The 62514-nt window shown below is 45.9% G+C and overlaps 2 long non-coding RNA genes across 4 annotated transcripts; one reads left to right on the plus strand and one right to left on the minus strand.

Moving 5' to 3' along the window:
• Nucleotides 1-22295: 22295 nt before the first annotated feature.
• LOC139053779 (uncharacterized) lies at nt 22296-59508 on the minus strand. 3 transcript variants are annotated; one of them, XR_011510773.1, is made up of 6 exons: nt 59070-59508; nt 56313-56403; nt 54216-54305; nt 52899-52995; nt 23856-23931; nt 22296-22940 (listed from the first exon to the last, which is right to left on the minus strand). It is a non-coding gene; the product is annotated as an uncharacterized lncRNA (long non-coding RNA). The 3 variants fall into 3 exon arrangements; XR_011510771.1 differs by having other exon boundaries at nt 56307-56403; XR_011510772.1 differs by lacking the exon at nt 56313-56403.
• Nucleotides 47825-53059, plus strand: LOC139053780 (uncharacterized). The gene is made up of 3 exons (XR_011510774.1): nt 47825-47954; nt 51157-51529; nt 52921-53059. It is a non-coding gene; the product is annotated as an uncharacterized lncRNA (long non-coding RNA).
• Nucleotides 59509-62514: the final 3006 nt, after the last annotated feature.

The following is a 62514-nucleotide window of genomic DNA, read 5'->3' on the forward strand; positions in this document are numbered from 1 at the left end:
AAGCACTTCCTGCACCCAGCAAGTGTCGTCTGCTTCTCTTATAACCTGGTCCATCTTTTACGAGAACTGCGCCGTCAGTGTCGGTCTGTGTTTTCGCGAGCGCTATGATTCGACTTTGTTGCTTTGTGGACCGCAAACGTAGCGGCTGGCAATATGTCAAGCTGCGACATCGTGTCCCTCTGTAAGCCAGTAGACGAGTGGACTGACTGCAGTGCATTGTACTGCCGCTATCGGATCCGCGCCTGGATTTGCGCGATTGCGGCCGTCACTTTACACCGGAAGATTACTAACGCAATCGCGTTTCGCGAGTCCGGTATTAGGGTGAACGCAACCGCGAAGGGGACAGGGCCTGGCCGTGTCCCCTTGCATGTCGTTTCAATGGATGAATAGACGCGCAAACGTGAATGGTCTGCGCGGAGCAGCCACCTGGTTACATAGAGCTCAACCAGACACAGTAACAGTAACAAAATGTATTCTTTGCTGCTGGTGTAAATTTTTCGCACGAGTGTAATTCTTTATACGTTTTTTTGGTAAATGTTTAAAATGTTTTACACTTGGTTAGAGCAATATCAGCGCTTTTGCTGGTTAAGCTCTGTGCCAACGGGTGACTGGACCGTGGAGACCAATCATGCAGCTGACGTACGTCTACGGTTCATCAGTTCCTTCATCATCTTGAGTTTATGCTTCCGCCCTTCTGTCGAAACGTTCCGCTAGTGTGTGCTTAACGGAATACCAGACACGTTCGGCGCTGTGACAGAATGCTCGCAACGAACGCTGCTTCGATAGCTCTCGCTTGGTGTGGACGGCCAAGCGGCCAGCGGAGAGGTTTCGCGCGGGCGGGGGGTGTTCCACAACAACCGGGAGTGGACTATGTAACGTCGCATCGTGATGCAGAACCAGTGAAGGCGGAGCTTAGCAACGATGGCTCGGCGAGCGAGCTGAGGAGGAACAGCATGGCTAGGGAGCAGGGTACCTTCTAATCGCTTGTAGCTCCATTAATACGTAACGCTTCACTTAAATTGTGGTGCGAATGTTCTACTTAAGCTGTATACCCTACGCGTCTACAAAATTTGTGTGAACCGCTTCAGGGGCCCTTTAAAGGACATTACCCTGTCAAAATTAACCGGGAGTCTGCTTGTACGGCGTGCCTCATACTTCTGGTTTTGGCACGAAAAGCCCCATTAACCAATTCAAGTTCTGCCACAATGGGATGTGCCATGCGAGGCAATGCCTATGCTTAACCCACTCGGAGGAGATGAAATGTGGCGCACAACAACGCCTCAAGCAAACCCCTCTCCCAGTGTGTTCTGTGCACTACACAGACAAACAGCAGTGGTGCACGCAAGGTAACGTTTAATACCAACTCATCAGTCTCGTGTTAAACTAAACGCTGCCGAAATTAGGCTTTCGCCATCAACATCGGCGCTAATCATCGTCAATCAAAGCATCCAGGACAGAATGCTTCGCTTACATCTATTCCCACACAGCGTGGGATATGCATAAAATTTTCGTTGTCTTCCGTTCTTTTCTTTATATTTACCTATGTTGCGAGTAAAAGTCAATCTGTCATCCGAAGTTGTGGAGCCTAGACTTTACGCTTAGGTGCCTTAGTATTGTGATAGTGCCTATGATAGCCGTCTACCTATGGTAATAACCAAGAACCAGCGTCAGCGCACAAGTTGCAGACGCTGAGAGTCTAGCACGAACTGGAATCTCTTGCCTGCTACCTTGAATGATTCACTGTTAGGAGGCGACTTGTGCATATGGGCATCTGAGTCAAGTACTCATTGAGGCCGTTCATTAAAATCCACAAGCTTGTCTAACGCTAATATTTATATCTTTCGAAGCAGAGGCATAATTATTTCACAAGAGAAAACTGCTACATTTACTTTTACAAGGAAATGCCTCTATAAGTTGGTGATAGTGCGTTGTAGTCGCAGCTCCCGATGCGCACACAAAATACCTCTTGCATAAACTTTGGCAGCCAGCGGTTTTCGCGTTCCCTCAAATGAACGGTGAAATCGCGACGAACACCGGTGGCGCGTATTTACGCTGGTGCTTTCACAATAAGGGTTCAACGCCCCGGGGTGCATATTGAGCGAAGTTAAAGCGAACGGACGCCTTTGATTTCGTTTTGCGTCGCCGAGAGGGCGATGTTACCAGCTGCCAGTGTGACGTCGACGTCCCCGCACTTGAGATGCAGATCACAGGCGTTAACATCACGGTCAACAATTCCGCACCTGGCTTCGCAATCCGGTGGTCAGGGCAACATTCCCGTCCCTTTGGACGGACGGGTGGCTATTTCGTTCTTGGAAGTGGCCACTCCAGCGCACCTGTAAGACTGTCGCTTCCAGTAGCACACTCGTTGGAAGTCGGTTGCGGGTCGGTACTGCATGTTTCCGACAAGGCGATGATGTCTGCTTTCGGCATTGCGCAATTCGCTTAAATGTATGGGGCATGTAGACTGAACATTGAGGGACACGATTGAGACTTATTCGGTTCTTGCCGACCGTTGCAGCTTATCGACTGTGTTTTCATGTGGTTAATTACCGCTTATTCAGAAAAACCATCCCGTCACGCAGCGTTCGATCCATGGTACCACAGCGATGCTTAAGTGTAAAGTCATTCTTTCAATTTATAAGGTAGAAGCCTTCGAAGGCGGTCGCACGCAATAGTGCGACGTACACGATCCGCAGAGGGTGCCTCTTATCCCATTCGTGCGCAGCCGATGATTTGTCGATGGTCATTGCATTGGCTTGTACAAGGGGAAGGCTGTCCCTCTCGCAAGTAACGTTGTCGCGCATGTACGAAGTTACGGTCACATTGCGCCTGCCTATGGGAACCCACTGGTGTCGTATTGCAGGCTGGCGCACTCTAGCGTGTTTTGCCTTGGCCTTTGCGACGGCACCCGCAGATGCACCCGGAAAGTCCCGAGTCACAGACGCTGTGCATAGTCGTTCTTGTTATTTCCTATGTAGCTTAGTACAGCCGACTTTGCAACGGACTAAGTCGCCTTTGTTGACTGTTACGATGGAACGTTTTGCAATGTTCAACCTGAATTCTCTGGGCACAGAACACAGGGCATGCCATTCATTCACTCACTCTACAGAACAGACCTGAAGGAAGCATTGTTCATTTGCAAAGCTTTTTGGCGGCGCAATATCGTGCCATCGTGTCAGGTTACGTGAACTGGCATGAGCGCCAGAAGTGTAAGGTTATTCACCCCTTTCTTGACTGCGTCGGTTTGACTGTGTCGGACTGATTCGGTTGTACCCTTCCCCTTCCTCCTCCCTGGTCAGTCGTTGCTGTCACATGTGAACACGGAGGCAAGCGCGGCAGTCCCTGCAATGCTCCTGCAGGGGGAGGGAGGGGAGTCACGCCTAATTACGGCGTCCAGAGCGCAACTGTGTACCCGCTATGTCGAAACGTGGCTGACGTCACCTACCTTGCTTCCCGCACCCCTGCCGTGAGGTCAACCCCCCCACACAACCCCTCCCCCCCCCCCCCCCCCCGCCGCCTTCAACGCGGCGTGCCAGGCAGCCACACAATCAGCAGGGGTGAAAATGTTGAAGACTCACGTTAACCGTGTTGTCGGTCCCTTCAAGCAGTGAACTAGGGCTGTCGGTATTGAACTGGACTCAAATTCTGCAGCGCCATGCTTAGATAAAAAAGAACAGTCGTTTATTTCCTTTTTTTTAACACCCGTAATACTGCAAGGGTTATTCTTGTGTCCATGACAATGTTTATGCAATTTAACCGCGACAGCATTTACGAATATACATCTTTCGGCCAGCAACATCAAGAAGTGATCAAGAGATTTCAGCGGAGCTAGTCAATGAGCAAAAACAAAAAAACTACTTCTACGAATGAAGTACCGCGTGCGTTGAGTTTTTTTCGACGTGGAATATTTGGGCACAATTTTAACGTATAGAAGAAAAAATGAATATAGAATTTTTCAGTCCATGTGTGAATGTGAAATACACCAGTTCTGGAGGAGGGCCCGATAATGGACACCTGCCTAATGACCTTTGAAATGTTTAGCCAACGTAACACACTTTCAAGAAAATGAAATCAATTTAAATTACGGGGTTTTACGTGCCAAAACCACGATCTGATTATGAGGCACGGCGTAATGGGGGACTTGGGAATAATTTCGTCCACCTGGGGTTCTTAAAGACGTGCCTAAATCTAAGTAGCGTGGTCTGTTCGCGTATCGCAAGAAAATCAATGATGCTGATAAATATGACACGTTATTCCACTAGGTTTGTGTGCTTTAAAAACCCCAAGAGAACGACACTGCATCTGGCGATGTTATGTCGAGATTTATTGATTTATTACGCTGAACTAGTGCTTATGGCGCAGCATTTATTAGCATATACAGAGTAAGCGAACAATCGGGAAGGCAACACATTTAAATGTTTGGAGAATCACAACTGCCAGTAAAAATTATAAGCAATAATTGCATCGAACATGTCTGCGTCATTAAGAAGCACGCATAGGACGACATTATAAGTACAGTGATTCGCCGTGCATGCTCTATTGTACAAGTACGGAAAAGAAGCTCACACGCATTTTAATTAGTCGGTCAGTGAATATTCATCATCTTAAGTGCTCGTTTCGTGGAGCCAAGATCATTCATATATGAGAAGAGAAACCAAGAACACACGCGAAAAGCCGTGGCAATAGCCTTCGCAAAGTAGTCTTCGCTTTAATATTCACCTAAGTACGTTTTCTTTAAATTTTGTTTGCAGTGTCCCAATATACCGGACACGAAATGCGCTGGTACGAAATTTCAGGGAAACGCATCCTCTACTTTTATCCTGTGACTTGATATAGCGATTTCCACCAAGAATAAAAATTCTTACTACCAAATTAATTGCACTGAAGTCTTTTTGAGCGTTTCATAGTTAAACCAAAATAACATAAAATGTAAGTAACACGTATAAACACTTATCAGAGTTTAGTTAGCTCCCGTCGAACAGGTGTCAACATAATTTCGAGGCCGATACATGAGCTCGTGCTTGCTTAGACATGTTGGCAATCTTGGACCGTATGACGCAAAACTATTGCTATCTGCTTTTATGCCACTCTCCTGACGTCAAAGTTACGTAACCAACAGCACAAGCTTCGGGCGGTGACCTGCAGCATTGTCTGAAGAGCTCAATCAAACGTTCAAAACGAATAACATTGCCTACATTGAGCGGTTTTTCTTATCTAATTGGCAGTCAAAAAGTGAGGAGTACGCTAAAGTAGAGAGGCTTTCGATGGGGCTGAGCCACTGCAGTGAATATAGATAACCATATAGATATATAGATACCATATAGGTATATATATATATATATATATATATATATATATATATATATATATATATATATAGATGACCGTATAGATATAGATATATAGATATATATAGATAAATCAAGAAATATAGATTTCTTGATTCCTGCGCCTAGACACTCCCAGAGGATGGACTCGGCGGATACGCTAGGCCTAAGTTTCGGTGGGGAGCGATCTCGGCGCGGGTAGTTAAAATAGCAATCGCAATTGAAAATCGATGTTGTGGCACTTCGAAGCATACTGCTGAATACGGACAGCCACTTTTTATTTCTGGTACAGGCGTGAGTTTTAGTTGCTGGGCTCAAACTAAACAGACATGGTTGCGCATCAACCATGTCTGTACGAGACGTAGCTCTGCGAAACAAACTGCTTCTCGGCTTTGACATGGCAAATTATCCCCAAATTTGTTCCTTCCAGTGCGATCGGGAGGACTGGGTTTGATTCATTTGTTCGTGAGACAAATTGTCTCTAGGTTCGTATATTATCGCAATGAAAGAAATCCTTTTTTAAGAACCCAGGTAGCACAAAAGAGATACGTAACGTTTTCGTAGCGTTTATCCAAGACGATAAAAACGGGTTAAAGAAGACACGAATGAGAGAACTTCGGCGGGAAAACGTCGTATATCTCTGCTAATGTCCGGCTTAATTACTTTCTTTAGACGATCTAGAACAGGTTTGCAAGACGTATTCGAAAAGCTGGTCTAGAAATAGGATTGGGAAAGACACAAGTAATCCCTTTGCCAAAACTATTCGTAACCAATTTCTAAGCGTTTTTAGGAGGTTATCAAAAAGCTGGTCTAGAAGTGGTCTTGGAAGGTTTGCGATCATCTGAAGCTAATTTTCGCGGGTGACGGGTGCGATCAGACATCGTTGTTCAAAACACGCGTTTAGTTTCGCCTCACGCGACTGGCCTATGCCGCGCAGACGTCGTCAGCCGCACCCGTCGGCACGGTCTAGGCCAATCGCGTGAGGTGAAACTGATCGGGCGTTTCGAACAACGATCTCCAATCGCGCCCCAGATGAGTAGAAGCGTCGTGTTGACTGTAAGAGCCATGGCGCAGTGCCAAGCATTGTTCCCCGCATGGCCGGCGTATCCTCTACCAAGTCCCACGAAAATAAGCCTGTTAGGAATAATTAATCCTTAATACCACCTTTAGTAAGCTACGATGCTTACAACCAAAATGGGAATGACATCCTGCAAAGAACAAATGGTCACGACTTGGCAGGCGGCAAGACCGAGCCCTTCATGCCAAAAGTGAATGAAATGAGAACATTGTGACCAAGCAAAAACACTTTATTAAAATGTAATGCTTATGCAAGCTTCAAACAAACTGTGTGAGAAATGCAAATAGAAGTAAAAGTACATCAACAATGACAAAAGTCGCAGAAAGTATTCGTAATTAACTCGAAAGTGAACATTCACTAGCACATAAACAAAATTCCAAGTACACATACAAAAATGAACAGAAGAACCTGGAGTGTACTAAAGTTTCTCATTTATCATAGTAAAGAGCACGTGCTATTAGATGGACTAGAGTTATGCAGAAGTGACATTCGGAGCGAATGGAAGTAGACTGAAAAATGCAAGAGTATGAGTCGGATGGTAACTGCCTCCAAGCAATGTTACCAATCAGCTAGAAGCTTGAAAAGAGCACAAAAAGAAATACCACCGCATACCATTATAAAATAATCCTGTGACAGAAATAAAAAAATGGGAACAATGCAAAATTGGAAATATCGCCTTTAGGATATATCAAAGAAGGTAATGGCGAGAAAAATAACCATACAAGAAAAGCAATAAAGTGAAATTAGTACAGAATACTTAAACGGGGGATTCAGTGTAACAAGTGAACACTACTGTAGTACAGCGAGCGATGAGACAGTAATGCTGCATCTTGCCACTCCAGAACGTGAGAAATGAATATGCAAGCCTCATATTAGTAACTTACATAAACATGGAAATAAACTGAAATGCACTGGAAGCTGCATTTGTGTAACAAAGGAAGCAATGGTCGTAATAAATAGTAAGTGTTTAAAAAACCCTGTACAAGAGGCAAAGTTGTACAGGCGCCCAAATCTTTAACTGGTGTGCGGGAGCGGCGACTTTTCCGGGCGTCAGCGCCGTATGACGCGGCGAGGCTGGAAACAGCCTAGTAGACGATGGGCCCAGCTGAGCGCGCTTTGTCCGCATGCGCTTAGCCTCAGACTGTTTCCAGCCTCGCCCCGTCAAACGGCGCTTACGCACGGAAAAGTCGCCGCTCCCGCACACCAGTTAAAGATTTGGGCGCCTGTACCTCTCTGGCAAAGACAAAGTTGCAACGAATAATTTGCAAACCAGCAAATACATTAATTAGCACACTGACATGTCACACTTTGCGAACATCTTCAGTCTCATAAAGTAAAAAAAAAAAGCACTCTGAATGAGAAAAAACGTTTAACACATGTAGCCCATAGCAAATTCTTTGCCAGTTCACCCACACTTTCACATCCAAAAACATTTGCCACAAAGTCCAGGCACAGTTCCACTGATGTTTACCAATTCACCCCCACTTTCACGTCCAAAAATATTTGGCACACAGTCGAGGCAGAGCTTCATAGATAAACAGCTTGAGCGCACCCTACTGATTATTCTGCAGTCCCGCCGGAAATAGAACTGCCGCACAAGCTGGTAGTGGTTTAAATGTAGACACACTTGCTGCCCTGGACAGGTATGCTTAGATATCTGCACTGGTGCTCCGTTTTGTGAAGTAGACACATTGATGCACTAAGCTGGTAGTTGAAATGTTTTGAATGCACAAGTATTGGCTTCACCAGAAAGACTTGCCCACATACCACCACTGGCATGTATATGCACTTGCTCTTCACTCAGTAGCATTGAACTTAAAGTGTTCCCTATGTGGGAGCCATGTGTAAAACCGGTGTCTCACGACCACTCTCAATCGCCATCACGCCCGATCCGGATCGAAATTATCGATGCGACTGGCTCACTCTCGTAACTTGCGCAAAGGAGCCAATCACGACCGAGAAATTCGATTTGTAACGGATTGGATAGCGGTTAAAAGAGCCCCGTGTGAAACCGGTATCAAATAATGCACAGGCGTACGCTAGGAAAATGTGTTGCACAAGGACAAAGAACTGCGGCATGCCGTGGTGTGCGAAGCGCGCGAACAGAACACATATAAAAAAAAACCGCGCGAGCGCTTCGCAAACTCCACGCGCACACATTGCACCCGCACGAACTCGGCAGGCCGCCGACTAAATAAAGCGCGAAGGGCGCACAGCGTACATTCCGACACATGTCCCAAACGGCAAATAATCGTACTACCTGAAGCATACTCGACTCACGTACGCAGTATCCACAAGCGAGTTATGCAGCGTACATGCTGCATCCATTCGCCAAGTAGTAAAATTGATAACGAGCACAAAGCTACAAGGGACTCAATACATTAATACCATTTGAGGCGTCAAATAAAATAGAGTTGGGCCGTTTCATATATTGGACACAATATATGGACACAAGTGGTACCCCGTAAGACCATGAAATACCGCTCACGTGGGTAAAGGGAGCGAAAACACAATCGAGAACCTAAAGCGTAAACGATAAAAGCACGGTATATATGGTGCACGCAAAATTCTGTAAGTGCGCTGTAGCGCGAGGGAAGAAAATAGGGCGAGCACTTGACCTCACCTTTTGGGATACCGTACTAGTACTGTATCATAAAAAAAAGCCTGTTTGAACCAGTTATCTTGTCTGCAACACTCTTGCTAAACGGGAGACTAAAATACCACGATGACGGCTCTATTGCGGAGATTGGCAAGGTGCGCAGCAATTTTGCCATCTTTCTTCGCATTCTGCAAAATGCTTTCTTGTTAGGATCACGCGTAGCGGCCGATCCCGACGCTAGGGACACACAGGCACGATTTCTTCCCCCTAACTTTCGTCCTTATACTGCCCTTAACGCCTGAATTACGCGTCAGTGAAAAGGCGCCTCAAATAACATGACAACGAACTTGAAGAGCTGATTAGTGCCCTCCACTCGGCGCCCTGCAATTGAAAACACTACTGAATTCGAAATTAAAACTACACAAACAGATCGCACAACCCAAAATAATCACAGAATGTCGTTTTCTTGACGGCAAAACACTGCAACACTTACATGACAAAGGGCAGCGGCAGCACATTCAGAACAGCCGCAAACATACCACAGCGCAATGCAAGTGCGATAACGCAACTATGCCAGGCTTCACGAATAACGTGGCCGCCATGGTCCGATAACAATTGAAAACACTACTGATTTCCGAATTAAAACCACACAAACAATTTCGCACAACCCAAAATAATCACAGAATGTCGTTTTCTTGACGGCAAAACACTGCAACACTTACATGACAAAGGGCAGCGGCAGCACATTCAGAACAGCCGCAGACACACCACAGCGCAATGCGAGTGCGGGGACGCGACGACGCCATGACGACGCGACTATGCCCGGCTCGCCCGGCTGCCCGGCATCACGAATCACGTGGCCACCTTGGTCACATGATAACTAAAGAGATAGAGCGAGTCATATGAAGTCGTTTTCAAAACGTATTCACCCCTCGTTTTTAAGCTGCCAGGCTTCCAACGTTATCAAAACGTATTCACCCCTCGTTTTTAAGCTATCTTGTTTGGAACGTCTTTGATGCGTCGATTTTGGTCAAAAATCCGTTTGAGACGTTGAATCCCTTAACACGACGTTTTCAAGACTTTGTGTGCTACCTGGGAAGTGTTATGCAAGTGAGATTGGCGAACGCATTGCCAGATGTCATTGTGTCATCATGCGCCCATATGCAACGCAATGTCCGCGGATACATGCATGAAATTGTTGCGGCTGTGCAGTTTCTAAAAGAAGATTTTCAATGGAATATCTCAGCGAGGTCAAGAGAAAACGCCTCTACAAAGATCTAATTGATGTGATGATGCCTGTTCCCTTGTATCGAAGGATGTACAATCCTGGGCCAGGCAGCAATGTTTTAAAAAGGGTTAAAAGTATGACTATCCGATCGTCAGTCAAAACTTTCTTTTTCATGCTCCATAGTGGCACACTTTCTACAATACCGTGGCTAAAGGAAAAAGGGTTGTTGGTACCATGGTCGGTTGACTGTGTAATATGCGAAAGGCCTGAAACAATCGAGCACATTTTTATCGATTGTTGGGATGCCGTATTCTTATGGGACATCTTGCAAAGAACCCTGAAAAAGGAACTGCCGCTTACACCCTACGGCATTCGATTTCTTCCCGTCGAAAGCGAATGTGTGCCGTACGATATGCTAATGATTCTAGTAATGCACAGTGTTTGGAAAACCAGAATGCCAGTGCGTAATGCGGACGTCAACGCGAGGTCAGCCCGGGACAACTTCAACAAAAGCATCGGATATTTACGAGATGTGTACAAACAGAAGGAAGAAAAGCCAGATTGGTGTGTTTATCTGGACGAACTCCTGACCGTAAAGCGTTTTTTTATCCACTTATGCTAGCCAGACACAAGCTAGCATTTTTAATGTGATGTTATGATGGTGTTTTTCACTGTATTGTGCCAAGTTGGCAATAAAGACAAAAAAAAACTGGCGTGGCGTAGTGGTAAAGTGACGGGGTTGGGATCTGCCGGTCGGTCGTGCGAATGCTTGTCGGAGCAATCTTATTTTTCACGTTTTTTTTTCTTTTTTTTGTTGCACTAAAGCGCTCTTCCTTGCTTTCTGTATTCAAAAAAACATATACGGCGTCCAGGCACCCCATATTTAACACGCTAGAGCTGTTTTACGCACGAGTAGCCAGTGCCTCCCAGTACGCCGCACCCTCCCAGCGCCTTCCCAGCGCCCCAGCGTCCAGCGCGCTGCAATGGGCCCATAATCCGGCGCACTGGGTCCCAGTGGCGCTGGTTTTTGCAATGGGGTATTGAATGTTTCTTATGGACGATGCACGCGGGCGCCCTGACGAAGACGACGAACGCTCTCCGGCTCTCTAGCTGTCGGCTGAACTGGCCAGCGCTGCTTTATCCTTAGTAAACATGCATTGTAAATAGTCTCCACTCCTTAATCCTTTTCCTTAATCCTTTCACACGGCTCATAGGCCGTGTGAAATTTCTGGCCCAGTCGATGCTTAACGATAACAAAAAAAGAAAAAAAAGCGGTACATCCTCGCAGCGTTTCTTACCTTTTATATACATGGCCCATGATTGGCGATAATCTTTCTCTTTGTGGTCAAAACATGCTATACAACAAAGCTAACATCCCTTGAGGTAAACGCGCTCGTCATCTTTCACCGCGAAGCAACTGTTTACTCGCTAAATCTTTCGTGCACCTTTTTGTTTTCTCTTCTTCTACGCGCAGGTTCTACGATTGACGACTAAAGGACTGCTTTAAGTGGGCAGCACAGCGTTTGGCCAATCAAGCGGCCTGTGAAGCATGTCTGAATACTCGCAAGCTGTGGTCACCAAACCTGCACCCGACAAAGTCACCACCGACTGGAGTGCGCTGAACATCCCGTGCACCAAGAAGGATGGTGCCAGCTGCAGCTTAATGAAGCACCGTCGTGAGTTGAACAAGGTCCTCCTAGGTGCTTGCCTGGAGCTTACGGAAGATGGGCGAGGAAAGAGCAGAGGTGCCGTCCTGATCGAGTGTGACGAGGCATACGCTTGCGGGTTCACTGAACACAGCCTGGAGCATGTCTCGCGCGAAGCGAGGGCGCTGGATCTCGCCGAGCGTCTACTCGCCGAGCATCGCTGCATCACAGCGATAAAATTCAGGCCTTTTTTGATGGATCGCGCTTTGATGCGTTCAGCAATCAATCGCAATCGCTATTTGAAAAGCATTACCATCTGCCGAGGACTTATATTATCACCTCTAGACGACCCTATCATGCTCGAAATGCTCAATCCGATCCCTCAGCGTGGAAATGCCGCCTTCAATGTCAGCGAGATCGAGGAGGAATGGGGAATCGACGTGCCCATGCCTGGAAGGTCACTCGGATTAGGCATGGATCATCTGACAACACTCGACGTGTCAGAGGTTGAAATGAACGGTAATCACGCATGTTGGCTGATACGGGAGCTCACTGAAAACAAGAGCATCACTGAACTCGGTGTCTCAAAATGCGTGTTCGGCTACCGCGACGAAGCTTCCAACGCGCTGTTCGCCAGATACCTCGGCAAAGAAGACTGCGTGCTGCGCAAACTGACTCTGAAATCGCAGGCCTTTTACTACAGAGGGTTGCCCCTGAAGGAAATCGTCGATGCAGTCTGCAAGATCAATACGTTGGAGGAACTGAACGCAGACATCGAGACGACGAGCGAAGTATTGTAAGTATAGCTTATAATTGCATTACGAAGCGACGCTACCAGCAGGGCATCTCGCAGCATGCATTACGGGAATTTGGCTGCTTCGCCCTGCAATGCCCAACATTTCATATAAGAAAATTTGAAGCATCATACGTACTGTGAAATGTAATTTAAAGGGCACAACGTAAAGCAGTGCCTATATTATTGTATTTCATAAGCTGTAGCAAGATTTTCAATTATTGAGAGTTCAGCGAACAAATTCTTAATTGTATATTTGCCCCACAGTTTATTTAGGCTACCGCAGATTTTTTTTTTAACGAAATCACTCTTCATGGCATGAAATAAAATGGCACCTGTTGTTTTATACAAGGTGTCTCAGCGAACATCTTCAAACTTTTTTAAACGTTGCCTGTGACAGATAACTCAATTCTAGTTTTTGAGCAGGTCTACACGAAGCGACCGACACTACTTGCACAAGAGATTGAAATCCAAAATTAACTAATTAACAAGAATTCACTAATTAGGTTTCAGCTAATGATCGTATTACCCATATTGCATTTTAAAATTCTAGCAGTGGACTTCGCCTCTTGGAACGAATGTTTAAGGTGACGCCAGTTTCCAGATATAAATTCCCGAACTTCGCGGAGAAATGCAGTGGCGTTCCAGTTACTTGTGTACTCCAGTGCATGAAACGACGTTATGTTAACAATTTAAACCAGCTCATAAACTAGAATTGTTATATCTGCCACAGGCAACCTTTACAAATTTTTGAAAGTGTTCGCTGAAACACCCTGCGTTTCCATGAAGTCGAACTAGGATTGGAAATTGTGTGCCTATGAACGCGATTTAGGTCAGTGCGAGTTTAGTTATTTTTTTGGACTTCGTACTGTCATTTGTTGAGATTGCCACAGGTGTCATGTATTCAAGCTCGTGTTTTATTCGTTACTCTATACGACAGCAGTGACTGGTCATTAGCCAAAATTGAACTTGCCCTTAAAAGAATACGAAAACGCTCTTTTTAAGTGATTGTGATTACGTATCGCTTTCAAATGAATGCTAGTAATTGCGAAGGAAAAGGATGAGCACCGCCAGAGAAAAGACCAAGCTTGGTTGTGGTTGAATCTTGTGCCGGAATCTCAGCGCCTCATTTCGATATGATCTCATGGATATCAAAATGCCTTTTTTTTTTTTACTGACGCCGTTTCATTGACTAGACAGTTGTCGACACCTTGAGGATCTTTTGAAATATAATGTGGTCCTTATTTCTTGAAACATAAATTCTCTTGTACACGTTCAGAAACGTCGATTTCTGTTTCTTGCAGTTCAGTGTATTGGAGCTCTAAAACACTTTTTTACTTGAGGCATTATTTTTCAACAACTATATTTTTTTTCCATATGTGTTTCCAGCATGAGCGCGGTCGCTCTCTTCGCCGAAGTCATCACACGCAGTGCCACACTACGCCGACTGAGGCTACCTTCGACGTCATGCGAATGTCTTGCGTCATCCTGGAATCCATGTCTCCAGCTTCCGGATCACCAAGCCGCGAAGTACATGGAGTCCTTGTGCCAAGCCCTGCGGAAACAGAACTCGATCCTCAGCCGACTCTGCATCGACATGCGGACTTTAAGAGAAGCAGATTGCAACGCCATCTTCCGTGCAGTCGCAGACAACAAGGCACTGAATACGGTGATCGTCAACACCTTGCCCTGCATCGACGGACTCGGGAGCGTCTCCAGAACTATCCGGGAGTGGGGACTCGATGACCGCGTTGTCGTCAAGGGACAATGCCCGCACGACAACACAAGGCAGCTGCAGCAGTGCCCGCAAATATGCAATGCAACCATCCATGCGGAGATTCTAATTGTCAACGTCCCGCGTACGATAATCCCATCTTTACGTGTTGTCAGCGGTTGCCATCACATAACTTCACTGTGGGTTGTATGCTATAGCTGCGAACGCAATGAATATTCTGCCTTGGCAGCATATATAAGGGGAGCTACCACGCTCACTGAGTTAGAAATAATGCTGGTTCCCACGCGTCTCCTTAGGAGAAGCCCGGAGCTTCGGGAAGTGGAGGCAGAACTGGTGTCAGCTGTAGCTTCTAACACCAAGCTAGTCAGAGTGAACCTCAAGGGTTTGAAGCTGTCATACGACGACTTGAAGGTGCTCGCGCGAGGCGCTAGCAGGAGCCTCAGCCTCACCGAATTCGCCGCAACTTCTGCGTGGATCTTGTACGAGAAGCGTGCTAAACAGGTGCGCAGCTGTCCTGTACACGAGACCGAAGCGTTCCTCGAAGCATCCGACCCCAAGGACGGCGCGCTGGCGGACATCATGGTATGACTCTGTCCTAACATCTTTTTTGTCTGTTGGCCATAACAAGGAAAGTGATAACCTACTAAAGACAACGCACGCATAGGACTGTTCACATTGAATCTTCTATGGAAGTTACAAGGTGGAACTCTTGATTGTCATTAGCATATTGCGTCCTAAACGCCACCATTGTCCTTGATCTGCGCATATTCGCAGAGACTAATATAACTGCTTTGAAGACAGAGTACTTACCTATATAGAAAGCTAAATGGTGCCATAAGGGCGTCGCAAAGGTGCTCGAGGCTACAAGTAGCTGCTGACAAATGTACCTATTATCCATGATTCACATGTTAGCTGAATGATGAAGATTTCCCTGTGGGAGACGGCGTACGACTTCCGGAGTTAATCTTGGTACCGACTAGTCGTACAGTAAGCTTCGCTCGGTCGTTGACACATAGGACTGCGACACACTGCGCCTTTCTTTTCGTGCAGCTTTTAAACTAATGAAGTGCATTGTTAAGCCTCCCATATGCAAAATTGTCCCTCCGGTACTTGAATGAATGAATGAATGAATGAATGAATGAATGAATGAATGAATGAATGAATGAATGAATGAATGAATGCTTTTTTAGACAACACATTGTCTGGGATGTAGAAGCTGAAGGCAGATGCAATGTCTGACAAAGGCCCCCCTAACCGTACATTGCTCAGGGGTTGGAACATCATGAAAATACAGTGGAACAACGTAGAAACAAGAAAAAAGATGTATGCGGCAAGCAATCAAGGATACAAAGAAGTAAGATACTTACACTTTATACGTAATATATCATCACTAATGCGTGAGAACATCGCAATATTTTGACAAGCGAATAATACGTATGTCTGTTACAAAACATCATATAGCAAATAGGAGAAAAAATGTAAAAGAAGAAACGACTAAAATAAAAAGAAAAGTTACCGAGACCACAAGTACCGTTAAGTACCATTAGGAACTTAGCATAAAATAATTCCTAACCTTTTTCTTTATACTATAAGTAGATCTGCATTCCTGAATCATAGTAGCGATTTCTGGATTATAATTGAGGAAATGAGGTACTAGGTAGGCGAGTGTCTGAGTACCATATTTGGTTTTAAACATAGGTGTTCTAAGTCTGTTATGCCTACCGTGATATTGTGAGTGGTCGAATGACAAAAATGTGGACAGGGTATTTGGGTCATGCAGAATTTCCCTATGTGTATACATAGCGAGCCTAAGTTGGAATAGATGATCTATTGTCAGTCTGTTTAGCTTGAAAAAGTTTGGTGCAATGTGGTGACTACTTTGAAGGCTTTCTTTTAAACGCAAAACTCTTTTTTGTAAAATTATTAACCTCTCTAAATTTGTCTTATTAGTTGTATCACAGATGAGTGGACAATAGTGTATATGCGAATGAAAAAGAGCACAGTATAGCAGTAGGTATAACCATTTTGGCACCAAGGTTCTGGTACTATCCAACATAGAAATTGACCTGCACATATTTGTATGTATTTCGTTTACATGGTGCGTCCAGCTCAAGTTTTCTTCAAAGACGACACCTAGAACCTATAAGTAGAAACCCCTACGATAGCACAATTCTTTAATCTAATACAGGTACTATAGTCTTAAGTTTTGTTACGGCTTTTTAAAATAATATACTTAGCCTTTTGTACATTTTATTGAAGTTCATTACAATGCAACCAGTTTGATAGATTAGTTAACCATCTATTAGCTGCCTTTTCAAGTTCAAATAAGTGTTTACTTGTAAAAAAAATACTTGTGCCGTCTGCATTAAGAACTAAGTCAGGAGTTCACGGTATGTTCAGAAGGCCATTTATATAATGAATAAAGAATAATGGTCCAAGGATAGAGCCTACTTTATCCGCTGTAATTGGGAACGGTACCATTTAGGCTAGTAAGTTGCACCCTGTTGGATTAGATAACTGCCTATCAAATTTAACACCAAACCTCTAACACCGTAGTGTGGGAGTTTGCGAAACAAAATGTGATGTTTAATAGAATCGAACGCATTTTTAAAGTCTAGAAATAAACCAAGAAGGTATTGCTAATTATCAATATCATTAACTATTTTTTATTTAATACCTAACAACGCTGTTTCAGTTGATTTCATTTCACGAAGCCAAATTGCTGTTTGAAAAGCATTTGGGGGTCGCCAATAATCTTCATTAATCGTGATTTTAATGTATATTCTAACACTTTATAAAATAAAGGTAGCACAGATATAGGCCGATAGTTATTCACGTCATTATGAGAACCACCTTTGTGAATTACTACTACTCTGCCTATCTTCATCCCTTCAGAAAAGTTACCCGTAGTGAAAACTTTATTGCAGAGATGTTAAAGTGGGCCACATAGTAATTCAGCAACGCGCTTAATAAGGTCAGCCTTAATATTGTAACGATGTTAGTAAAACAACGATATTTATTAAAGGCGAACTTGTGCCCACAAGGAAAAGTCACTGCGGTCGCGAAGAAGTCCGCGGCAGTCGCGTTCGCAAAACTGGGCTCGAACCGTCTTCCTCTTCCCCTCTCGTGACACCTCGTGCGCGTGGCGCATTCGAGCCGGGTCTAACTGGCTGCCCGTGCCACGAAGATCGCTGCCTGTTGTTGCTGAACAACACCGTTGTACGGCGTGCACAGTACCCAATGCAAAGGGCGCGCAACTTGAATGTCACCAAGTTTATCGTGGCAATATCATCATAGCCAGCGGCAGTATTCTCATTTAACGATTTCAGGTATGTAACTATTTCTAATTCACTACATGGGGCCAAGAAAACAGATTGCGCGCACGAAGAAGAAATGTATTGTTCACAGTCATTTGTTGTACCATTTGTCTGACCTGCTGCACCAGAGGTTAGGAACAGATTATTCAATTTGTCCACTAGGTCGGCTTCAGTGAACTTAACGCCGTCATGGTTAGTGTCGTAGGAAGGCTAGCCTTTGTTTTTCTTATGACCAGACGTGCCGAGTTCCAAGCTTTCCTGGGATTACGGCAGACCCAAGCAAACCTTGCCTGATAATATTGAATACGAGCTCTCTTCAAATCTGAGTTCACATTCTTGCGAACTTTTTGTATTCACGTAATATAGATATGTCTCCTAGTTTAATGAAGTTATGGTATAGTTTATCACGTTCTCTAATTCTACTGTAAAGATATCTGTTAATCCATGGTTTCCTGAATTGCTGTGCCTTTTGTAGTATTCATCAAATTGAACCTGCTTTTCGCCTTACGTTCACGTAAAGACGCTTGTTCGAGATATGCGAGTTGAGCATGACCGAACCACCAGAAAGCGTTACTGCGAGACCGGTGAGGTGCTCGAAGCTGGGTGTGGCACAACGATTATTCTTTGTTTCGACGTTCCAAGCTACCTTGTAATCTCCAGCTCCACCATTCACCTAAGCGCGAAGAAAAAAAATTACTACGGATCTCCGCAGCCGACCACACTGGAATCTCACCTGCGTGTCACTGGAGCAATGTACATTGCAGAGTCGAACGCGCTAACCACTAAGTAATCGCGGAACATTGATGCTGGGTAATTAGTTCGAGGCTTCACGCTAAAGGCTGATGCTCAAAGGAGTGCAATATATTCATGCATTTAGAAGGCGAGAAGAAGCAGCATTGCAGTGCGCGAGGTTTACAGTACGTGGGCATTGGAAAACAATGTGTTCTTGAGAAGATGGCGGTGTTCTTTTCGCGATGTTCCTCGTTCTCATGGTCGTGAAAATAGCGTCGGTGGCACGAAAGAGACGCTACATGACAATAATGATAAAAGCTTCAAACAGGGCACGTAACCACAAGAGGAGATCCACTGAAATTTAAAGTTATTTGTGGAAGACAACCTGAATATGCATCGCTAACGTCAATGCTCAGCAGCGACGTCTAAGCGTCAAAGGTCGCACGCATATCTCGTGGAGCCGCACTCCGTTATTTCGCTCCTCGCCTCAGTTGTAGTGAAAGATGTTGGCTCCAAACTCTGCTTGAAAGTCTCAAGCGGGAACTTCGAAACGAGTCACCGGGCCTTAAAACCATAAAGCGTTTTAATAGCGCAACGATTCCTTCACCGGCGTCCTACATGCTCATACAAAAGCCGAATTAATGAAACGCTGGAAGGAGACTTCCAAGTCGCAAGTCATTTCGAAAGCTACGCTGGGGTGACTAGATGTTGCACTGAGACTTTCTGTTAACGAACGAAGGAAATACTAACTGTGTCTCTTTTACACAAAACAAAATTAAAAAAAAAACGATTCACCAAGTTTACCTCAAAAATATTTAAAACCTAATGCGTTGAATGGTCGAGAACAAGTGGAAAGGAATGGTCGCAAACAAAGGAAACTGCAAATATACAGTTCTAGAAAGTTCTTGAAATAGTTTACTAAATAAACGTAGGCAACTTCGACAAGGGGAGTCTGAGAATGCTAAGGACTCTGTGTAAAGGTAGTTCGAATTTAATAACATGTTCAGCGTCACGTAACAGGAGATCTTAGGTCAGTAGGCATGTGGCTAATAAACCTTCGCCCGCTACCTAATGACATCAAGGCTGCCAGATTCGAGACCCTCACCACCGGGCAAAAATAAAGGGGGATGTTACAGATACGTTTAGCAGGAGGGGTGCTGGCTAACACTCCTACAGCCTTATTTATATATCTAGTAAATATGGATACCCAAGTTAGTGGCCGGATTGATGACCTTGGCTGTAGCACAACTGGTAGTCCAACGCACGAGTGATGCTGAAGTTGTGGGTCCAGCTCCCAACGGCGACAAGTTACCGACTCGTCCGCTATCATTTCCATTTTTTTTTTTACTATTTTCCACATTTCAACTACAGATAAATTCACCTATGCTTTCCTTGGATTCATTGCATGTTTTCTATACACACACACATATATATATATATATATATATATATATATATATATATATATATATATATATATATATATATATATATATATATATACGCACACAGACCAGGCAGGAGCAGTAAGTTATCGTTGGGGACACGATTTATGCCAAGTAGGTTTTTAGTAACCGGTGAATGCTTCAAAATACGTAGCAGTGGAGCGAGCGGGCTTGCTTCGGCTTAGTGCTTAATAACACAAGCAATCTATCGTGTCGGCAGATGCCAAGCCTCACGGCCCATTGCATTGCAGAGGAGGCATGTGTTACGCACTGCGGCCATCACGATGTCGCAGCACGCTCGTCAATCACGTCGGACACTTCCGTCAACTGCACACGTGCGAAAATTTTGTGAAGGAATATATTGCGTACTTTGGTAGAGTGAAGAAATCGGGAATTTGCAAGCTACACTTGGAATCAGCTCGCACAGCGGTGATTCGAGATTTCTGTGAGAGGCCTTCGTCCTGCAGATGACGTAAAAATAGACTGCTGCTGCTGCTGCTGCTGCTGCTGCTGCTGCTGCTGATGATGATGATGATGATGATGATGAAGGTGATGTTTCTGCACTTACAACGGCGTTCGCCTGCAATGTTTGTTTGCTCTATGTGAAATCCTGTGGTTGCCCTGGATGGCGCTCGACGTTAAAATGCTCGTAATCACGTTGCGTAGACTTCATATCGGCTATCTACGAGATTATTTCTGGGGTGAAGCAAGCGATGCTGTGATCGAGACGGCACGTCATGTTTTTATAGTATGTGCACGGTTATACCTCCAATTTTCTTATCGATTCGCACGCGCTATCCACTTCAGTTCCGTTTTCGCGTAGACTATAGAAATGCTTGGAGCGTTTGACTTTCGCAGGCTTACATTTATTTAGCTTTGTACCAACCATGGCTCATCTCTGTACACGCAGGAAGTGGCCAGGAAGAATGCATCCGCCGTCTTGGACGCTGCAGACTTCGTGCTGGGCGAACAAAATGGCGTCGAGGGTGCCCGCGCCATCGAGCTGATGCGTGACCACCCGCGTCTCCTCGAAAGGGTGATGGAAGGTGCTGACGTCACTAAGACCGAAGCCAAGAAGAGGATCCGCAGCGCCCTGCTTCGCGTCCGCAGGAGCAGCATTGACGAATTTATGACAATGACTGGCGTCGTCAAGGAGGTGGTGCAGTGCCTCAGTCATCCCGGTGCCAGGAGGCGTCAGCTCGCCGACATTGGCCACCACTGCTGGCTCCACATTCGAAGTTTCCTGAAGATAGCGGACGTCGTGTCATGTTGAGCCAGTCAAGGTCGGTGAAAACAATCTAGAGGCTTTATTTTTCGCCGTTTTCATAGGGTCGGGGCTTGCAGCAATACCTCGTTTAACAACGCATGACGAGAGCGAATGTGGCTGTCTATAAACAAAAAATGAAAATAACACAAATATGTCGAAGATTTCTGAAAAGGAATTCGACAAAAACTTGCGATGAATTTGTTGAGTTTGTCACATTCCTGCTGCGGTCGGCATTAGCCTTTTCATGACTTAATCGTAAAGCTCAGATTGATTTTTCTATGCGCCACATATTTGGTTTGATAGTATAAAACGCCCAAGCTCAGAAGGCGCATAATTAGTAAATATTCATTGTCGTTTTGGATAGTGTTACATTCACATGGGGTATTCACCATTTTTCATAAACAATAATCTTGTGATCACATCACAGACAAACCAATTGGTTCCAGATGGTCGGATTTCTTTTTCGTTGACAGCTGTACAGGCGAGTGAGTTTATTCAAAGGTGAACATACCATGTCACTTAGGCAGGCCTTGTTAGCTCAATCAGTGAGAACAAAATGGTAGTAGGAGGAATAGAATGAAAGGGAAAAAATAATAATAAACGAGCTTGACAGTTGAGATACCGTGTAGCATTTACCAATTGCTTCTTTTTTTGTGGCCGTGTATATATACCGAAATCTGACATGCCATTTCATCTAGTCATCTTTCGCATTAACCGAATGTATTCGGCATTTACCATATAAAGAATGCCAACATCGCTAAACGAACCTAGAACATGTTTTATACTAGCTGGTCTACGGACTACATTTGGTTTCATTTCTCGGGGCCGCGACACAGGGCCGCGCAGTAAGTAACTGTGTAGGACACAATTGAGAATTTCACTCGAGTTAATTAAATGACTTTTCATAAATTAACTTGCTAATGGCCATCATTTCCTCACGGTTTTATTTTCAAGGCCCACAAATTAAGATGTTACACAAGTAAAAATATGATTTTGAAAAGAGTTAGGTGGCGGTTGGTCATACTTTCTTCTTGCTCTATGTATATAGTACTTAAAAAGAGAGACCCGAAATCATAATGCCCAAACTTCAACTACTGTCAGTACTGTCATGACACAGCGACACAAACGGAACATATAAACTGCGATTTATTGAAAGATTAGACTTCTGCAATATATACTTCATTCGTAACTAAAACAGAGTTTTATAAGGTAGAAAGTGATGGAATATCACGACCTCTTATTTTGAATGAGTTGGCATGCACGTAGCTTTTATTTTCTACACAACCTTCAGTTTGAGACGGAGACGAGGAAGAGTATCACTTCGTCGTTGTGTTGTTAATGCTAATCAATAAATTTTACCAATATCTGCTTCATTCTGCAGTCTTCGGCAGCAGAGCTTGGCAGCCCGAGGGAAGAAGAAACCAAGGTGGCTCCTCCTGCCGACGTCGAAGTGCGGCTGTAGAGAGGGGCTGCTACGTTTCATCTAGTAGGGCTCGGTTGTTCACAACTTGACTTTTCCCACTCGTTACATCGCCGACCCAGGAAGGTGCTAGGAAGCCATTGAACACCATTTGCCATCGCCGATGTGGAAGTGTTTCAGCGTCAATTGAATGTGCTTTGAGGTGGTGGCGTTGAAGCAGTGGAGGAGGCGTCCGCTCGTTTCCGTTGTATTACTTCACGTGACATGAATGGCGATTGGAGTTTGCTTGACACGTGCCAGTTTTGCAACCATAGTGGCGTGCCCATCTTTCTTTGTTGACCATGATTTCAGTCCTGAAACAAAGCTTAGGTGTATATCTTTCTCACCCGATACTACATTTAGCTGTTTTAATTTGCATTGTGCAGTTCGGAGCGAGTGATTTAAAGCACTTATTAGGCGCTAGTGTTCTGCAAAGTAATGGCCATGGTTTTATTGAGGTAATTAGTAACATGCAATAAAGCGGACATGCGTCTTCCGGCGTGTCTAAGACCCTGTGTTTGAGTGCCGAGACCATTCTTGTACTCTTGTATCACTGTGTCCGTAAAGTGTCAATTGTCAGTGTTGTACTGTGCATTGTAATCGTCATGCCTGACGAAAGTACGAAATAATCCATGCATGTTTCTGGAGTGGAGCCCGAGCTAGCATTTAGATCTGGAATCAGTTCGCTACAAGCGTAGAATGTGAGAGACAAGAGACAAAAACTTGAACGTATTTGAATTGAACGTGACGGAGTTTCGTTTATTTCCCTCAACGGATTCATCTTTCCTTTTAAAGCATTGTACTTAAGTTACTTTTCACACAGAGGAAAAGTCTAGTATACAGTACCACGCGCTCTACATAAACGGTCAGGTATAGTTATATTATCGCACTTATTATCTCGGTATTTAATGCTACATCGACAGTCAGAAGGCGTTTCGTTCTTGAACTAGACGTACCAGAGTATGTATAGTTCTCATCTCAAACCAAGCGTTGATACTGCAGAGGTGAAACTCAATGGACACAATTAGCTTCCCAGACCAAAAACACTAGTGATGTTAGGATTAGCCAAGCATATCGATTGCCTAACTCTATTACGATGAGATACTGACACAGTAGATGTGGACGGCATATAGATGGGGGGCGGAGGGCAGTGAAAAACTAGGCGCAGTGACAATTTCTAGTAATTTTACCACCATAAAGTGAGTTTCATTCACGCAGGAACCACTCACCTTGTGTTAGCAGCAGAATGTCAAAGCCACAGTGGCACGTCAACAAACTGGTCGACTGATTTGTGTTTTTTGTTGCCTGTAAATAAAAATTGCAATAAACGGGCATGCCATGGCAAAAAGACTGTTTGTGGCCATTTAATAAATAAAGTGCATGCTGTGTATACAAGAAATGCAGAAATTTAACACTCCCAGGGTTAGTATAGTAGAAAAGTACCGACACCCCAGATGGTGGATGGCAAAACGGCGCCGCGGTATCTCAAATGGTAAGAATATCACTTGATCCACTTTCATCTCCATTAATTTATCATTTATTTAATTCGATTAGTAAGTACAAGTAATTTACCCTATGATGTTCTCCTTGGTGCCCTCGTTGGTTTCTTATGACATGGTTAATAAAAATCGGGCCCCTCGGCTCCCTTTCTTCTCGTCATTACATTACGAGGGTCTCGAATCCGCCAACATTGATGCCTTGATTTACGTTGTGTGCGTTTATCGACCAGCTGCCGTCACCCAAATAGATCACCGTCTCGTGACTCCTGCGACAACAAAGGTGTTTCACATTCGACGCCTAGGTTCGTGGGGGGTGGCGCCGGCTAACACTCCCAGGTTTAGTTGTAGCAGTAAACCGCATAGAGTGAATGGCAAACCGGGGTCCCCGCAGTAGCTCAATTGGCAAGAGAATCGCACGGTGGTTCGTATATCACCTGCCAGTTCTTCAACCATTTTCATTCCCATTTGATTCTCATTTTTTACTTAATAAGTGCGTAATTTCGCCTACGTTGCTCTGGGTGTCCTTGTTTATTGGCATATGTTGTGGTCAACAAAATTGATGCGCCTCGGTTCCCTTACTTCTGGTTCGTAATATATATATATATATATATATATATATATATATGTGTGTGTGTGTGTGTGTGTGTGTGCGTGTGTGTGTGTGTGTGTGTGTGTGGAGAGAGATAGAGAGAAAGACGTGAAGAAGAGGGAGGAGTTGTAGTTTTTGGCAAAGAACAGCCCCCCCCCCCCCCCAAATACTTTTCTTGCTAGGCCACTACATTCTTCGTCACTTTGAGCCGCACATGTCGGCTTCCCACTAACACCAGCGTTTCATGGATATCGCACTCTTCTATCCCTCTTTCCAGCAAGTTTAATGAGCACGACAAGATCGGTAAAAGCATATCGGAAAATTTTCACTAAATATGTGCCATGCCGTTTTGCGCGTTACCACTATGTGATTGGATACTCAGTGCAGTAAGCTTTCCGTTGCACTAAAACAATGGGTACCATAGAAATTAGTTGTCAGTCTCTTTAAATCATCGTTTTCAATCTTTTCAGAGACTGTTGAGGTGAACGAGTGACTTTGGTAATTCGTAAAAAAAAAATTAGTTTCGACGTGAGGGCCAAGCAATGAATGCGATGGGCATGATTACACGAAGTGCAACGTTCGTAGCTGTAGTGGCAGTACCTATTAGCGTAAACGTATGCAGCCTATGTAAAAACGAGCTGTTGCGTTAGACAACCTCTCTTTGAATCCTTCCATCGGACTATCTCATTTTATTTATTTTGAAAATTTTATTTCAGTACAAACTAGAGGCCCTGGGTTGAAAAATATTACATAGAGGGGAAATGAAACATCGCCAAAGGTAACATGTAAGAGGTGACAACAAAATTAAAAGCAATATAAAAATGAAAGCCAATGTCTTTCTTGGCGAACACCATTTTTCCGTATCGGGTATGTTTCAAATCTCTTTTCTGGGCCGATCACGGAGGTAGTGCAAATCCGGGTCTAATAAAATAGCATCACTTTCAGGTTTCCGCTCTGTAATTGTTTCGCACTTCTAAAATTTAAGTCTCAATGGAATTATGGATGTGCTGCCGTTGTTTTTTTTTCGTGGCATTTGTTTGTGGGCTGCCATTCTCAAAATTCTGAGGAATAACTTTATCAAGAATGTACTTCCTGGTCTGAACATCTCTCTGTCAGGGACAGATGCTTGAAGGTGTTCTCTCTGTCCTCAAAGTAGCGGCTGATAACAGATACAAAACTGGCACCCATATCTTCCCAGAACGTCAGATAAAACTGAATGGGTAACCCGTCCAGCCCTGGGGCCGAGCCACGCTTCATGGAAGATAATGCTCCCTTCTCTTCATCCGCTGATGGTCGGGCGCAAAGACGGTCAGCTACCTCAAGTGGAACCTCATCAAACCAGCAAGTGAGGGTGTTGGCATCACGCTTGTGAGCCGCCTTGCAACATCGCGCTGCGTCAAACTGATCTTCAAAGGAGATTGCTTACCAACACACGTCAAAGTCTGTCACTTCCGACACCCTGTTCGGCTCTTCGTACAAAAGCCTCTTCAATGCCATCAGTGCTTTAGGCTTGGACATGTCAAGGGTGTCTGCCCAAACTCGATACTGTGTCCCCATTGTGCTGAACCTCACGCGGAGTAGACGTGCTCGGCTACTGTACTGAAGTGCGGCAACTCTAATGGGTCCCATGCTGCCACGTCTAGGGGCTGCCCTAGCATCAAGAGGTCGATGTTCTCAAGCAAATGATTTGGGACAATTCGACACACAGGGAGGCTGCTGCAACGATCCGGCATCGGCGTCACCGAACCTCCTCAAGAAAGGCAGAGCCGCGAAAGGAGAGGGCCGCTTCCATTGTAGCACCCACATTCTCCAATCAGGCCAAAAAGGGGCTGAACAGCACAAGGAAGTCGCCTGAAAGGAATTTGTCTCAAGAAGAATGGCCTGCGCGTCCGAGCCAGCAATCTCCCACAGAATTACAAATTGTCAAGGCCGCTCGGGAGCCTACTCCTGCCGCTGATGCCACGCCCAAAGCAGATTGTCAAGTCCTTTCAATGCTGCTTCCCCTCATAGATGCCATTCCAGTGATTCTGTCGAACCTTGGAACTACGTCTGCTCAAAATGCACTGAAAGTACTGGACGCCTTAAGCCCAGTGCTTGAGTCCCTCGAATAGAGACATGGCCAACCATCGCCCATCGTTTCGAGAGGAAGTCAAGGCAGCGTCAATCATACAGTGGAACGCAAGAGGTCTAAAATTACGCCTTTCAGACTTTCGTCAGTATATATATACTAATTTGTTCCCAATCATTGTCATATGTGAGCCTAATGTGTCAAAAGCAGTCAGATTATCGGGATACGAAGCTGTTACATCCGCAACAACTGTTGCATGCAGCAAAGTCGTCGTTTTCATTCGTCAAAAACTGACATATGTTCGCCAGCCGATTCCACCTCATGATAAGAATCAATATGTTTGCCTAACAATTAAAAAGGGCAAACTCATGTTTACACTTGTAGGCGTTTATATAGCGCCTTCAAGAATTTTCGATCCCAAACGATTAACGATTATCTTGTCTGCGTGTCCAGCCCCATATGTCATCATCGGAGATTTTAATCCGCACCATATAGCATGGGGAAGCACAAGGACAAATGCAAGAGGGCAAAGACTTGCAAATGTCACCTGCAACCACGGCCTTTCTTTGCTGAATGACGGCAGCCCAACGTTTATGCGAGGCGTGAATTATGGCAGCTGTCTTGACCTAGCTTTCGTCTCCAGCACTTTCACAAGATAGGTTAAATGGCTTTCGGATATTGAGACACACGGGAGTGATCACATTCCCACATACCTTGTCATCAAAGGGATGTCCAGTCCCATCTCACGGAACACCATTCGATTAATTGATTGGACCAATTTTACTTCCACCATGGAAGACGCTTGTCGAGAGGGGTTGTCCTCTGGATTAGAGGAAGCAATAAAGTCTGCAATGCTACACGACGAGCGCACGGTCACGGTTTCGTCGAAGCACACGGAATTGGATGTAGAGTTGGAGCGACTTCGTGCACTCCGTCGTCGTGCGGAGCGCCGTTACCAGCGCAGAAAATCCGTCGAAGACCTTAGGACAGCCAGACGACTACAAAGGAGGCTTCAACGTCACATGGATAGATTGGATAGATTGGCATCTCGACGTTGGACAAGATTTTGCCAGACACTAGACCCCCAAAAGCCATTTTCCCACATATACGTTCCCTCCCTGAACAACGCTTCTCATTCAAACCGCTGGCGCTCTTCCAAGGGCGGCTAGAGGCTGATGCTGCAGAAGTCTTGTGCAAGGAGAATCGTTTTCTCTGGTTAACCTCCCTGCCTTTCCCCTTTCCTCTCTCTCTCTCTCTCAAGTGGAACCTGAGGCAGCCCACTAAGCATTACACGAAATCCACGAGAGAAAAAATCTATTTGCATAGTCGTACGGGCCATGTTTTCAATATGCGTTACAATGAGCGAATAATTAGGAGAGGGAGGCGACGCAACCCGAAGTGCTCTTGCGGCGCCGAACCGAATGCATGCGCCTGTCTAAAAATCGAGTTTCTTGCAAACCGCAAAACTACAGGGTGTGCACACGGATTACGCATGCATCGCCAAGCAGCAGCTGACAAAGTGAACGCTGCCATGACGGCATCAACGGAGTCAGTTGATTGACCCGAAGGGCAACACGGAGCTTCGTGGCAGTATCCGCCAGGTTTTCTGACACACGTCGTCCGAGTGCACGTCTTCCGGCTGAACAATGCATACGCCACTGCACCTTGAGCGCATCCCATGACTCTGGCTCAGATCTAGAATTAGAGGCCTGCAAAACTCTTGACAAACAATAGCACGAGTGCGCGTGTAGAATGTGGATGTCTAGACGCGATGGTTTAGGTGAAGGGAAAGTTGGGAAGCGAGTTTCAAGCATAAATGATGTGTGATTGGAAATATAAACGGGGGATCAAGGTAAAGTTATCACATCAGATCGGTGAATGGCTACAGTTCAACATAGGGCTCTTTGTTATCAGCAATATCTATGGCAAATGTGTTCTGTTGATTTTTTTTTGAAGTTATGCCTCTATATACTGACAAATATCATTCGCGATAAGAAAGGAGAAGGCTGCTTTTTAGGCAGGAAACGTCACACCTTATTTCAAACTCTCGAATTTAGAGAACTGATTTGGTTTAAAGCACAGTTGTCACGGCAGGAACTGCAACAGCATTCTACACTGACGTCTTTGACCTGAAATTTCGCCTCGCAGCTTGTGAAGGAACTCAGAGCTGGCCAGAATGTGTTGTGAGATGTTGAGGGAAATGAAATGACCCTGATTCATAGTGATAGAAACCAGCACGCTGTTCGCGATTTAGGTTGGAATTGTAATTTTACGATTTCGTGCGAGCAGCATTCCTTGGGATTCTTGCTCGGCGAATTTCCCACGCTAAGGCGCTAAGCGTGCGAACGTCGCCTCGCACCTGCTTAAGCTTTTCCTGTAGCCTCTAGAGCCGCTCGAGTTTCCTCTTATTGACAGTCGGCCATTTTCCCAAGAAAGTATGCCTTCCAACCACTGGGACTCAACCATCGCCGACAACGTCAGCGCCTTTCCACTTAGGTACGAAGATCAGGACAGGGGCTGTGCCGCTTCAAGGTAACCTGGGGCCTGGCAGACCAACCTAACTGAGCCATCTTTCTGGCGAACATCCAAGGATCACGAGTTCAAAACCCCGATTTCCTTCCTTTTCTTTATCTCTTTTCTTTAAGTTTATCATTATAACAGAGAATTACATATCTTCGCCACGACCATCCGCACAGGGACCCTCTTAAATATTTTTTCTTCAAACACTGGTTGTAATTTTGTTTCCTCTATTATTTATGGCCATTCACGTGCAGGTCATAAACTACGCGGTTTCTCCAGTTTAGTGCCATGTGTGCGGTTTAACCGAGCTCAGATTGGCCGACCTTGACTATCGATGAAAGGAACACTGTAGGTTAAATGAGGCATACAACTGCCGTCTCCCTAGTGTTTAGGGTCGCTGCGTTCCTAGAAAAACTACGAAGTCAGTTACCCCCCCCCCCCCCCGCCATTCCGTCCTTCTCATTAGTCCTAGTATAATCACGGTCCAAAGCTGTAGAAAGGGTGAAGACACTACTGAGAACCGTCAAGGTCGCCTGCTTTGTGCGAATCTCAGCCCGATAGTGCGACTGAACATTCTGACTACCACCCGGGAACGCGGGTGTTCGGACGATAAGAGACAAGCAGTCGGGACGAGTGGATCATACGGCACCCGGAGCCTCTTGGTAAGCGCTGAAAGGCTTCCCTGTTTTATTTTTTGCACACAAGTGTCAAGCCCTCTTCAAATTTAGCAAAAATGTATCGTGTACCTAGGCGCGGTCAAGACCGCGTGCAAGCGTAAGATCCGGGAAACAAGAGATTACGGCAACCGAGAATTGGCACTATGTCGTGCAACCTACAGCGATCAGCAAAAACCTGCAAAGGGTGGACAAATTAGCGGATCTCTTACGCATGAAGGGCCCTCTGAGCCGTAATTGTCAGAGACAAGGTAGCTTAACCACCTGCGGAAATATCTTACTGAGCTAAGCCTTACGCTGGGTTGCGGTAGTCGGAAGTTCCAATCGGCCCCTATTTCTCTTTCTGTGTTTTTTCTTTTTTTTTAACGGTGGTGTATCTGCGTATGACATCCTCCAGTGCACTGCATATGTAGGCTTGGAGTGGCACCTGACACCGGCGAAAGATGCCGAGAGCGAATGGGGCTATAGTAATCAAGGTGCAACCAAATTAGGAAGGCCGACTATGCTTGAACAAAGACACTCCCTCACCAGAACAGCAATTGGCCTCCCTGGTGCATTATTCCGCCACAACCTTACTAATGAAATCATCTCCTCAATGAAATGGCCCTCAGCCTCCAGTGGCTGCGGAGCACCTGACCAAGGCGGCGGTCAGACTTGCAACGCAGCAGAGGGTGCTAAGAATATCTGGCTCCGGACAGGCCGCCAATGGAAACTGACCCTTGCAAAGTTTAACACCCGAACCCTCACGAGTGGGGCAAGCTCAGCAGGACTCTTCGAAGAACTATCAGACATTGTTTGGGACATTATCGGCCTTAGTGACATTAGAAGACCTGGTGAGGCTTACACATTGCTGAATAACGGTCATGTCCTCTTCTATAGAGGTCTTCCGCATAACAAGCCATACGGGGTGGGATTCGTAATCCATAAAGACATAGCGGGCAACATTGACGAATTCTACAGCATCAACGAGAGGGTAGCACTACTCGTAACCAAACTCAACAGACCTTTTCAGTGGGCGAGGAGGAAAGGGCACGCTGCGAGCCTTTCTTTCTGCTGGCTTGTGCGATCCGCCGCGGCGCTGCTTGAAATTATTGCTTATGCGTGCTGCGGAATGATTTCGAGATGTTTTAGACAGTACTTGGTGAAATTTACGCAATTTCCGTTCGTATAAGGTTGTCAGGGGAATCTTTCGGTGTATAGGTAACTACAGTACGGGGAAATATCTCTTGGGGGCGCAAAGATGTGATGCGCATTGTCAGCGGCAGTATGTGTTGTGAACTGTTTTGCGTATATCGGTTTTGATTCAACGAAGACAACCAGCGTCTCTGTATTACCTGCATGAAATGGTAAACCTGCTCACTACCTGATTGCTTGGCGTAAGGACTAAAGCTAGATCGCCTGCTCGTGTACGGTCAACCTAAGTCAACTATGCAACATCTAAGCCGCAAACGCAATCAAATAGTTGTGATACAGCGGTGTCGTTCTCGCGACGATTCAAGTCTAGTAGGCTTGAAATCACTATATGTCTACACTAGCCTCCTGCATGAGGCCGATGGCGCTGTACAACACAGTGATCACTGCGGTTGGCGTACCAGCATGATACATATGAATAAGCTATGTGCTTCGGCATTGTCTTTTTGCCCTGTAAATCCATAATATCCGACATGGGTCCCATAAAAAGAATGCGATGGTTATCTTGAGGACAAAATAGATATGCCTCTAGGTGTTATAGTGAGTCAATTTAAGCACCCAGCAGTTGGTGAGTGCAACATGGTTTCTAGGAACTACGTACGGACTCGAAGAAGCCATTAATGATGATTCGCGATCCACGAAACGCACAATCGACGCGCCCTCAAACTGGGCGCAGGTACACAAATGAACCGGTGAAAGCCTCGGGATCCTTTCAAAACATTTTCAGCGCCGTGCCGCATGCGGCAGCACAGGAAAATAAAAAAGGCGGATTGCGACATGGGTCAGCTGGTGGCGACACTCTCTGTCACAATGGGCCGGTTCCACTTAATATTCCTTTGGACGCCCCATCGTGGACAGGACGGGGCCGGTCCGGTGTTGATGTCAACGGCGTCGTTTGTCTCTTCCGTGGAAGTACAAGTCCAAGCTGGATAGAACAGGTCTCCAAGCTAAGGATCAGCAGATCTGTGGAATTCTGAAGGCTGCCCATAAATTCGTCGTGGTGCTCTGTGGCCCCCGACTATTCAGTTCGACCCAGGGAAGGCTTCGGCACTTTCGTGGAACTTTACCGGCACCAAGGGCAACCACTTCGGAAAAATGGGGTGGGGAGAGTAGAGGGTGATTTTCTTCTTCCTCAGAATCACTATATACATTTGTAATACAAAACCAGACGTTCTTGTTTAAAGTGTCCAAAAGTGGTGCCTCTCTTTTCAAGCAATTTGGTCTCGCTCATCCACAATCGCGCTCGACTCAGTAGGAGCAGGCTAGCCTGATAGCACGAGAACAGAGGAAGAGTTGCTCTCTGTCATTACACTCTTGCTTGCCTGGAGTGAAGTTTGTGGATATCGTTTCAGCGGTCGCATCGCCTATCAGGACCGACGCCACGTGCAGCCGTGCGGTACCACAATTCAATCCGGCACAGGTGAGTCTAGAACTCGAGTATTGTATAGAAGATGTTATATACGTGAATGGAAACATTTTATGAAGATCTCACTTTAAGAATGCATTATTTACGTACCCAAATCTAAGTTTTCGGCTAAGCCTCTTACAACACCAGCCAAAACAAGCCTCGCAGACACGTACACCGTCATTCCCATGACGGCACAGGGCACCTTAGGAAACACCCATAGACGGTGGCGCCAGATTTGCCTCTAGGTGTTATAGTGAGACACTCTATGCACCCAGCAGGCGGTCAGTGCTGCATGGTTTCCAGGAACTACGTGCGGTCCCGCAGAAGCCATGAACAATGATTCGCGATCAACGAAACGCACAATCGACGTGCACACAACGTGGGCGAAGGTACACAAATCAACCGGCGAAAACTCCGGGATCCTTCCGGAAAGTTTTCAGTGGCATGCGGCACGGGGCAGCGCAGAAAAATGAAAAAGGCGGATTGCGACACGGGTCGGCTTGTGGCCACTCTCTCATTAACAATGGGCCGGTTCCGCTTAGTATCCCTTAGGGCGTCCCATCGTGGACATGACGTGGTAGGTCCTGTGCTAATGTCAAGCACGTGGCTTTCCTCTTTCGTGGAAGTAGAAGCCCAAAGTGCATAAAACCGGCCCCCACAGCAAGGGTCAGCAGATCTCTGGAATTCTGAATGCTGCCAATTGATTCTTCGTGGAGGTCGGTGGCCTCGCACTATTCAGTTCGGAAGGGTTCGACAGTTTCGTGGAATTTTGCCTGCACCAAGGGCGGAGAGTGGAGTGGGGGAAGTGGGCAGAGAACGGGGTGGGGAGAGTGGAGCGTCATCTCCTCCTTCCTTCGAACCACTAAATATATTTGGAATGGATCACGTGAATTTCATACTGAAAGTGTCCAGAAGTGGTGCCTCTCTTTTCGGCAAGCAATTTAGTCTCGCTCATCTACAATCGTGTTCGACTCAGTAGGAGCAGGCTAGCCTGACAGCACGAGACGAACGGAAGATTTGCTCTGTCATTTCGCTTTTGCTTGCCTGGAGTGAAGTGCGTGGATATTTTTTTAGCGGTCGCATCACCTATCAGGACCGACGCCACGTGCAGCCGTAAGGGACGACAACTCGAAGTATCCGGCACTCGTATAAGGTGAGTCAATTTCTCGTGTCTTGTCGATGCATTATATTACGGCAACAAATTTTAGGTAGAAATTATATTTTACAACGTTTTTGTGAGCGCTCGCGCAAGAAGCGTGGACGCATGTTTGGAAAATGACGATGCCAGTCGTCAATGTAGGCGGTTTGAATTGTTAATGAGAACTCGCGTATATGGCCTTTCCTTCTTTGGTTCTTGAGAGAGACATTTCGTCGCCGAACCGAAACGGCCGAGAGTTGGACGAACGTCGTTGCTCCTTAACGTAGTAAGGTGAAGCTAGCGCTGCATCTCGGATCTTGCGTGCGCATGCACGACATTTCAATGACGACCGCTGAAAACACGGGCCCATAATTGCGAAGCGGTCGCTTTTTGTCCTCAGTGGTTTATGTCAGCTAGGCGCATGTAAAATAACATTAACACTATCTTGACATGGTCACTACAGCCAGGGGCAGGCGCAGGGTTTGCCTAATCATTTGAAAAGGGTATTTTCATTGCGGCGCTTTTGTCTTAATAGATGCTGAAATAGGGAACATGCTTCAATGACGCTGAAATATTTCAGCATACCTCCAAGACATAAACTTGGATTATAGTTGTGTTTATTTACGTTGCTATAGAACTACAGGAAGGGGGCATATTCTCTCCCTATGTTTGCTGTCATACTTATAAAGACAATTCAGTTGCATTGGGCGCCAGATACAGTGGGAGCGTTCAGAAATACTTTATTATACATGTCAACGTCCCTCTGGACATTATATCAAAAATATTCACATGGAGGTAAGTCCTTTCTTAAAAAAAAAAACAGATATTTGTGGGGACGACACGATTAGCAAGAATGTATATACATATGCAAATTTCAACACTCTCCTTGCGCCTGCTTTTTTTACTATACCATACCATACTATACTATACCATACTATACTGTACTATACTATACTATAGTATACTATACTATATAGTTTGCTATACTGCTGAACGCTAGGCGCCGCTATGAAGGCATGCGCTCGCCGTTGACAGTACAGACTTACGGCATATCGTCGGTAGCTATACGAGAATTTGTTTAGCACCGTGTATGTCGATAATTTACGTCTCGCATGAGGTGCTTGAGAAATTTGTTTACGAATGCAGGTTACTATGTCAGGACCTGCTAAAGCAGCTGTTCTGCGTTATAAGAATTTACGCCCAACAGTGGCGCAACAAGTCCTCGCTGTAAATAGTAGATGCGAAGGGGAGTGTCTGCGCCTGCATGCCAATGCTATATACTTTTGTAGTCTCTCGATCAGCTTTGTCACGCCATTATGATTGCAACATTTCAGCTTGCAGTGGAGCTCTTACAAACTGCTCCTGGCACTGAGCTAAGGCAATTGCAGAAGCCATCACTCGCGACATTGCAACGACGATGGGGCGGCCGCCTTCGTGCATGAATTTTCACGGGTCAAGATGGCGGCCGCGAAAGATTTTTGCAACTCGGTCGGCCATATTTGGTTCTAAAGTTATGCGAGAAAGCCACACGACTTGAAAATAGGAGCACGTGGCATTGACAGCAGTGTTTTAAAGCGAAGCACACCGCGTCGTGGGAGGTGGGGGTGGGTCACTGGGTGTGCATGCATGACAGGAAGGAGTCGGCGAAGAAACGCGACGATAAAAACTAGTTTTCCGCCCACCTCTTGATACCTGTAATTATGCGTGAGTCCCCTCAGAAGATGCAGCTGCAGCGCTTCCTTTTCTACTAAGGTGCGAGTACAGAGGGGACGTAGACAAATCTGTAGATTGGAGGGTGGACAAAAGGCAGTTCTCATACAAGGGAAGTGGGAGGTCCGGATGGATGGCGAGCAAAGCCTACTACTATACGAGCTGGATAAGCTTTGGTTCATTACGGTACAGCATGTTGCTGCTATTTCTGAAAAATGAACACCTTGCAAATATCTCAAGCGGACAAACTACGCAGGGCACGCAGTAGCAGAGGCGCATTAATTAAAGCGCACTGCAACGTCCAGTCAACACTAGCGAAGCAGTCGACAGTTAAATGAACATTTCTGTGCCCGCCGGGGTAGCTTTGCTGTTATTGCATTCCTAGAGGTCGTGGATTTGATCACAACCGCGGCCACCGCATTTCGACGGGGGCGAAGTAGAAAACCCACGTGCACCTAGATTTTCGGACAAGTTAAAGGGACCCTGAAACGATTTTGACAATATTGTACAAACGTACAGAGTCGTTACAGTAGGTCCTTGTGATCATTATTTAACGCATATAAGTGCTCCGCGTAAAGCGTGTGATTTATTATAAGATCTTATGGCGTTTTTCACTCGTCGATTCGGAGCAGGATTTTTTGCTCCGCGGCAACGCATCCGAATTTCACTGGTCGATCTGGAGCGGGTTCGCGCGTTCCACTGGTCGTTTCGGATCAACTCGCTCCGCCCCGGATCGCTCTCACTTGCTCCGCCGCCGAGACGCGGATTCGGGCGGAAATAGAACGCGTCACATGGCGTCACTTCCGTCTTCAAGCGAAATCGGTACCCGGTTGGTACGCACAACATTGTGCTGGGCATAGTTTGCGGAACCGGTTTGTGTCACGTGCACGTACACTTCCTGTGTGATCTCCCGCAGAGCGTTCGTGCGCTCCACTGGCAGACTAGGATTCGTGAAAGCCGAGCGCTCGCTCGAGGATTCAGGCGGCTGCTCCAGTTCGACCAGTGAAAAACGCCATTAGAAATGCACATCGCTGCCGATCGCAGCACACTGCACGGAGGAATTTTAAGCCAACCCTACCCATATTATGCAAATCACCTCAATGACGTCCGGGGGGCGAGCTATCCGATTGGCTGACGAGGGCGCGTGATCGATGATTTTTCCAACTTTACGGTAACCAAATGATGTTTGTAAAAGTTGGAATGTTAGTTACTTTGTTTTTATAAAAAGAAAGTAACATAGAGGCAATGCACAAGCAAAATTTTTCAGTACACTTAAGCACTTCCTGCACCCAGCAAGTGCCGTCTGCTTGTGTTACAACTTGCTCCGACTTTGACGAGAACTCCGCCGTCAGTGTCGGTCTGTCTTTTCGCGAGCGCTATTATTTGACTTTGTTGCATGTTGGACTGCAAACGTAGAGGCTGGCAATATGTCAAGCTTCGACATCGTGTCCCTCTGTGCGCCAGTAGACGAGCGAACTGACTGCAGTGCATCGGAGTGCCGCTATCGGATCGGCGCCTCGATTTGCGCCATCCGATAACAAAATGTTACATCCGTCAGTAACAAAATGTATTCTTCTTTGCTGCTGGTGTAAATTTTTCGCAGGATTGTTGTTGTTTATACGTTGTTTTGTAAATGTTTAAAATGTTTTACACTTGGTTAGAGCAATATCAGCTCTTTGGCTGGTTAAGCTCTGTGCCCACGGGTGGCTGGACCGTGGAGACCTAATCAGGCAGCTGACGTACGTCTACGGTTCATCAGTTCCTTCATCATCTTGAGTTTATGCTTCCACCCTTTTGTCGAAACGTTCCGCTAGTGTGTGCTTAACCGAATACCATACACGTTCGGCGCTGCGACAGAATGCTCGCAAGGAACGCTGCTTCGATAGATCTCGCGTGGTGTGGACGGCCAAGCGGCCAGCGGAGAGGTTTCGCGCGGGCGGGGGGTGTTCCACAACAACCGGGAGTGGACGATGTGACGTCGCATCGTGATGGAGAACCAGTGAAGGTGGAGCTTAGCAACGATGGCTCGGCGAGCGAGCTGAGAAGGAACAGCATGGCTAGGGAGAAGGGTACCTTGTAATTGCTTGTACCTTCATTAATACGTAACGCTTCACTTAAATTGTGGTGCGAATGTTCTACTTAAGCTGTACCCTACGCGTCTACAAAATTTGTCTGAACCGCTTCAGGGGCCCTTTAAAGGATATTAGCCTGTCAAAATGAACCCGGAGTCTGCTAGTACGGCGTGCCTCATACTCTAATTCTGGTTTTGGCACGAAATGCCCCATTAACCAATTCAAGTTTAATACTTCTGCCACAATTGGATGTGCCATGCGAGGCAATGCCTAAGCTTAACCCACTCCGAGGTTATGAAATGCGGCGCACAACTACGCCTCAAGGAAACCCCTCTCCCTGTGTGTTCTGCGCACTACACAGACAAACAGCAGTGGTGCACGCAAGGTAACGTGATAAACTAAACGTTGCCGAAATTAAACTTTCGTCATTAACATCGGCGCTAATTATCGTCAACGAAAGCATCCATGACAGAATGCTTCGCTTAAATCTATTCCCACACTGCGTGGCATATGCATAAAATTTTCGTTCTCTGCCTTTCTTTTCTTTATATTTAACTATGTTGCGAGTAAAAGTCAATCTGTCATCCGAAGTAGTCGAGCCTAGACTTTACGCTTACGTGCCTTAGTATTGTAATAGTGCCTATGATAGCCGTCTACCTATGATAATAACCAAGCACCCGCGTCAGCGCACAAGTTGCAGACGCTGAGAGTCTAGCACGAACTGGAATCGCTTGCCTGCTACCTTGAATGATTCACTGTATGGAGGCGACTTGAGCATATGGGCATCTGACTCAAGTACTCATTGAAGCCGTTCATTAAAATCCACAAGCTTGTCTAACGCTTATATTTATATTTTTCGACGCAGAGGCATAATAATTTCACACGAGAAAACTGCTACATTTTCTTTTACAAGGAATTGCCTCTATAAGTTGGTGATAGTGCGTTGTAGTCGCAGATCCCGAATCGCACACAAAATACCTCTTGCATAAAAGTTGGCAGCCAGCGGTTTTCGCGTTTCCTCGAATGAACGGTGAAATCGCGACGAACACCGGTGGCGCGTATTTACGCTGGTGCTTTCACAACCAGGGTTCAACACCCCGGGGTGCATATTCAGCGATGTTAAAGCGAAGGGAAGCGTTTGGTTTTTTTTTGCGTCGCCGAGAGGGCGATGTTACCAGCTGCCAGATTAACGTCGCGTCCCCGCACTTGAGATGCAGATCGCAGGCGTCAGCATCGCCGTCAAGAATTGCGCACCGGGCTTCGCAATCCGGTGGTCTAGGCAACATTCCCGTCCCTTTGGACGGACGGGCGGCCATTTCGTTCTTGCAAGTGGCAACTCCGGCACACCTGTAAGACTGTCGCTTCTAGTAGCACACTCGTTGGAAGTCGGTTGCGGTTCGGTACTGCATGTTTCCGACAAGGCGATGATGTCTGCTTTCGGCGTTGCGCAATTCACTTCAATGTATGGGGCGTGTAGACTGAACATTGAAGGACACGATTGAGACGTATCCCGTTCTTGCCGACCGTTGGACCTTATCGATTTTGTGATCAAGTGGTTAATTACCGCTTATTTAAAAAAACTATCCCGTCACGAAGCGTTCGATTCGCGGTACCACTTCGCTGCTTAAATGTAAAGTCATTCTTTCAATTTATTAGGTAGAAGCCTTCAACAGCGGTGGCACGCAATAGTGCGACGTACACGAGCCGCAGAGGGTGCCTCTTATCCCATTTGTGCGCAGCCGATGATTTGTCGATGGTCATTGCATTGGCTTGTACAAGGGGAAAGCTGACCCTCTCGCAAGTAACGTTATCGCGCATGTACGAAGTTACGGTCACATTGCGCCTGGATATGGGAACCCACTGGGGTCGTATTGCAGGCTGGCGCACTCTAGGATGTTCTGCCTTGGCCTTTGCGACGGCACCCGCAGATGCACCCGGAAAGTCCCGAGTCACAGACGCTGTGCATAGTCGTTCTTGTTATTTCCTATGTAGCTTAATACAGCCGACTTTGCAACGGACTAAGTCGCCTTTGTTGACTGTTACGATGGAACGTTTTGCGATGTTCAACCTGAATTCTCTGGGCACAGAACACAGGGCATGCCATTCATTCACTCACTCTACAGAACAGACCTGAAGGAAGCATTGCTCATTGGCAAAGCTTTTTGGCGGCGCAATTACGTGCCATCGTGACACGTTACGTGAACTGGCATGAGCGCCAGAAGTGTAAGGTTATTCACCCCTTTCTTGACTGCGTCGGTTTGACTGTGTCGGACTGATTCGGTTGAACCCTTTTCCTTCCTCCTCCCTGGTCAGTCGTTGCTGTCACATGTGAACACGGAGGCAAGCGCGGCAGTCCCTGCAATGCTTCTGCAGGGGGAGGGAGGGGAGTCACGCCTAATTACGGCGTCCAGAGCGCATTGTGTACCCGCTATGTCGAAACGTGGCTGACGTCACCTACCTTGCCTCCTGCACCCCTGCCAGGAATAACACTGCCTACATTGACCGGTTTTCCTTATCTAATTGGCTCTCAAAAAGCGAGGAGTACGCTGAAGTAGAGAGGCTTTCGATGGGGCTCAGCCAGTGCAGAGAATATAGATAACCATATAACGGCACTGGCGCTGGCATCCGCGATTGGTCCGCTTCCCCAACGTGATGAGCACTGGTTGTGCTCATCACGTTGTCACAGAGACGCGATCGTCGTGTCGGGCGCGTTCCGATACGTTGGCGGCGCCACTGCGTCATACCATCGGTTGCACTATGGGCGCTGGTTGTTCTCAACAACCTGACGTCACGTGTGCGCGCGCTGACGCTACGTCGGACTACATTCAGCCACACAAAGGGCAACTCCGGTGTTTTTTAAACCAGATAAGACTATTTTGAAGTAGTATTGAAAGCCGCTGGGGTGGTTCAATTTGCATAGAAATCGAACAACAATTTAAGTAACCCATAAACGTAATACTGGAACGGGTGCCTGCATTGTGTAACGTCACGATGAGTCGATGACGTCAGATCATACACTACCACAGTGTAAACACGCATAGTACAGCGTAAACGCGTGGTAGACACGCAATACACGTGGCGCTGACGCCAAAGAAGCGCAGCTGATGGCCGATGACATGTCCTGACGTGATTGACAGACAACGTGATTTCAGCGACAGTGGCGGCGTAGTCTTTGACGTCAGAAGCAGGGGGTGGCTAGAACTCGCGACCAGTCTTCAAAATTCAGTTTAAGTAAACCTAAATGTCTTTCAGCCATATTGTTTGGCACCGGTCGATAACCAGAGTGCAAAAGCGAGCGTATTTACAAACGTTTATGAACAGAGATGGACACCGAGAAATCGACAGGGTTGACCTTTAAGGATTTCCATCAGTCACTGTCGCAGCAGAGGGAAAGGCCGACGCACGCAGAATCACCGCCGGCGATTGCCTCAGTGAGGAAGGATTGGGACCGATTGGGACCTTGCCCCACCCTATATCACTCTTGCGTATAATTATTCGCGTCACGACACTGCCGGTTATTCGCTGTTCTTTCTGCTGTTTGGCCGAGAACCCACATTGCTACTGGACGCATCCCTTCCATCCGCCGCAGCAGAGACCACCGAAATGCACTTGACGCCATCATGAGGGCAGGGCAAGCACGCGAAATTGTCCGCGCTCGCCTCCTGTACTCGCAAAAAGAGCAACGGCGTTTGTACGATTGCCAACACAGAGACGTCCACTTTTCGCCTGGATCTCTGGTACTCCTGTGGTCCCCGACTCGTCATGTTGGTCTGTCAGAAAAACTCCTGTCTCTGTACACAGGCCCATATCGAGTGCTGCTTGCCGTGACCCCAGTTACGTACCAAATCGCCCCAGTCAGTACCAGTGCCTCATCTGCCTCGAATTTCACTGACGTTTTGCATATCGCACGCCTCAGACCATATTACTCTCCTGTTATCACCGCTATTTAGATGCACCGGGACGGTGCTTCTGCCACCGGGGATAATTACGCATGCACATTGAATGTTTCTTATGGACGATGCACGCGGGCGCCCTCACAAAGACGGCGAACGCTCTCTGGCTTTCTAGCTGTCGGCTGAACTGGCCAGCGCTGCTTTATCCTTAGTAAACATGCATTGCAAATAGTCTCCACTCCTTAATCCTTTTCTTAATCCTTTCACACCGCTCATAGGCCATGTAAAATTTCTGGCCCAGTCGATGCTTAACGATAACAAAAAAAGAAAAAAAAAGCGGTACATCCTCGCAGCGTTTCTTGCCTTTTATATACATGGCCCATGATTGGCGATAATCTTTCTCTTTGTGGTCAAAACATGCTATACAACAAAGCTAACATCCCTTGAGGTAAACGCGCTCGTCATCTTTCACTGTGAAGCAACTGTTTACTCGCTAAATCTTTCGTGCAACTTTTTGTTTTCTTTCTTCTACGCGCAGGTTAAACGATAGACGACTGAAGGACTGCTTTCAGGGGGCAGCACAGCGTTTCGCCAATCAAGTGGCCTGTGAAGCATGTCTGAATCCTCGGAAGATGTGGCCAGCGAACGTGCACCCGACAAAGTCAGCACCGACTGGAGTGCGCTGAACATCCCGTGCACCAATTGTGCAAGCTGCAGCTTAATGAAGTACCGTCGTGATTTGAACAAGGTCCTTCTAGGTGCTGGCCTAGAGCTTGGGCACGACGGGCGAGGAAAGAGCAGAGGTGCCGTCCTATTCGAGTGTGACCAGGCATACGCTTGCGGGTTCACTGAACACGGCCCGGGGCACGTTTCGCGCGGAGCGAGGGCACTGGATCTCGCCGAGCGTCTACTCGCCGAGCATCGCTGCATCACAGCGATAAAATTCAGGCCCTTTGTGATGGGTCGCGCTTCGATGCGTTCAGCAATCAATCGCAATCGCTTTTTGAAAAGCATTACCATCTGCCGAGGACTTATATTATCACCTCTCGACGACCCTATCTTGCTCGAAACGCTCAATCCTATCCCTCAGCGTGGAAATGTCGCCTTCAATGTCAGCGAGATCGAGGAGGAATGGGGAATCGACGTGTCCATGCCTGGAAGGTCACTCGGATTAGGCATGGATCATCTGACAACACTCGACGTGTCAGAGGTTGAAATGAGCGATAATCACGCATGTTGGCTGATACGGGAGCTCACTGAAAACAAGAGCATCACTGAACTGAGTGTCTCGCAATGCGTGTTCGGCTACCGCGACGAAGCTTCCAACGCGCTGTTCGCCAGATACCTCGGCAAAGAAGACTGCGTGCTGCGCAAACTGACTCTGAAATCGGAGGCCTTTTACTACAGAGGGTTGCCCCTGAGGGAAATCGTCGACGCAGTCTGCAAGATCAATACGTTGGAGGAACTGAACGCAGACATCGAGACGACGAGCGAAGTATTGTAAGTATAGCTTATAATTGCATTACGAAGCGATGCTACCAAGAGGGCATCTCGCAGCATGCATTACGGGAATTTGGCTGCTTCTCCCTGCAATGTCCAACATGTCATATAAGAAAATTTGAAGCATCATACAGAGTGTGAAATGTAATTTAAAGGGAACAACGTGAAGCAATGCCTTTATTATTGTATTTCATGAGCTGTAGCAAGATTTTCAATTAGTGAGAGTTCAGCGAACAAATTAATAATTGTATATTTGCCACACAGTTTATTTAAGCTAACGCAGATCTTTTTTTTTTTTAACGAAATCGCTCTTCATGGCTTGAAATAAAATGGCACATGTTGTTTTATACAAGGTGTCTCAGCGAACATCTTCAAACTTTTTTAAACGTTGCCTGTGACAGATAACTCAATTCTAGCTTTTGAGCAGGTCTACTCGAAGCGGCCGACACTACTTGCACAAGAAATTGAAATCCAAAATTAACTAATTAACAAGAATTCACTAATTAAGTTTCAGCTAATGATCGTATTACCCATATTGCATTTTAAAATTCTAGCAGTGGACTTCGCCTCTTGGAACGAATGTTTAACGTGACACCAGTTTCCAGATATAAATTCCCGAACTTCGCGGAGAAATGCATTGGCGTTCCAGTTACTTGTGTACTCCAGTGCATGAAACGACGTTATGTTAACAATTTAAACCAGCTCATAAACTAGAATTGTTATATCTGCCACAGGCATCCTTTACAAATTTTTGAAAGTGTTCGCTGAAACACCCTGCGTTTCCATGAAGTCGAACTAGGATTGGAAATTGTGTGCTTATGAACGCGATTTAGGTCACTGCGAGTTTAGTTATTTTCTTGGACTTTGGACTGTCATTTGTTGAGATTGCCACAGGTGTCGTGTATTCAAGCTCGTGTTTTATTCGTTACTCTATACGACAGCAGTGAATGGTCATTAGCCAAAATTGAAATTGCCCTTAAAAGGATACGAAAACGCTCTTTTTAAGTGATTGTGATTACGTTTCGCTTTCAAATGAACGCTAGTAATTGCGAAGGAAAAGGATGAGCACCGCCAGAGAAAAGACCAAGCTTGGTTGTGGTTGAATCTTGTGCCGGAATCTCAGCCCCTCATTTCGATATGATCTCATGGATATCAAAATGCCTTTTTTTTTTCACTGACGCCGTTTCATTGACGAGACAGTTGTCGACACCTTGAGGATCTTTTGAAATATGATGTGGTCCTTATTTCTTGAAACATAAATTCTCTTTTACACGTTCAGAAACGTCGATTTCTGTTTCTTGCAGTTCAATGTATTGGAGCTCTAAAACACTTTTTTACTTGAGGCAATATTTTTCAAGAACTATATTTTTTTCTCCATATGTGTTTCCAGCATGAGCACGGTCACTCTCATCGCCGAAGTCATCACACGCAGTGCCACACTACGCCGGCTGAGGCTACCTTCGACGTCATGCGAATGTCTTGCGTCATTCTGGAATCCATATCTCCAGCTTCCGGATCACCAAGCCGCGAAGTACATGGAGTCCTTGTGCCAAGCCCTACAGAAACAGAACTCGACGCTCAGCCAGCTCTGCATCGACATGCGGACTTTCAGAGAAGCAGATTGCAACGCCTTCTTCCATGCAGTCGCAGACAACAAGGCACTGAATACGGTGGTCGTCAACACATTGCCCTGCATCGACGGACTCGGCAGCGTCTCCAGAACTATCCGGGAACGGGGACTCGGTGACCGCGTTGTCGTCAAGGGACACTGCAGGCACGACAACACAAGGCAGCTGCAGCAGTGCCCGCAAATATGCAATGCAACCATCCATGCGGAGATTCCAATTGTCAACGTCCCGCGCTCGATAGTCCCATCCTTACGTGTTGTCAGCGGTTGCCATCACATAACTTCACTGCGGGTTGTATGCTTTAGCTGCGAACGCAATGAATATTCTGCCTTGGCAGCATATATAAGGGGAGCTACCACGCTCACTGAGTTAGAAATAATGCTGGTTCCCACGCGTATCCTTAGGAGAAGCCCGGAGCTTCGGGAAGTGAAGGCAGAACTGGTGTCAGCTCTAGCTTCTAACACCAAGCTAGTCAGAGTGAACCTCAAGGGTTTGAAGCTGTCATACGACGACTTGAAGGTGCTCGCGCGAGGCGCCAGCAGGAGCCTCAGCCTCACCGAATTCGCCGCAACTTCTGCGTGGATCTTTTACGAGAGGCGTGCTAAACAGGTGCGCAGCTGTCCTGTACGCGTGACCGAAGCGTTGCTCGAAGCATCCGACTCCAAGGACGGCGCGCTGGCGGACATCATGGTATGACTCTGTCCTAACATCTTTTTTGTCTGTTCGCCATAACAAGGAAAGTGATAACCTACTAAAGACAACGCACGCATAGGACTGTTCACATTGAATCTTCTATGGAAGTTACTAGGTGGAACTCTTGATTGTCATTAGCATATTGCGTCCTAAACGCCACCATTGTCCTTGACCTGCGCATATTCGCAGAGACTAATAAAACTGCTTTGAAGACAGAGTACTTACCTAAATAGAAAGCTAAATGGTGCCATAAGGGCGTCGCTCGAGGCTACAAGTAGCTGCTGACAAATGTTCGTATTATCCATGATTCACATGTTAGCTGAATGATGAAGATTTCCCTGTGGGAGACTCCGTAAGACTTACGGAGTTAATCTTGGTACCGACTAGTCGGACAGTAAGCTTCGCTTGGTCGTTGACACATAGGACTGCGACACACTGCGCCTTTCTTTTCCTGAAGCTTTTAAACTAATGAAGTGCATTGTTAAGTCTCCCATATGCAAAATTGTCCCTCCGGCACTTGAATGAATGAATGAATGAATGAATGAATGAATGAATGAATGAATGAATGAATGAATGAATGAATGAATGAATGAATGAATGCTTTATTTAGACGATACATTGTCTGGTATGTAGGAGCTGAAGACAGATGCAATGTCTGACAAAGGCCCCCCTAACCGTACATTGCTCAGGGGTTGGAACATCGTGAAAATACAGTGGAACAACGTAGAAACAAGAAAAAAAAATGTATGCGGCAAGCAATCAAGGATACAAAGAAGTAAGATTCTTACACTTTATGCATAATATATCATCACTAATGCGCGAGAACATCGAAATATTTTGACAAGCGAATAATACGTATGTCCGTTACAAAACATTATATAGCAAATAGGAGAAAAAATGTAAAAGAAGAAACGACTAAAATAAAAAGAAAAGTTATCGAGACCACAAGTACCGTTAAGTACAATTAGGAACTTAGCATAAAATAATGCCTAACCTTTTTCTTTATACTATAAGCAGATCTGCATTCCTGAATCATAGTAGCGATTTCTAGATTTTAATTCCGGAAATGAGGTATTAGGTAGGCGAGTGTCTGAGTACCATATTTGGTTCTAAACATAGCTGTTCTAAGTCGGTTATGCCTAACGTGATATTGTGAGTGGTCGAATGAAAAAAATGTGAACAGGGTATTTGGGTCATGCAAAATTTCCCTATGTGTAAACATAGCGAGCCTTAGTTGGAATAGATAATCTATTGTGAGTATGTTTAGCTTGAAAAAGTTTGGTGCACTGTGGTGACTACATTGAAGGCTTTCTATGCAACGCAAAGCTCTTTTTTGTAGGATTATTAACCTATCTAAATTTGTCTTAGTAGTTGTATCCCAGATGAGTGGACAATAGTGTATATGCGAATGAAAAAGAGCACAGTATAGCAGTAGGTATAAGCAATTTGGCACCAAGGTTCTGGTACTATCCAACATAGAAATACCTGCACATATTTGCATGTATCTTGTTTGTATGGTGCGTCCTGCTCAAGTTTTTTTCAAGGACGACACCTACAAACTTATAAGCAGAAACCTGATCGATAGCACAATTCTTTAATCTAAAACAGGTACTATAGTCATCAGTTTTCTTACGGCTTTTCAAAATATTATACTTTCTCTTTTGTACATTTCATTGAAGTTGATTACAATGCAACCAGTTTGATAGATTAGTTAACCATCTATTAGCTGCCTTTTCAAGTTCAAATAAGTGTTTACTTGTAAAACAAATACTTGTGCCGTCTGCATTAAGAACTATCTCAGGAGTTCACAGTATGTTCACAAGGTTATTTATGTAAAGAATAAAGAAGAATAGTCCAAGGATAGAGCCTTGCGGTACGCCATATTTTATCCGCTGTAATTGGGAACGGTAACTATTTAGGCTAGTAAATTGCACCCTGTTGGATAGATAACTGCCTATCTGATTTAATACCAAACCTCTAACACCGTAGTGTGGGAGTTTGCGAAACAAAATGTGATGTTTAGTAGAATCGAATGCCTTTTTAAAGTCTAGAAATAAACCAAGAAGGTATTGCTTATTATCAATATCATTACTAATTTTGCTTTGATATCTAACAGCGTCGTTTCAGTTGATTTCATTTCACGGAAGCCAAACTGCTGTTTGAAAAGCATTTCGGGGTAACCAATAAACTTCATTATACGTGATTTTAATGTATATTCTAACACTTTATAAAATGAAGGTAGCACAGATATAGACCGATAGTTATTCAAGTCATTATGAGAGCCACCTTTGTGAATCACTACTACTCTGCCTATCTTCATCCCTTCAGCAAAGTTACCCGTAGAGAAAACTTGATTGCAGAGATGTTAAAGTGGGCCACATAGTATTTCAGCAACGTGTTTAATAGGGTCAGCCTTAATATTGTACCGCTGTTAGCAAAACAACGATATTTATTAAAGGCGAACTTGTGCGCACAAGTAAACGTCACTGCGGTCGCGAAGAAGTCCGCGGCAGTCGCGTTCGCAAAACTGGGCTCGAACCGTCTTCCTCTTCTCCTCTCGTGACACCTCGTGCGCGTGGCGCATGCGAGCCGGGTCCAACTGGCTGCCCGTGCCACGAAGATCGCTGCCTGTTGTTGCTGAACAACACCACTGTACGGCGTCCACAGTACCCAATGCAAAGGGCGTGCGACTTGTAGTGGCAATATCATCACAGCCAGCGGCAGTATTCTTATTTAACGATTTAGGTATGTAACTATTTCTAATTCACTACATGGGGCCAAGAAAATAGATTGCGCGCACGAAGAAGAAATGTATTGTTCACAGTCATTTGTAGTACCATTTGTCTGACCTGCTGCACCAGAGGTTAGGAACAGATTATTCAATTTGTCCACTAGGTCGGCTTCAGTGAACCTAACGCCGTCATGGTTACTGTCGTAGGAAGGCTAGCCTTTGTTTTTCTTATGAGCAGACGTGCCGAGTTCCAAGCTTTCCTGGGATTATGGCAGACCCAAGCAAACCTTGCCTGATAATATTGAATATTAGCTCTCTTCAAATCTGAGTTCAATTTCTTGCGAACTTTTTGTATTCACGTAATATAGATATGTCTCCTAGTTTAATGAAGTTATGGTATAGTTTATCACGTTCTCTAATTCTGCTGTAGAGAGATCTGTTAATCCATGGTTTCCTGAATTGCTGTGCCTTTTGTAGTATTCATCAAATTGAACCTGCTTTTCGCCTTACGTTCACGTAAAGACTCTTGTTCGAGATATGCGAGTATGACTGAACCACCAGAAAGCGTTACTGCGAGACCGGTGAGGTGCTCGAAGCTGGGTGTGGCACAACGATTATTCTTTGTTTCGACGTCCGAAGCCACCTTGTAATCTCCAGCTTCACCATTCACCTAAGCGCGAAGAAAAAAAAATACTACGGATCTCCACAGCCGACCACACTGGAATCTGACCTGCGTGTCACTGGAGCAATGTACATTGCAGAGTCGAACGCGCTAACCACTAAGTAATCGCGGAACATCGATGCTGGGTAATTAGTTCGAGGCTTCACGCTCCAGGCTGATTCTCAAAGGAGTGCAATATATTCATGCATTTAGAAGGCGAGAAGGAGCAGCATTGCAGTGCGCGAGGTTTACAGTACGTGGGCACTGCAAAACAATGTGTTCTTGAGAAGATGGCGGTGTTCTTTACGCGATGTTCCTCGTTCTCATGGTCGTGAAAATAGCGCCGGTGGCACAAAACAGGCCCTACATGACAATGATGATGAAAGCTTCAAGCAGGGCACGTAACCACGATAGGAGATCCACCGCAATTTAAAGTTATTTGTGGAAAACAACCTGAATATGCATCGCCAACGTCGATGCTCAACAGCGACGTCTAAGCTTCAAACGTCGCACGCATATCTCGTGGAGCCGCACTCCGTTATTTCGCTCCACGCGTCAGTTGTAGTGAAAGATGTTGGCTCCAAACTCTGCTTGAAAGTCTCAGGCGGGAACTTCGAAATGACTCACCGGGCCTTAAAATCATGTAGCGTTTTAATAGCGCAAAAATTCCTTCACCGGCGTCCTACATGCTCATACAAAAGCCGAATTATTGAAACGCTGGAAGGAGACTTCCAAGTCGCAAGTCATTTCGAAAGCTACGCTGGGGTGACTAGATGTTGCACTGAGACTTTCTGTTAACGAACGAAGGAAATACTAACTGTGTCTCTTTTACACAAAACAAAATTAAAAAAAACGATTCACCAAGTTTACCTCAAACTTATTTAAAACCTAATGTGTTGAATGGTCGAGAACAAGTGGAAAGGAATGGTCGCAAACAAAGGAAACTGCAAATATACAGTGCTAGAATGTTCTTGAAATAGTTTACTAAATAAACGTAGGCTACTTCGGCAAGGGGAGTCTGAGAATGCTAAAGTCTCTGTGTGAAGGTAGTTCAAATTTAATAACATGTTCAGCGTCACGTAACACGAGATCTCAGGTGAGTAGGCATGTGGCTAATAAACCTTCGCACGCTACCTAATGACATGAAGGCTGCCAGATTCGAGACCCTCACCACCGGGCAAAAAGAAGGGGGGTGTTACACATACGTTTAGCAGGAGGGGTGCTGGCTAACAATACTACGGCCCCATTTGTATATCTTGTAAATATGGATACCCAAGTTAGTGGCCGGATTGATGACCTTGGCCGTAGCACAACTTGTAGTCCAACGCACGCGTGATGCTGAAGTTGTGGGGCCAGCTCCCAACGGCGACAAGTTACCGACTCGTCCGCTATCATTTCCATTTTTCTTCACTATTTTCCACATTTCAACTACAGATAAATTCACCCATGCTTTCCCTGGATTCATTGCATGTTTTCTATATTACATATATATATACACGCGCACACAGACCAGGCAAGAGCAGTAACTCATCGTTGGGGACACGATTTATGCCAAGTATGTTTTTAGTAACCGGTAAATCCTTCAAATTATGTAGCTGCGGAGCGAGCGGGCTTGCATCGGCTTAGTGCCTAATAACACAAGCAATCTATCTTGTCGGGAGATGCCAAGTCTCACGGCCCATTGCATTGCCGAGGAGGCATGTGTTACGCACTGCGGCCATCACGATGTGGCAGCACGCTTTTCAATCACGTTGGACACTTCCGTCAACTGCACACGTGCGAAAATTTTGTGAACGAATATATTGCGTACTTTGGTAGAGTGAAGAAATCAGGAAATTTGCAAGCTAGATTTGGAATCAGCTCGCACAGCGGTGATTCGAGATTTCTGTGAGATGCCTTCGTCCTGCAGATGACGTAAAAATAGAATGATGATGATGATGATGATGATGATGATGATGATGATGATGATGTTTCTGCACTTACAGCGGCGTTCGCCTGCAATGTTTGTTTGCTCTATGGGAAATGTTGTGGTTGCCCTGAATGGCGCTTGACGTTAAAATGCTCATAATCACATTGCGTAGACTTCATGTCGGCTATCTACGAGATTTAGTCAAGAGTTCGACGAAAGTTCGTCTGGTCAGGTAACATGATGTTGAAGAAATTACGGCCACTGACCAAGTCAAGGTGAAAAACACACAGAGACGTTTCGGGACCCGTACGGGTTCCTTGATCACACTCGAGTGTGATCAAGGAACCCGTACGGGTCCCGAAACGTCTCTGTGTGTTTTTCACCTTGACTTGGTCAGTGGCCGTAATTTCTTCATTATCTACGAGATTACTTCTGGGGTGAAGCAAGCGATGCTGTGATCGAGACGGCACGTCATGTTTTTATAGTATGTGCACGGCTATACCTCCAATTTCCTTATCGATTCGCACGCGCTATCCACTTCAGCTCCGTTTTCGCGTAGACGATAGAAATGCTTGAAGCGTTTGACTTTCGCAGGCTTACATTTCTTTAGCTTTGTACCAACCGTGGCTCATCTCTGTACACGCAGGAAGTGGCCAGGAAGAATGCATCCGCCGTCTTGGACGCTGCAGACTTCGTGCTGGGCGAACAACATGGCGTCGAAGGTGCCCGCGCCGTCGAGCTGATGCGTGACCACCCTCGTCTCCTCGAAATGGTGATGGAAGGTGCTTACGTCACTAAGGCCGAAGCCAAGAAGAGGATCCGCAGCGCCCTGCTTCGCGTCCGCCGCAGCAGCATCGACGAATTTATGACAATGACTGGCGTCGTCAAGGAGGCGGTGCAGTGCCTCAGTCATCCCGGCGCCAGGAGGCTTCAGCTCACCGACATTGGCCACGACTGCTGGCTCCACATTCGAAGTTTCCTGAAGATAGCGGACGTCGTGCCACGTTGAGCCAGTCAAGGTCGGTGAAAACAATCTAGCGGCTTTATTCTTCGCCGTTTTCATGGGGTCGGGGCTTGAAGCAATAGCTCGTTTAACAACGCATGAAGAGAGCGAATGTGGCTGTCTATAAACAAAAAATGAAAATAACACAAATATGTCGAAGATTTCTGAAAAGGAATTCGACAGTAACTTGCGATGAATTTGTTGAGTTTGTCACATTCCTGCTGCGGTTGGCATTAGCCTTTTTATGACTTAATCGTAAAGCTCAGATTGATTTTTCTATGCGCCACATATTTGGTTTGATAGTATAAAACGCCCAAGCTCAGAAGGCGTATAAATAGTAAATATTCATTATGGTTTTGGATAGTGTTTCATTCACATGGGGTATTCACCATTTTTCATAAACAATAATCTTGTGATCACATCACAGACAAACCAATTGGTTCTAGATGGTCGGCTTTCTTATTCGTTGACAGCTGTACAGGCGAGTGAGTTTATTCAAAGGTGAACATACCATGCCACTTAGGCAGGCCTTGTTAGCTCAATCAGTGAGAACAAAATGGTAGTAGGAGGAATAGAATGAAAGGGAAAAAACAATAATAAACGAGCTTGACAGTTGAGATTCCGTGTAGCATTTACCAATAGCTTCTTTTTTGTGGCCGTGTATATATAACGTATAACGAAATCTGACATGCCATTACATCTAGTCATCTTTTGCATTAACCGAATGTATTCGGCATTTACCATATAAAGAATGCCAACATCGCTAAACGAACCTAGAACATGTTTTATACTAGCTGGTCTACGGACTACATTTGGTTTCATTTCTCGGGGCCGCGACACAGGGCCGCGCAGTAAGTAACTGTGTAGGACACAATTGAGAATTTCACTCGAGTTAATTAAATGATTTTTCATAAATTAACTTGCTAATGGCCATCTTTTCCTAACGGTTTTATTTTCAAGGCACACAAATTAAGATGTTACACAAGTAAAAATATGACGTTGAAAAGAGTTAGGTGGCGGTTGGTCATACTTTCTTCTTGCTCTATGTATATAGTACAAAAAAAGAGAGACTCGAAATAATAATGCCCAAACTTCAACAACTGTCAGTACTGTCATGACACAACGACACAAACGGAACATATAAAGTGCGATTGATTGAAAGATTAGACTTCTGCAATATATATTTCATTCGTAACTAAAACAGAGTTTTATAAGATAGAAAATGGTGGAATATACGACCTCTTATTTTGAATGAGTTGGCATGCACGAATGCTTTTATTTTCTACACAACTTTCAGTTTGAGACGGAGACGAGGAAGGGTGTTCACACATTTGCATGATTATCACATCATCGTTGTGTTGTTAATGTTAATCAATAAATTTTACCAATATCTGCTTTATTCTGCAGTCTTCGGCTGCAGAGCTTGGCAGACTGAGGGCAGAGGCAACCAAGCTGGCTCCTCCTGCTGGCGTCGAAGTGCGGCTGTAAAGAGAGGCTGTTACGTTTCAACTAGTAGGGCTCGGTTGCCCACCTCTTGATTTTTCCCACTCGTCACATCGCCGACTCAAGAAGCTGTTAGGAAGCCACTGAACACCGTTTGCCATCACCGATCTGGAAGTGTTCCAGCGTGTATTCACTGTGTGGTGGCATTGAAGCAGTGGAGGAGGCGTTCGGTCGTTTTCATCTTATATTTCACGTGACATGAATGGTGATTGGAGTTTGCTTGACACGTGCCAACTTTGCAACTATAGTGGCGTGCGCATCTTTCTTTATAGGCCCTGATTTCAGTCTTCAAACAAAGCTTATACGTATATCTTTCTCACCCTATACTACGTTTAGCTGTTTTAATTTGCATTGTGCACTTCGGAGCGAGTGATATGAGGCACTTATTAGGCGCTAGTGTTCTGCAAAGTAATGTCCGTGGTTTTATTGAGGTAATTAGTAACATGCAATAAAGCGGACGTGCGTCTTCCAGCGTGTCTGAGACCATGTGTTCGAGTGCCGAGACCAATCTTGTTCTTTTGTATCACTATCTCCGTAAAGTGTCAACTGTAAGTCTTGTACTGTGCATTGAATCGTCATGCCTGACGAAAGTAAGAAATAATCCATGCATGTTTCTGCAGGGGAGCCCGAGCTAGTATATAGAGCTGGAATCAGTTCGCTACAAGCATTTACTGTGAGAGACTAGTGACGAGAACTCGAGCGTACTTGAATTAAACGTGACGGAGTTTCGTATATTTCCCTCAACGGATTCTCATTCCCTTTTAAAGAATTGTATTTAAGTTTCTTTTTTCACGGGAGAAATGTCAATTACGCAGTACCACGCGCTCGACATAAACTGTTAGGTATAGTTATTTATCGCACTTGTTACCTTGGTATGTAATGCTACACCGACAGTCAGAAGGCGTTTCGTTTTTGAACTAGAAATATAACAGTATGTATCAATCTGATCTTAACCACGCCTTGATACTACTATGCTGGAACTCAACGGACACAATGAGCTTCCCAGACCGAAAACAGTAGTGATGTTAGGATTAGCCATGTATATAGATTGCCTAACTCTATTACGATGACATATTGACACAGTGGATGTTGGCGGCATGTATTTGGAGGGCGGAGGGCAATGAAGGACTAGGCGCACTGACAATTTCTAGTAATTTTGCCTCCTTAAAGTGAGTTTCATTCGTGCAGGAACCACTGACCTTGTGTTAGCAGCAGAATGTCATAGCCACAGTGACACGTCAATAAGCCGGAGAACAAGTTCGTTGTCGACAGATTTGTGTTTTTGTTGCCTGTAAGTAAAAATTGCAATAAATGAGCGTGTAATGGCAAAAAGACTGTTTGTGGCCTTTTATTGAATACAGTGCATGCTGTGTATACAAGAAATGCAAAAATTTAACACTCCCAGGGTTAGTTTAGTAGCAAAGCATAAATACCCCAGAAGGTGGATGGCAGAACGGCGCCGCAGTAGCCCAACTAGAAAGAGTATCGCTTTATCCACTTTCATGTCCATTCATTTAGCAGCTCTTCAATTCAATTAGTAAGTAAAGTGATTTACCCTATTTTGTCCTTGTTGGCTTTTTATGATATGGTTAATAAAACTCAGGCGTCTCGGTTCCTCTTCTTCTCGATCATTACATTACGAGGGTCTCGAATCCGGCAACATTGATGCCTTTAGGTATATTGTGTGCGTTTATAGGCCGGTTGCCGTCACCCAAATAGATCACGTACTCGTGCCGCCTGCGACAAAACGGATGTTCCACATACGACGCCTAGGTTCGTGAGTGGTGGCGCTGGCTAACACTCCCAGGGTTAGTTCTAGCAGTAAACCGCAGAGACTGAATGGCAAGCAGGGGCCGCCGCAGTAGCTCAGTTGGCAAGAGCATCGCACGTTTGATGCGAGCACGTCGGTTCGTATATTACCTGCGGCCAGTTCGTCCTCATACACTTTCATTTCCATTAGTTTCTCATTTCTTTAATTAGGTGTGTAATTTCACCTATGTTGCTCTTGGTGTCCTTGTTTGTTGCCTTATGATATGGTCAACAAAAATGGGGCCCCTCGGTTATATATATATATATATATGTATATATATAGAGAGAGAAAGGGACGTGAAGGAGAAGGAGGAGTGGTATTTTTCGACAAAGAATGCGCCCCCCCCCCGAAATATGTTTCTCGCTACGCCACTGCCTTCGTAGGCTAGAGCCGCACTTGTCATCGGCTTCCCACCAATGCCAGCGTATCATCGATATCGCACTCTCCTATCGCCGAACCTCGCCCTCTTTTGGCGGTGGTTCAAAATCTTGGGCATGCATTGCTCACAAAAGAGCCGATAACCGAGATGGCCACAAATTAAGGTGTGAACCGAACCTGGACTAATGTTCACACACTCTGCCAGTTCATCGATACTTATTCTCCGTTCTTGCCTAATCAGCTCACCGACCCTTGTAATCGTGTTGGGCCTGATTGCATGGTGGCTTTGGCTAGGTCTTGGATCGTCCTTGCAACTTTCACGTCCATGTTTGAAACGTTTGCTCCAACACTTTACAGTGGCCAATGAAACGAAATTTTCAACATAAAAAACAGCCACAATTAAGGCTACTAATTTCCCTTGGGAATCACCTGCGGCAGTCAAAAACGTTGTTCAACTTTTGGAGCGTCCATTATGTCACGTAACCATGCTCAACCAAGTCTATCAGAGCATTAAAGAACATTTATCCTCACACCTGCGTGTCGTTTTTGTAAATGAGAGATGCATGTGTGCTACGCGTATGCCTGGCAGATCAACCAAACCATTATTGCGTATGGTGGGTTGGCTCACTTTCATTTGACTTGCCCTATAGTACACTAAAAATTCGAAGATACAATGGAATATACAAATGCGAAGATACAGCTTCATAGAGGGCAAAAGAAGTGTCACTGGAAAGAATGTTCACTGCTCATATGTGCACAAATTCTCGCAACATGGGAGGGAGAGAGAGAAAACAAGGATAGGAAAAACAGCATCCGGTTTGCTACCCTACAATGGGAGTTGGGGAAAGGACAAGAAAATTGAATATATGTATAAGTCTCCAATAAATCTAGGTATCTAAGAAAAATCCAATGTATTCATTGCAGCAAACAAGGCGAATAAACATGTTGCGAATCACAGATTACAGAATACTAAGGCCTCCTGATAATCGCGGTCTACGGGAGGCGGCGCGCTACCTCCCCGTTTTCCTCCCTTGCACACACAAGACTGCGCCACCATCGTGGGAACGCATGCCACTGCCCTCCACCGCCCCTTTTCACTCACACATACAGCATGCGGCGTGCGGTCACGATGTTACCGCCCTCTGACTTTATACGCAACAGGAGGGAGACGGGGACGGCAGGAATGCGCCTGGTGTGTCCTATAGGAGAAAAAGAAAGAAACAAATAAAGCGCCGTAGCACAGTACGTCACGAGCCCATGCCAGCTAGCCGGCAGGTTATGCTATTGTGTCATTGGGCCCACGAGAAGTGCAGATAAAATAAGATGCCAGAAATTTCATGGGTGCTCCTTTTTGTTCACAAGAGACTGTGGAAGTGTTCTTGAAGTGCACAGATGACTTACCCTCGCCTCCTCATATAGTTCCCACGCTTACGCCGATTACGTCGCTTCGTGGTCAATCTCTCGGCCCTGTGGAGCCTTACAATACCCTTACCACGTTGAAACTTCCTGTTGGATCCTGAGACGTCAACACCCTCTACTGTAGTCCCGTAACTGCCGCAACTGCGCGCTCCTACCACAGGTCAAGATACTCAAAAAACGCAAGCGGTCGCGTTTAGGCGGCTCCAGACAAACACATACCCACACCCAAGGTACATTAAGAGAATCGCAGCGGGCAATTGTGAAAGCGACCAACGTAGGCTCTGTTCGCAAACAGAGACACTCGCACACATAATGTAGGAATGCACGTCGCTCCCACCTTCTCAACCCCCGGTCAGCAGCGAGACTGACTGGACAGCCTGGCTCAGGTCCGGGGACGTCACCCGACGACGTCAATTGGTGGACTGGGCAGAGAAGGACAAGCAGGCCCAGTGCCTTACTTGAGCCCGAACCCTTAGCCACCTCCCCCTTTCTATAAAGCTTACCACCGCCAACACCACCACTTCCATTTAAGACATCTTCACCTACGTGATCGACACCACCGTAAACTCCGAGCAACGGAATGACCTTCTCTGTCTCCTCGACAAATTTCCCCGTGATTTTGACTGCCATAGCGCTTCTCTGGGCCGAACGGAAACTGTGTGACGGTATTAACACCGATGCTCAGTCGCTGCTAGAGCAGCGACCATACCACGTATCATCGACAGAACGCCGCGTCATTGATTACCAAGTAGGTGAAATGCTAAAGCGCGGTGTCATTGAACCGCCAGCTGTTTTAGTTTGAAAGTAGGATGGCTCGGTCACTTTTGCGTCGATTACTGTCGCCTAAACCATCGTCAAAACCTACGCCAGACTACGTGTTATAGATATTATTGGAGCGGTATGTATACACCCCTCTGCAAAAGTACATTCGCTCTGGCACACAATGTCAACGCCGCAAGCATTGTCCTTGTCGCTCGTCTGGACCAATGGAACCCTTACAGTGCCCGACCTTTTGACCGGCTTGGGATATACCTATACAGGCCTCTGACATACAGAGCTGCTGACAATCGTTCGGTCGTCGTGGCTATAAACCACCTCACGAGGTATGTAGAAACGGCCGCTTTGCCAGGTGCGACGGCTCCTCACGTAGCCTCCATCCTGCTTCAACGCTTCGTTCTACGTCACGGCGCCCCACGCGAACTTCTGAGCCACCGATGCCGCGTCTTTCTCGCCGATGTCATTCCAGAGCTTCTCACTGAATGTCGCGCTATTTATCGCTGTATGAACGCATTTCGCCTGCAAAAAAAACGGCTTGACAGAGCGCTTCAACCAAACTCTTGGCGACAGGCTTTCGACATATGTCGCCTCCAACCACACCAACCGGGACCGCGACATTCCTTACGTAATATACGGCTGCAAAACGGCGCCCCAGGCGACGACGGGCTTTTCTCCCGTCTTTCTACTGCATAGCCGAGAACCGTCATCTCCCATTGACACTATTCTTCCTTACCGTCCCCAATTTACAGAGGGTAGAATGGATTCCAAAGCCTCCCGGTATACAGAATAATGTAGACAATTGGCATGCGCACTTACAACACAAGAACAAGCGCTGCAGAAATTGACGATTTGCAAAAATGCTGTTGCGCATGCCCGAACATGGCTCTCACGAGCGCCCTATATAGCATCCATTTCATAGCTGCTATGTCGCATGCAATCTGTCCTAGTCGGCGCATGCGCTCTGCCCTAGCGGATTAGTCGCGTAACGTTTTGGACCGCAATGTCCCCCGAAGAAAAAGAAAGCGCCAGGACGCGCGCTGCTGGAAACACTCGTGCCGTGTACCGTGTTGGCATTCTACTGGTAGCTCGATGTCGGTGCTGTGCCGAAAACATGCGTAGCGTAAGACCAACTCCACTTTACGATAGGAATCCGCCAGCGCTTCGTCCGGGTCGTCCAGACTGCACCGTGAGCCGGGCAGTTGCCGCCTTTCATTGATGGCTAGCAAATTTAACACAAAAGCTGTGCGTTACACTTTGACGACACTTAATTAGATCAGGCCGCTTACGAAGTCTTCTTGCAACGTCGGTCCTCCCTTGCTGGTGGTGGCCGCGCGTACCTGACTTCACGTACTTCAAAGGCGCGGCAACACTGGGTCGATACGAGACCGACAAGACATTCACGCCAACGATTGACCGACTATTGTGCGCCACCTAAACGATTTCATCATACCAAGTGACAACGGTGCCACCTATACGAGCGCTAGTTCTCATACTGCGACGGGCTTTCTTGGCGACGGCCTCGGCAAAATCAGCATGCCAACCATCGTTCGACCGAACCCCACGCCATCAGCCGTCGAACCGACAACACGGTAGCGACAGCGTCTTCGCTATTATATATAATTATACGTGGTCAAAAGGAGCCAAACACGCCTACCAAGTTGAAACTCACCAGCTTCAACCATATCAAGCCGTGCCTACGAAGTTTGAGCCAATGTCGATCCTCTTCAGCGAAGGCTAAGCCTGGCGCCGTCGAGTTCGTGCACCCTCTACCGGTGGACCTGAACTGAACTGTACGGAGTTAGGTCGAACGAAACTGCTTATATAATGAAGTTCTGGCCTTAGCAATTTCAAATCAACTATACTTCACTTCGCATGGCACGCACACCATGACCGGCAATCGGCGACACAGCGCTGTGCCAACATCTGTACGTCACCTTATACCTGCAGGCTGTCGGGAACATTCGCTATGCGCATACGGGTGGGTCCGTACGTGATGCTTTGCCGACACATTTCACAATCTCGGAGGTGCACTGTTTGCCTCCGCGTCAAACAGTAAACAAGAGACGGTGCATTCCGTATACCGCAGCATAAACATCCGTCTCGCTCAGTTATAGCAACGCCGTGTGAGCGATGGCATCCGCGCGTTTTCGAGAGGGAATAAACAGCCTGGAATTGAGCGCTCATGAGAGCGCAGTTTTCTCTAATAATGCTCTATGGCACGCGCGAAATGTAACTATGATGGAGTTAAAGAAAACCGTCCATCAGTGATAAATTAACAGCCCGTAATATGTGTATCTGGATCACAGCTGCCGTTGCTTAAGTGGCTCGGCCGTTCATATTAACAGGCCTCGGGGTGTAACCACATGGCACATAGGCACATATATGTATGTTTTGCTAGGTCTTTTCATTATTCCATATCAGCCATGCACTTCTTCCACAATATTTGACGATAAGAATGATCGCGGTGGTACATGTCGGTATAAACAAGTGCGCGCGTTGATAAATCCGACGCAGAAGGCTGCGCTCGAAGGCTTCTTGAATATGCGAAATGTCTAAATACTGCGTGAAAAGATTACAAAAAGCAATGTCCCAGTATAGAACTCAACGAGAAATTCCTATAGGCAGCCGCGTCGCCCACCAGGAACTTGGCGTGCCTTTATCGGCCGCACTGCATGTTTGCAGAACAGCGCACTCAGGCCTGCTCACCCAGCCATATTGTTTCTCAATATATTACCTAGTAGAAGGAATCTGGCGCTGCTGCGTTAGAGTACACTCTAGCTGCGCTGTGGTATGCATGAGAATGCCGGTATATTGTGACTTCGGATGGTCATCGTTCTCGGACAGCAAGAGAAGCAAATTTCCGTCTGTCACAATGACTATTTAGCTGCTACAACAGCACGTAAAAAGCTGATTTATCTTTATTATTACAGAAAAACATGGTTTTGTTTACCTATGAAAACTTGTTATTGCATGTGCAATTATATGAACACAAAGGAACTTTCCTGGTCAAAGCACTTTGACACAGTAATAGGAAACTGTCGCCGCAAGTTGTTTCTAAGACGCGTATTAAAATCCTCCACACCAACAGTACGCCTGTTGGCATACAAAACACTCGTCCGCCCCGTTTTAGAATATGCTATAGTTATAGGGGACCCGTTCACTGAAAGGCGATATTGGAAAGCTAGAAAGCTTACAGAAAAAAGCAGTTCGATTCATCTACAATACATATGGGCGTAGTTATATTACTACTAACATTTTATCTCGGAGCGGCTTGCCTTCTATAAGTGATAGAAATCGTGTATGTCGTCTAAAATTCTTTTTCCAACTAATAAATGGTCACTACAGTATCGACACGTCTCACATTAGACAGTTTTAGTTTAGCGTACGCAACTATAGCGTACGCTAAGCAGCGCACGTTTTCTACAAGTTTAGTTGGCCGACGATATCTTCGGATCTCTGAGGCCATATTCCGTCGTTACAGCTATTTCGCGCCTGTAGCGATAGGCGGCGCTGACATCTCAAACGCTTCTTTCGTTAGGCTTTGATTCGTTCGAAAAGAGAAGCGATCTCGAAAACACCACGAAGATATCCATAATACTTTGTCGTCGAAGCGGCCTGAGACTAAGCGAAAGCTGTTTACACAGTCATTTGCGACGAACGAAGTGCATTTTACAAAAGCAACGCCAAATTCAATTCGAAGCGGGCAGCCGGGACCGCCGCCATGTTTCCCGCAAACTCCGCAAACCCCGCAAAAACGCTAACGCTAACTCGTTTGCGTTGCGTACGCCCGCTATAGCCGCTATTTCGTTTAGCGTTCAGCGCATGCACCGTGACGACGCGCTATTTTTTAGCGTACGCAATGGAATAGCGTACGCTATACTAAAACTGTCTATTATCACCTATACAGCAGGTTACGCTACCAGACAGCGACACTAGACAGTTTCTGCGGGGTGCGTGTTGTGTTTTCAGCACCGGAAAAGCTGGGACGGATGTGTCGCTTTGTAAACCAATCCCAGAAGAAACCAGCCTGCAAAATCAAGCACACCAAAGCCCTCGTTGAATGTAACGTCGGCGTTGTGTACAGTATTCCCCTCGCCTGTGGGAAATGCTATATCGGCCAAACTGGGCGCTGTCTGAATGAACGCTTGCTAGAGCATCGCAGGAATGCTACATCACTAAGTGGCGCTGGTCATTTAGCCGACCACATACGCCGTTGCTCGCACAAGCCAGCATGCGATGCTTTTTTCGAACGAACACGCGTGTTGCGCAAATATAGCGATCAGAAACACCGGGAAATATTTGAAGCGTGTTGTATCTCCAATGCAAACGAGAACTGTGTCAGTGCCCCTTCTGTTGCACTCGGGAAAAAAGAAATTGATTATCTCAGGGCAAACGGATGTGATGCTCGCCTTTGTCAGTCTTTTCTCCGAGAAAAGGGCATTCTGCGTTGAAGACTGGATGCGCTGCAATTGATCAGCTAGGCAGGGCGGGACATGAACAAGATTGTACTGTGTGACGTAAATAGAAGGAAAAAAAAGAGGGAAAAGTTTCGCTTTTGATTTTTTTGACACCTGTGTTGCCTAGACCAAGGAAATATTTTTGAGTGGTCCTGCGCAGTAGCAGTCCCCCACCCCCTCCCCCTGTGTACATAAAGCCCTGTTTCCAATGAATAAAACTCAGTTGAAGTCCGGCATTTGTGTTGTCTTTCTCGCCTCGTCCTTGTTCAAATCTGCGCTGGAACTATGTTTGACAATTTCTACTAATTTTGCCTCCATAAAGTGAGTTTCTTTCACGCAGGAGCCACTCAACTTGTGTTAGCAGCCGAATGTCATAGCCCCAGTGGCACGTCAATAAACAGGAGAACAAGTTTGTTGTCGACAGATTTGTGTTTTTTGTTGCCTGTAAATAAAAATTCCAATAAATGAGCGGGTCATGGCAAGGAGACTGTCTGTGACCTTTTATTGAATGCAGTGCATGGTGTGTCAACTAGAAATGTAGAAATTTAACACTACCAGGGTGTGCTTAGTAGAAAAGTACCGATACCCAGGTGGTGGATCTCAAAACGGCGCCGCTGTAGCTCGAGTGGTAAGAGTACCGCTTGATCCACTTTCATG

This window comes from Dermacentor albipictus, unplaced genomic scaffold, assembly GCF_038994185.2.
Source record: "Dermacentor albipictus isolate Rhodes 1998 colony unplaced genomic scaffold, USDA_Dalb.pri_finalv2 scaffold_208, whole genome shotgun sequence".
Classification (NCBI taxonomy): Eukaryota; Metazoa; Arthropoda; class Arachnida; order Ixodida; family Ixodidae; genus Dermacentor; species Dermacentor albipictus.